This window comes from Cornus florida, unplaced genomic scaffold (assembly GCF_030987335.1).
Source record: "Cornus florida cultivar Cherokee Brave unplaced genomic scaffold, ASM3098733v1 CherokeeBrave_3.0.0_Hap2_Chr09, whole genome shotgun sequence".
In the NCBI taxonomy this organism is placed as follows: domain Eukaryota; kingdom Viridiplantae; phylum Streptophyta; class Magnoliopsida; order Cornales; family Cornaceae; genus Cornus; species Cornus florida.
The window spans coordinates 74,314,470-74,385,768 of NW_026775579.1; the positions used below are offsets into that span (position 1 = coordinate 74,314,470).

Consider the following 71,299-nt stretch of genomic DNA (forward strand, 5'->3'; position numbering starts at 1 on the left):
CGTTGTTGACTAAAAAAATAATAGTAATCTTCCAATTAAACCTTCCATGTTCAGACCAATCTACCACTATGCCCTTTTCTTCTCCACAGATAATTACTGTGACAAACATTTGAAATATATATAATACAGCACTTCACATTTATTTCAAAAGTGTAAACTCCATTTTTAAGATGTAATTACATCATTTCCGGTATTAAAGGACAGTAGAGTGCGAGATGAAGTCCAAGTATTACATTCTTCAATAAAAAAATCAAAGAATAACATATTGAAAAATCCTCTTAATTATGCTTAAAAAATACATATATTGTTATATTATATATGACGTGCTTAAATGAGTATTTTTTTAATGATAAAAACATAATAAAATAAAATAAAACTTTTTCTCTTCTTTTTATTTGCCTGACAAATTAAGAAGAAGGAGACTCAAATACATATAAATACCCGTTCGAAAAGTTGAGTCTTAGGAAATGCCCACCCATTTTTCTCTCTTACACAATTATATACATGAACTTAAAATTTTAAAAGTAACGAAACAAAAATTAAGGAGGCAATGAGTTTAGTAGTTTATTTAAAAACAAAGGGCAATTTGATATATAAAAGTCCAACCTTATCTCCTATGCTCCTTCCTAAAAACCAATCATCCAAGTCCTCCATCTCCATATTTAATCTTCCCCTCTTCAGCCTTCACCTCCCCATCTCTCATCCATTGAAAAAAAAAAAAAAAAAGCATGGACAGAGAACAAGAAGAAATGCAATTCCTAGGCCCTTTTGGCATCTTCAGAGAAGCCTACAAGATCATCATCTCATGGAGGAAGATCTTCACCAAAATCACTCTAGCTTTGATCCTCCCACTCTCCTTCATCCTCCTAGCTCACATCAAAGTCTCCAAATTACTCACATCTAGGATCATACACAACGAAGCCGAATTAATAGACGCACAAGCCGGCACGCAGAGGTACAACAAGCTCTCCTATCTCATAACATCCGAAAGGACCACCTATTGGCTCTTCCAACTTGCATATACCATCTCATTCTTCATCTTTTCTCTTCTCTCCACTTCTGCTGTGGTTTACACCATTGCATGCATTTACACGGCTCGCGAAGTGACCTTCAAGAAGGTCATGAGTGTCGTCCCAAAGGTTTGGACCAGACTCGTTCTCACTTTCTTGTCCATGTTCTTGGCTTTCTTTGCTTATACCCTAGTTTTCGCAATAATCATAATCGTATGTGCATTCTTATGGGCACACACAACTGGTACTACTAGTGTTAGTATTAGTCTTAATACCACTGTGGTGATTTTCTTCATTATACTGATCATATATGGTTTAGGGGCTTTGTATATGATCAATTTTTGGCAGGTGGCTAGCGCGGTGTCTGTGTTAGAAGAGTCCTATGGGTTTAAGGCCATGGCCAAGAGCAAGAACCTCATAAAAGGAAAGATGTGGGTGGCTTTAATTATCTTTTCGATGTTAAATTTCTCATCCTTTGTTATATATACGCCTTTTCAAAAGTTTGTTGTCCATGGAGAGTCCCTAATTTTTTTGTATAAGGTTGGATTTGGGATGCTGTGTTTGTTATTGCAATCCATGTTGTTTCTTTTCGGGTTGGTCGTCCAAACTGTTATCTACTTTGTGTGCAAGTCATACCACCATGAAAATATTAATAAGTCAATCCTCTCGGATCACTTGGAGGTTTATCATGGAGAGTATGCTCCTTTGAAGAAAACGGATGTTCAGCTAGGGCAATTCCAAGTTTGATAAGCTTATATATATGTTTGGTTAAAAAGTTTGTAATAGTTGATGTTTATATGATAAGGGTTGTAATGTATCAATTACAATTATTGTACTTTATTTTACACGATTTATAAACATTTTCAAATCCTTATATTTGGCCCTTTCATTTTTGTTATTCTCCTTCTAATTGCTGCCATGTTATATACACCTTTTTTTGGAAAAGCAAATGAAAGAGAGACACACATACACAACACTTATGATCAATTGAAAGTTGAAACTAATAAAATAAAGCCCCCTTCTAATAGAAATGGATAATCCAATAATATTATGAATGAATTTAGCCAATTGGATTTTGATAATGGGTTGAAGCTCATTATTGTTTAGGGTCTTGCTAGACCAAACTTCTTACTTTCACTCTTATGTATGGGATAAAAAATACAAGGATATAATAATGGAGTATATTTTTGTCTGAATAAAGTTAGGATCTGTGAGGAGATCCAGACAGTTGCATTATGGAGTAGTTTAACATACAATAAATCACACTAAATTAGATAAATCACATAAAATCATGCAATAAAATTAAAAAATTAGTGTTTTTAGGCTCCGTTTGTTTGGACGTAATGTTTGGTTGTTGTAAAATATTTATGAAAAAAAAAAATTAAATTTTTTTTAAAAAAACTTATTCATAAATTTTTTGCAAATTATTTTCCAAATCCCGCCCGATGGACTCGGCCTTAACCTCGACGTAGATTTTCGTCAAACACCAACAAAGTAAAAAATATATATATTTTTCAAAAATAATATTTTACGTCGGAGCCTTAGGTGAAATTTTTTTTTTAAGGGGTTCAAATTAATGCACTTAGTTGAAAATTTACATTATTAATCTAATTTTAAGTGCTGAACTTTGTATAAATGAGTGTAAATTGAAAAGTCAAGCGCACTCAAATTTTTTTCCTTCTTCTGGAATTTAGGACGAAGTCCAGTCAAAATTGACGATTATATTTGGAGTTAGCCCACGCTCAAATAAACTTTGTATCATTTGTGTGGAAGGATCATAGAAAGAGCACCGCTTAACTCAGGCACAACATTGCGACTCGGTCAATAAGACTTTTCCTAACAGCCACTGCTTCAAATCATGTAACAAACAAGAAGCTCATGGAAACCCATCATCGAGACCAACTCAAATTCCAACATGAGCCCACTCTTCAAAGATCCCACACCAACCCAAAAGCCCAGCCCACAGAAAACTCCCAATGCAAATGACAAAAAAGGTTTCACGAGTGTTTGTAACACCGACATCTCTTCTTGTTTGTTAAATTATACTATAACCTCCCTATCAGACTTGTCGAATTTGTTATTACTTTTTAGTCCTTATATATTTATTATATTTTATTGCAATAAACATGTCTTCCAAGATAGAATTGAAATTTAAAAGTTACAAAATTGGCCAACAATAGTATTTTTAGTGCTCGATTATTAAAAAATGGGAGGTATGTGTTATTTACATACCTCCCCTATTAATAAATAGCCATACGAAATGAAATGACCTAAATAAAATAACACTCGATTATTTATAGTGGAATAAGCATTCCCAACCTATCACATCAATTGCAAGCAAAGGTAAAAGGTCACATTTGTGTCAGCCCAACGGTGATGCCTCACATGTGGCAATAGATAGAGACAGATCAAGAAAATTATATAAGAGGGGCGGCCTTTAACAACATCAATTTAAAACAAAAAAATAAAACTAATATTGAGTAGGGGCAATAGTGAAATTTTTCTATAATTCTAGTGGGGCAATATTAAAATTTTATAAGTAATTAATCCAAATATAAAAAATAAAAATAAAAAAGGTATATAATACCAAAAATAAAATTTTGAGTGGGGGCAATTAGCCCCAATGGACCTTGCATGGATCCGTGCCTAACAATAACCTTTACAACTGTTGATGCTAAAAATCTACACGCTCCGGAGTCGGTGGCGATTCCTGCAAAACAAGAGAAGTGATGACCGGCGTGGTGCCGGCCGGGTGCACTCCGACAGTCAAGTTAGTACTTGACGATATAATATCCGATAAGGATTACATATAAAATTTATGGCGTACCTTTTTAGGTTGACTGATCATTTCTTTTATAGAAGCATTGATGGTAGTAGTTGTTGAAGCGAGATTCTCCTTAATCCAAGATGATATCGTTTCCTTCTTACAGGAATGGTAACTGTCGTTACATATGGTAACAAAATATTTTTTATAATTCCATAGAGATTTTGGGGAGGATAAATCACTTACCCTTATCTTATTTTGACTTTGAGTTGCCAATAATTTTTATCCTCATCAGTTGTCCCCCATTCTCGTGCTTGTTTGTCAAGCATCGAGAATATGAAAGTGTTTTTTGACCGACATCTCTTTGGTAGAAATCATTCTCTTTTTAGGTTAACCCTTGTTGGGCGACCTCTTTTTGGTTGACCTCTCCTACTCCTTTAATAAGGAAGCAGATTTGCCCGAACTTCATGAGCTGGGGGAGTAGGCTTTTTTAAGCTGAATGAGCTTACCTTTTAAAAATGGAGGTATATTTACGAGTTTTACTCAGTTCGCCCCTTAAAAAAGAAAATATATTTTACGAGTTTCACTCAACTCGCCCTTTAAAAAAGGAAGTATATTTTACGAACTTCACTTAGCTCGCCCTTTAAAAAGGGAAGTATATCTTACGAGTTGATTTTGACCCCTTTTAATACGGAGGACAACAATTACGAGCTTCATTCAGCTCGGGCCCTTATAGTACGGGGCACTTTTATATCAATCCCTTATAATACGTTGAACTCGCCCTTTAAAAAGGGAGTAAGTTCTCCAAGCTTCATGTACTTATCCTTTTATATGGAAGGTTCATCCTCGTGATGTTTGTCACCTCATCTTTTTAATAAGAGAGACTAATTTTCTGTAGTTGCATGAGCTCATCTATTTGATAAGGAAGATTGATTTTCCAGAGCTTCGTAAGCTCGTATCTTTAATAAGAGAGGTTAATTTTCTGCCCCCATTCTCAAGCTTGTCTCTCACGTGCAAGGAACACTAATGTTCTCTTTCTATTTACAAAGTTAGAAAAGCAAAAATAGAGGAACAGTTTGAACGGATAATATATATATATATATATATATATATATATATATATATATATATATATATATATCAAAATTGATACAACTAAGGCAAAGGCAAAAACTTATCATTGAGCATCATAGGACCAAAATCATCCATGGAGCTAGCGATTGTTCTCTAAAATAAGAGAGTGTAATCATGCTTTTTTTTTATATTTATTTTATGACTACTCACTCAAACAAAGTATGAGTTAGAGAATTATGATGTGGTTTGTACCCACTCATATGATACCAAACAAAGAATTTGCATTTAAGAAAATTTAGATATAAAATGATTATGACCATTCAACATTGTCCTGGACACATTTTTTTTTCATGAATAGTACCCGCGGATACTATTCCCGCGGGTACTATTCATGTGAATAGTACTCACATTTTTTTTTTTTGTGATGGATTAATTAAGAAATTAATAAAAATCCCATCTATGATTTTTTGGATACCAACGTTAAATCTATGATTTTTTTTTTTGGATGATAGTGCAGACCAAAAAATCTAACAGAATCATAAAGATTTATGTATCATGATTGCATCATGTGTGAAAATATATATACACATATAATATTGATATATATATATATATATATATATATATAATTTTTAATAAAGATTTAATTGTAAAAATTAAGTTGGAAAACTTATCTGATTAGAGACCCATCACCACGTTGTGTCTGAAAAGGAAAACATCAAATGAAAAAACTGCTACTATTGATGTCGACCGGGAGAGATGGGGTACTCTCTTTGATTGGATTGCTTGTCTGCAACTACCGATACCATCAATTGGAAAGAGATTTCGTCCACTGCTTCTTCAGGAATTCAGTAAGTATTATGCAACCATAATAATGTGAGTAGGAGCTACTAAGAAGAAATCAAGGGCGGGTCCCAGTTGTCAACAAGAAGATGAAAAGCAATGGATCATATAAGCCTCATCCTCTATTATTCACTTATATTGATATGCTTGTGCTGTTGTCTTGTGAACAAGAGCGGGCTCACTGACTTCTTTTTGTGTGATAAATAGAATGAATTCTTTCGAGGTACGGACTAGTTGACTTGACGTGAAAGCCTGCTGCCCATGTTAGGAGGGTAGCCCAATGCATTGTCTAAAACAATGGTGACTTATTCAATGCTTCAAGCCCTTGAAATAGAGCTTCCTCTGCCTCCAGATAATTGGTTTTAGATGGCGATGGTGATAGAGACCTGTCGGCATTGTACTTGAGCCTTTTGAGAATGGATTTATTTTTTTAGACCAATAATGAACAGAACGTCAGAGTTAGCCAATAAATACAAATATCACTAAAAATATTAAGAAATTTTTTATCGTAACTTCTTTGGGGGAAATATAAGGAATTTTTGGATCATAATTTCTTTACGGGACTAACACACGTTTCCCACAGACGGCGCCAACTGTTGATGCAAACGGCGCCAACTGTTGATGCCAAAAATCTACACGCTCCGGAGTCGGTGGCGATTCCTGCAAAAAGTGATGACCGGCGTGGTGCCGGCCGGGTATACTCCGACAGTCAAGTTAGTACTTGACGATATAATATCCGATAAGGATTACATATAAAATTTATGGCGTACCTTTTTAGGTTGACTGATCATTTCTTTTATAGAAGCATTGATGGTAGAGCGAGATTCTCCCTGATCGAAGATTATATCGTTTTTTTTTTACAGGAATGGTAACTGTCGTTACATATGGTAACCAAATATTTTTTATAATTCCATAGAGATTTTGGAGAGGATAAATCCTTCACCCTTATCTTATTTTGACTTTGAGTTGCTAATTATTTTTATCCTCATCAATAATGAAACCATCTTGATTGTCCACGTGACACACATCCAACCGAAGACCTCGAATCTCAAACACTATATATATATATATATATATATATATATATATATATATAAAGAGAGAGAGAGAGAGAGAGAGAGAGAGAACTCATTTATGAGGACACCAAGGTCTTGCACCACTATAAACTGCTTTTCATGCATCGATCCGGCTGTGTGCCCTCTATTCACTTTACATTACTGTGTGACTATGCTTTATATAAATCCAAGGTTTACATTGCTTTGTGTTCATTCACTTTCACCTCACGGTTCTTCATTTAGGTTTACATTTCAAGCATGTAACAGGTAATCAATAGTTCAACTAGCGAGCCTTTTTAGAATGTAATTTGGTGATTTTGTCTTGTGTCGTCTAAGAATTTGTAATTGTTCCTCTTGTACCGTCATATTTTTCGTTGAAGACCACGTTGACTCTTAACTAGGTATTTTTTTTTTTTTTAATGACATAATTGTCTTTTAAATCCATAATTGTACTTCATAAAATAAATAAATAAATAAATAAAAACTCTTACTCCACCTTTGAAGGATAATTTTCTTATCTTATTAATTTATTTAAAAAATTCAAGTAAAGTATAATTAAATGAAAGTCATATATAAAGAAGATATGTGGTTTAGTAATATATAAAGTAATCGATTAAATGACCTTGCTCATACCGAAGACTTTACAACCTTTAATTTTTGATATTTCAGATTTAGTCTTACCATTAATTTTTGTAGAAATATCATTTTCGTTCATGAAAATGGGACCCATGTGGATCCCACTCTGTAAATTCTTCCGGTGCGCGTGTTGACTCAAAAGCCCGTTTGGAAGACGTCAGTCTAGTCTTGATAATCTGCGGGAAGACCGAGTAAACTTTTCTTTGATTAGTCCTCTTCCAATTAAACCATCCATGTTCAGACCAATCTACCACTATGCCATTTTCCTGTCCATGGATACTTAAAATACAAACTCACACTTCACATTTATTTCAGAGGCACTCTTCTTACACTATTTTTAAAAAGTAATTTCGTCATTTTAATTATTATAAAATTCAAGTAAAGTGCAAGATAAAGTTTAAATAATACATCTTTCAAAAAAATCGAATAATAACTTATTGAAAAATCCTCTTAAGCTTAAAAAATGTATATATATATATATATGAAGAGGAAAGCGTGCTGAGGAGTTTTATTTGTTATGAGAATCCTCATGTTGTTAATTTATATATCACCCTAGTATTGTCTAGTGAAGAATTTGAAATACTCCATAAATAATGTAACCATATCTAGGGAACAATAAAAGGAGAAAAAATAGAAAGAAAAAGAAGGAAGGAGAATGAATTATAGCTTTCAAATTAATGAGCATGAGAATTACCTATTTTTCTTTCTTGCACAATATTAAAACAAAGAATTTTTTTATTTTTTATTTTATTTTTATGGAGACATTGACTTTAGTAGTTTACCTAAAAACGAAGGGCAATTTGATAAATACAAGTCCAACCCCATCTCCTATGCTCCTTCCGAGAAACCATCCTCCAAGTTCCTCCATCTTCATATTTAACTGATCTTCCCTTCTTCACCTCCCCATCAGTAATCATCCATTGAAGAAAAAATGGACAGAGAACAAGAAGAAATGCAATTCCTAGGCCCCTTTGGCATCTACACAGAAGCGTACAAGATCATCATCTCATGGAGGAAGATCTTCACCAAAATCACTCTAGCTTTGATCCTCCCACTCTCCTTCATCTTCCTAGCTCACATCAAAGTCTCCGAATTACTCACATCTAGGATCATACACAACGAAGTCGAATTAATAGACGCACAAGCCGGCACGCAGAGGTACAACAAGCTCTCCGATCTCATATCATCCGAGCAGACCACCTATTGGCTATTCCAACTTGCTTATACCATCTCACTCTTCATCTTCTCCCTCCTCTCCACTTCTGCTGTGGTTTACACCATTGCATGCATTTACACGGCTCGCGAAGTGACCTTCAAGAAGGTCATGAGTGTTGTCCCAAAGGTTTGGAAGAGACTCATGCTCACTTTCTTGTCCACGTTCTTGGCTTTCTTTGCTTTTACCCTAGTTTTTCTAATAATCCTAATCATATGGACATTCTTATGGGCATACACAATTGGTATTAGACATATTAATACCCTTGTGGTGATTTCCTACATCATAATGATCATTTATGGTGTAGGGTTTTTATATATGACCGTTGTTTGGCATTTGGCTAACGCGGTGTCGGTATTAGAAGAGTCCTATGGATTCAAGGCCATGGTCAAGAGCAAAAACCTGATAAAAGGAAAGATGTGGGTGGTTATAGTTGTCCTTTTGATGTTGAATATCTCTTCCTTTGCTATATATAAAGTTTTTGAAAAGTTTGTTGTCCATGGAGGGTCACTAAGTTTGGTGTATAAGGTTGGATTTGGGATATTGTGTTTGTCATTGCAATCCATGTTGTCTCTTTTTGGGTTGATCATCCAAACTATCATCTACTTTGTGTGTAAGTCATACCATCATGAAAATATCGATAAGACAATCCTCTCAGACCACTTGGATGTTTATCTTGGAGACTATGTTCCTTTGAAGGAGACGGATGTTCAGTTAGGACAATTTCAAGTTTGATCGATCGGCTTATATATATATATGTTTGGTTAAAATGTTTGTAATAGTTCATTTTTAATTGATCTTTATATGATCAGAGTTGTGATGTTTTAATTACATTTGTACTTTATTTTACATGATTTATTATAAACATTTTCAAAGAATTAGATATGGCCCTCTTCATATTTGTTCTTCTCCTTCCAATTCATCTAGATTGTAGGATGAAGTCCAGTCAAACTCGACAATTATATTTTGAGGCGGCCCACACCCAAATAAACTTTGGATGCAAGTTCCAACATTGCGACTCGATCAATATGACTTTTCTACTAGAAAAACGTTTGGCCACCATTTCACATACACGCACAACCATGTAATAATGTACTTGACCTCGATTAGGACCATCACATACTTGAGCTCCATTATGACGTATGGATAGTAATATGGCGCTGCTTGGATTGAAATTCCGAGAATAGTTATGAAGGATAATTTTCAGAGAATGAAAATAAAAAATAATATTTAATTTTCTGAGTTTGAAAATTTGCTTAATTAGAAAAATTTCAAAACAGTTTTCAGAGAATAAAAACTCATAAAATTGTTTGGTTGTTTAAAAATAATTTTTTGAACTTAAAGAAGGAAAAAATTAAATTAAAAAACTGCTACTTGCACTGATTTAGATCATACATCAAAGAAAGATTTTATTCAACAAATAAAGATAAATATTAATTGCACTGATTTAGATCATCCGTCAAAGAAAGATTTTATTCAACAAATAAAGATAAATATTAAAAACAATCAAGTTATACAACTCTCATAATAATAGGAGGAAAGGAATTAGTAAAACACACATTAGCTCTAAATTGTAAAGAAAACTTAATTAATGTGTTATATCAACCATTCTTTTCCCAGAGATAAATTGAACAGCAAAGGAATCACAAGTTCCAAACAATCAATAATGTCCTCCGACTAAACCTGCAATGGGCAAAGCTGCTTATGATTCACAATTTGAGCCAGATTTAGCATCCATTTCCACCTGAACCCAATTGAGATTCCAGCTTCATTTCTATCTGAACCCAAGTGGAATTCGAACTTTGAAGAATCAGCAATGTCTTTCTAGAACTTGAGGATCAAGTAAATTGGAATAGAAAAAGGTAGGTGCAGCAACAAAGTTTTCATTGTGGTCTCTAAGAAGCAAACCACCACCAATCTCTACTTTCAAAAATACTAGACGAAGCTCTCCAACACTTAGCTATATCATAAGTTGAAACATATAAATAATATACTAAACAGAGTTGATCATGAATTATTTCTCTATATATAATTTAGTTCATATGTCTCTCTTTATAAATGCATATATACTGAAAACTTCCAAAAAAACGACTTTGAGTTGTTCTCAAAAAAACCCATACTCTCTTAACTCAGTTTTCTAAAAACTTTTTTTCAAAAACAATACCAAGCAGTGCAAAAAATGAGTTTTTTGAGTTTTTGACACTCTAAAAATAGAAAACTGTTTTGAGAGTGTCAATCCAAGCAGGGCCAATTTAGAATCCGAAAGTCGTCCTCTATCATCCTGTCATTTCTAAGATTATGTAAGTGAGGTTGAGATCATTTTAATGTCATCTCTAGAGTTATGTAAGTGAGGCTAACAGAGTCATGATATCATCTCTAAAGTTAGGATGACATTAGTCTCCACTCATGTAAAATCTGTCCGAATGATCGGATTTCCTATCATTACTAGGTATTAGAGTTTACCAATATTACAACTAGTCGTGCTGCTTGAGAGCCCAAGTTTCTATTGGTCTAGGCCGAATTGGGCTGAAAAATAATTTTTCGCTTTATAACCAAACAAGCAGCACATGGAAACCCATCAAAGAAACCAATCCAAATTCCAATATGACCACCACTCTCCAAACAGCCGACACCAACCCAAAAACCTAGCCCACAGACAACTCCTAAAGCCCAATAAAAAAAAAGTGAAGGACACCACACCACAAAAGTAACCGTTTAAATACTGTTTTTCTCCTGCGAAAAAGCTTTGATGAGGCATTAATTTGTTTATTAGCAGTTGATGAGGCCCTGCGAAAAAGCTTTGATGAGGCATTAATTTGTTTATTAGCAGTTGATGAGGCAAGTGTGAGTGTCATCCGTGTGCCCTCAACATGACCACAAGTCTCTCTCCGGACCACACCCACCTATCTTTTTCCCTCTCTTCTTCTTCTTTTCTCTATTCTCTCTCTGCATTTGTCGACGCATTAAAGAATTCAGGCTAAGAATTAATGGTGAAAGTAACAGAGTACTATCATGATGTTCTGGGCATTGGTCATTCTGCTTCCGAGAAAGAGATTCGTAAGGCTTATATTATCCCAAGGTTTTAGATTTTATTTAAGGTTTGTTTAGTTGTATGGAATTGAAGTCTTGAAATTAGAATTAACAGAATTAAAGAAAATTTTGTTTCAATTTTCTGAATTACTTTTATCTAATTTCACCAATTTCAATTCATAAATTTCAATTATATACAACCGAACACAACCTTAAAAAATTACAATATATTCTTCCTTATCTACCTTCATTCATATATATATATATATATATATATAACACACGCACTAAAACCAACTCACAAATGGTGTTAGGATTGCTTTTATCACATACCAATACGATGCCATTAATTCATTTATTCTTGTCATTTGATGTGTACTGTATTGATTCTTGATAAATGGGTAGTATGGTGGTTTTTGAGAGAATTTAATTTTATATATTAAATATTTTAAGAGCATTTAAACGATGGTTAGGATTAGATATCTAACATATTTCAATTTAGAAGCACTTATTAACTTATGGAAACTTTTCACCAATTCTATGGAGCAAAAACATGAACATCACAGTAATAACAAATACATTAAATATGAGAGAGATATCAAAGGTCATATGTGGTATTTGAGAAAAAATTATCATTTCTGAGTCCTTCAAATTTAAAAGTATAAAGGTACTAGAGGTACTAGAGTTTTATTTATTTATTTATTTTAAGACTAAAGTTAACCAAACAGTAAGCTGTTCGACAATAATAGTTGGACTCCCAATCAAACCAATCAAAGTAACAGACCAAACATAAGGCCCATTCTCCAAAGAGCCCAAAACCTCAGCCCACAGACAACCCCCAAAAAGCAAATCATAAAAAAAAAAGTGAAGGACACCCCAAAAGTGACAGTTAAAATACTGTTTTTCTCCCGCGAGAAAGCTTTTATTTGTTTATTAGCAGTTGATAACTGGAAAAGTTAAGTGAGTCTCGTGGGTGTGCTCTCAACATGCCCACAAGTGTCTCTCCACACCCCCATCTTTTTCTCTCTCTTCTTTTTCTTTTCTCTACACTTTCTCTCCCTCCATTTGTATACCCATTAAAGAATTCAGGGTTTCTCTGCCAGAAAAATGGTGAAAGAAACAGAGTACTATGATGTTCTTGGCGTTACTCCTTCTGCTTCCGAGGAGGAGATTCGCAAGGCTTATTATCTCAAGGTTTTAGATTTTATCTTCAGATTTTCAATATATTTTAATTTGTTGTTTTATATGTTTATTTGATGGTAATATATACAGACGCACTAGAATCAATCCACAAATGGTGTTAGGATTTCTGTTTTTTCATCCTAATAAAATGTTTATGATGCCATGTATTCATTGATTCTTGTCTTTTGATATGTGTGTGTGTGTGTGATATGGTAATTTGAGGGCAGGTGGTTATGTTGGGAACCCAATTTAGCACTCCAGAACCTTGATTGATGGGTAGTATGGAGATTTTTGAGAGAAGTTAAATTTTTATATTAAATATGTTAAGAACATTTATGCCATGATTAGGATAAATATCTAACATTTCAATTTGGTAAGTTTTGGAACAAATTTTTTTTTAAGAGACAAATTTGACATAATAATCTATGTTTATTCGGAGTTTCAAGCTCGATTAGTCTGATAACATAGTAGACTGTGTTGTTTTCCAATGGCTGATGAATCAGATGAGCTGGGGATTTTGATTGGACCAAAATAGGATTAGGGTATTCTGTCATTATTAAATGAGGGTGGATAGTTTGAAGGTTTGATCTCCAAGTGATTGATTCAAATTGTGTTTGTTCAAATTTTAATATATTTGAGCTGGGTATATAATGGCATACATTTGTTTTTTAGTTTTTACAGGTGGTTTCAATAAATTATGATGGTTTTTTGTGGGTTTAAAATTTTAATAGAGTTCGGAGTAGTTGGCCAAAACTTTATCCCAGGTGCTGCTGGGAGGATAAAACACATTTCCTTTAACAGTTTCTGGTAATTGGTTGTGGGGTTATTTGCTTTCTCGATTAAGAGGACTTCTTTTAGCAATGAAGAAGCACAACAAATGCTTGAAATATTGACATTGAAAGAATTTATGAGCCGGAGGAAAATTTTTGACGAGAGTTTGTGATGACCGGATGATCCTCTTTTTGACCTTTGAGCCCTTTTATCTGTGCCCTTATGCAGTTGCTAGCAGTTCTTGAGAGTAATTTGATTGCTCATGTATCAGATATAAGGCTTTTACTTGCCTTCCTGGTCATTTTGTCATGTAACTGTGCCTATTTGGTAAAACTGTCTTCAACTCCATATATTTTCTGATTGGTCCATGCATTTACACAAATTCTCAATGACCATCACATGTCACCTCTTAACCTAATTTCGTCATGGTTCACCACCTGTTTGTTTTGCAATTTTATAACATATTATGTTGTAAATAGATAGTTATAAATTTTGTTTTGTAACTTTTGATATCCTTTTACCATTGAAGGAGAAAAGAGCTGATAGAATATCAGTTTTGAATTGAGTTTGAATATGTTGCGATGTTGGAGCTAGATCCTTATTGATCATCATATCAGCTACCTTCTCATATGCAAATTTTATATCTAAGTAATTCAATTCTTTGAATTTGAATTAGGATTTAAGTTCTTAAATCCTATAAAAACTTGCAATTTTTTACCAGTATTGGGATTAATGGTCATCAGCTACCATTACATACTCTTGAAGTTCCATTTTAAGCGATTTTTCAGACTATTCTGAAAATATTTTGTTACATGATGCAGGCAAGGCAAGTTCATCCTGATAAAAATCCAACTGACCATCAGGCTGCAGAAAAATTTCAGGCAATTCTAATATTGCTTCTTATTCAATTTTTCCCTTTCTTTTTTTTTTTTTTTTTTTTTTTTGCTTAAACAATTATTCAACTCCCCCACAGACTTCTAAATTAAGTGTTATTTTTGCCAAACTAGAGATCACAAACACAACGGTACTTTTTTTTTGTGTCTCTATTTTTGGTCTCTTGTGCTAGAGTGTAAAGGGTGAAAAAAAAGGGTGTCTTGATTGTCAAATTGATCTGAACAGTTCCATTTTATATATAGCATTCTGCTTTCAGATTAGGTAATTACATACGGATGCAGGTACTAGGTGAAGCTTATCAGGTTTTGAGTGATCCAGTGCAACGAGAAGTGTATGATAAAAATGGAAAGTACTGCATATCGAGGTAAGGATTTTTAGCATTTGCTTACATAATTATATATGTTTGAGCCTGTCTCAATTTGAATCACTTGTACGACATCATAACGAGTAATACGGTTCATGCATAAAATTTATGTTTTCACTCCTAGCTCATGACCTATAGTAATTTAGCTAATGTTTGTGGATGAAGTTTCCTGTCCTGTTGTTTGCTTACTGCATGAGTTATTTTCTTAGAATGTGCGGCTCAAGGCCACAAATGTGGAAGGAAGAAGGAGAATGAAGCAACACCCACATTTCTAAACATGTTATGCCTCTATATGCTATGCAATAGAGTTCTCAGTTAAGAGAAAAATTCTATTATATATGTCTTCCTAGATTAATTGCACTGGGAAACTCTTATCTTTTGAATAGACTGGACTTTTAGTTATAAATTTGTAGTTTGAACAAATCTATAGATGATGACATGAACCTTATAATCCTTTAATAAATAAATTAAATGTTTGATTATATATTCTGCAGTTTTTCTGAGTTTTATATTTTATGTAAATTAATGCAAATACATATATACAAATAATGGCTGAATGTACTTGAAACATTCTTATAGTTATCAAGTTATGGTGAACCAAGAATATTCTGGTCAAGAGAGACGATGATAGCATATAATAGGACTGATGTATGATTCATCCTTTATGTCCACTGCAGTGCACACATACCAGAAGAAAACTCTAATTCACATCATTAATAGATGCATATACCAGCTTATTATGAAAGAATTAAATATATTTGCACAGAATCTTTAGACTCATTGTTTCTTTGGCTTCCCTAGTTTTTCTTGAATTTAATTTTATATGATCATCTTCGAGCTGACTTCAATTCCATTCCTGGTATTCTTTCCTGGACAATGTCTACTTGTTCTCCTAATATCTAGCATCTTGATCTTTAAGGGAAACAATGCTTGACCCCACTGCTGTCTTCGCTCTTCTTTTCGGAAGTGAACTTTTTGAAGACTACATAGGACATCTAGCTGTGGCAGCAATGGCTTCCTGTGAAGTAGCTGGTGAGAGTGACAACCCCGAAAAACTACATGATAGGTTAAAGGCAAGTATTTTCATCATGTTTAAACATTCACTCTTTAAGTAGCAATCGGTTTATAGTCTTCCTTGATAGTAGCGCGTCAAAGAGAGTCAATATGCATATTCAAATTGGTTCTTTATGTACTAATTATTTAATTTTTCCACAACTTTGGTGGTTGCACTACTACCACCCAGAAAGGAATTGATGAGTTAAATCGTCACCTGGCACATCCATCCATTAAATGGGAATGGCTTACCACCAAATCAAGATGAGGTTCAACAGTTCTTGGATGAACCTTGTCATGACAATGTAGATGAAATTCTAAGTTTTTTTCTTAAAATATATTAGTTTTATCATGTCATGTGTAGTTCCATTTATTTCATTTTATCTAACCTTTCCCATTAATTTCTATAAAATTGCATAAGAAAGGCTGTCCAGAAAGAAAGAGAAGAAAAGCTTGCTAGGACACTGAAAGATTTTCTCCACCAATATGTTCAAGGTGACAGAGAAGGGTTCTTGCATCATGCAAAATATGAAGCAGAACGGCTATCCCATGCAGGTTAACTGAGCAGGCCACCACCTATTATTGCTTCTTTTTCTTCGTTAAGTAAACCATTCTAGTAACAGTTGACGATAATAATATTCTAGCTCTTTATCATTTGAAATCGTGCAAGAACTGAATGCCCTCAAATGCATTGACTATCATTCAAGGATACAATTTATCAGTTCCTTTCTGCGTTTATACAAATGACATGCTTAGTGTGAGAATTGACCCTCATTTGTGAAGTTATGCTTTGACCAGACTATAGAAAGGTTGCATTTTTAATTGGAGCGAGTACAAAAAAATAAAGCAGCTGGATAGCTATTGACAATTTTATGATAAAAATTGCCAAATTTATTCTTAATTTATTCTCAAGTCTTTCTGAATTTCTAAATTTTGGTAGGGATTATTCAATTTTGCTTGCCCAACTTTTTGCTGAATTTCTTATTTATTGCCTAATTTTTTTTTTATTATCTATTCTTTTATAAGATATACCATACAAGGTGGTATTCTCAAAAGTTTCCCGTAACTTCTTATATAAAAAGGCTATTGGCTTCAAAAGTTTAAAACTGTCTTTGTCCTAGTTGTGGCTTGAAGCAAGCATTTGTCTAACCATATCTCTATGATCTGTTTAAGGCTTTCTTGCTTTCATATGATGAACTTCTAATGTTTTCTTTTGTACTACGAAAGATATATTGACTAACATATATCTGTAGTTCTGTATTTGAATTTGGATACATTCACTAAATCTGCAGACAGAGTACTAGTGATAGAAAGAATATACTTCAGTGCTTGAATTGATGCTGCTAAAGAAATTTTCTAACCCGTTGCAATTACAGCTTTTGGCGTCAATATGTTACACACTATTGGCTACATATATGCAAGACAGGCAGCACAAGAGCTTGGAAAGAAAGCAATTTATCTTGGGGTGCCATTTTTGGCAGAATGGTTTCGCAATAAGGGTCATTTCTGGAAGTCACAGATTACTGCAGCTAAAGGTATACTGCACTTTGAAGAAAACATTGGCCATCTTCATATTTTGTGCTTTTCGTTACCTAATTTATTGAGAAATAACTGCAGGTGCTTTCCAGTTGCTTCAACTTCAAGAAGATACACGTCGACAGTTTAAAATGGATGGCAGTGGCACAGAAAATGATTTTGAATCCCATTTAAGATTAAACAAGGACACACTGATGAACTCATTATGGAAATTGAATGTAGTGGATATTGAAGTCACTCTTTTACATGTGTGCCAAATGGTGAGTTTAGGCTTTTAGTTTCCATCACTTCTACAATTTGCTGCTTTTTCATTCTAGGCTAAGGATTTGCTTTCTATCAACTGTAGAAAAAACGGTAGAAAAATCTATTCAATATGATGCAGAGTAAGTTTAATATCTTTATTTGTTTACAGGTACTTCACGAGATTAGTGTTAAGAAGGAAGAACTTAAAGCACGCGCCGTTGCTCTAAAAATTCTAGGAAAAATATTTCAGGTGCAAAATAAATCGTAAACTTTTGATGTGTCATGTGCTTTCTTTTTTTTTTCCTAGTCATGCTATAACCAAAATTTTATACATCTGAACCTATGGTTATATATGAAAATGTGGCACATATTAGGTGTTTACTGTAGTCCATTGTACTTGATATATGCTTACAAATTGTTCACTCTTGTGCCACTCTTTTTTTTTATATATACAAATTGATCATGGAGTACAAACTAGTTTCATATATTGTAGATTAGTTTATAGTATTTGCTTTGTTTCATTTTCTGGATAAATGAATTAGGAGTCCAAGAAAACATCAGTTTTAAGAAAAAAATCAACACAGCAGTGGTTCAAAATCTGTGATTTAACTCAAAAAAATGAGAACTCTTTTTATACCTAGTGATCTGACATTGTTCTCTTGTTATAGAGAGAAAAGTATATACGAAGTGGTGGAACGTCATCAAACAAAAATATTTCATCCGACATACATGAAGATGAGAGCAGTTCTGATAGCAGTGATGAAGAAGATTCACCAAGAACACTTAATTATCGTACTCCTCTAATCACACAGGCATGTTCAATGCTTCTCTTAACATTAATGTATTAGCTGCAAGCGCTTCCATTTTTACCTTATAATACAAGTGCCTACACACAACTCACATAAACACAAAGTCAGGCATTTCCATTTTGATTTTATTTTTAATGTTTTGGTAAGTAAAAAATTTATTCCCATCAAAAATTTCACGCAAGTCACTTCCTGCTGTTTCTCATATTCGTAAGTGTTTATTTGAATTTCACAGTATTCCCATCAAAATTTATTGTTTTCTTGTTTTAGGCATAGAATTGATGATGACAAGTTTCTGTTACTTTTCTCCTGTGGCAGGGCATTGGTAGGCTCTTCAGGTGCCTCTGTAATCCAGCATTTGATGTGGATGATGAAGAGATTGTGTACAAAAGCAAATAAAAGCACAAAACCTGCATTCAGAATTGTTTTCATTTGGTCTCTTTTGAGATTTTGATGCACAAAAGCATCTTATTGAAATAAAAACCTGATATGAGAGAAAAAGAAGGCAAAAACTGTGAATTTGTGTGTTTCTGGAATGACCTGGTGTTACCAGCATCTATATTTCATGACATAATGACTGGTTAGTCTGCATAGATGAATTGACGACATAGATTCCATTATCTCCGGTTGTCTTTTTCCTGGAAAACGAGGGGGGGACTAGAACACTGGCACACCCGTTCGGGGAGTTGGCGCTCTACCAACTGGGCGACTGAGTAATGCCCTATGATCACCGGTTGTCACAAGGATCAAAATGTTCACCAATTTTTCACTGCTGCAATGGCACCTGGTCATGCCAAATCTTAGTTCAATAAATGCATACAAGAGTTAAGTTAGGGCACAAGAGACACAACACGATTTACAATAACTTTGTTACCAACCTTCACTGTCAGCTCAAATAGTACAAGAAATCCTGCCAAAGGTCTGCAGCAAGCTTACAATGTATTCTCTATGTTTGTTAGCAAACCCTAGCTGTCCATAAACAGGCCGATTACACAACTGCCCGAAACAATCCACTGACACCCTCAACAGCTCTAGGGTGTGTGTTGGCATAATGGCATGCAACAAAGGCTGCCAGAAAGACTTATAGTTGACATCCCCAATTACCAAGTCTGTTCAGAAGAGCAATAAAGAAGCTGATACAACTCAACAGCTACCAATCCAAAAAAAAATAAGCGAACAGCTCTATCACTGATAATGCATCGTCAGGACGACGATTTCCAGAAAATACTTGATATGTATAATAATGTATGGCTAACTGGGACAGGTCTTCTAATAAGTAAATAAACCAAATCGTAGAAACATAAATAAAGTAAATCACATAAAACATATTATGAGTATCATACAATATGAACTATGTTACTTAATTTCCCCCAAAAATACAAAATGAACTATATAACTTCTCTTTCTTGGGAATAATGGACTATATTTTGTCTTGAGCAGGGAACCTACAAACAAAATACAGCTACAAAGAAACCATCATGAATTTGATTACATTTGAAGCTCATGAAATATGAACGTATAGCAGTGTAGTAGTGAAGCAGTCTTCGCTGTCATTCAAAACTACTACCACCACCACCACCACTATTATTACCTACAAATGTAATTCAGATTTAAGGTTTTATTGACTTTGCTGAAACTGTGTGAACAAAGGTACAAAAAGATGTAATAAGTGGTGAAAGGAAATATAGCAAGCTATCCTTTCTATTATTTAGAAAAATGTGGGATGAGTTGCTCTGATGAAGGGTGGAAGTTCTCATTTTCCCCGTTCAAGAAGGTGCACAACCTGCAGTTTTGATCAGAAAAATAACTAATTAGTGAAGGAAAGAGCAAAGAGGAAACTAGTCATTATTAAGAGACCCCAAGTTTATCAGGAGTGTGATTTGTGAAGAATTTCCAAACAAACAAAGTAAATGAAGAAACATAAAGGCCTCGTTTGGTGTAGTTTCGAGTAACTTATTTCTATTCTTGGAACTAAAAAAGACAAAATAATGTAAAATATCTATTCAGTTTGCTGTTTCGAATATGAATTCTTACTTATCAAAAAAATATATATTTGAAGAAGAAGAAGTTTCCTGTTTCAAATATTGTTTTCAGGAAATTGAGTAGAAAATGATGTTTTTAGTAGAAACGTTGTAATTATGTTTTCAGTTATCTGTATTTTTCAGTCAGAAATACTAAATTATAATAATAAACCGTGTTCTCACAGTCTCTTCCAATTTTCCTCTGAACTACATGGGTAGTTGAGGGGTTAATGATATTGTACAGTGAGAATTATTTGGCCTCTTAAAACCTTTATGCTATGTTTGGTTGGAGGGAAGGAAAAGAGGGAGGAAGCAATAGGGATGAAGCATCACTCCTTCCTTCCAACAAACAAAAAATAAAAAGTTTCCCCCCACCCATCATTTCTACTATCCATTCCATCCAACCAAACAAACAATGAGGAGACACCTTCCCTTCCCTAGGGATGCCTCATCCATCCCTTCCCCTCTCCATTCCATCCATTTTTCCATCCCTCAAACCAAATGGAGCATTAAGTAAGACAGTATTCAAAGCATAAATAATTGGTTACCTCTCCCATTGATGGACGCATCATAGGGTTACTTTGCGCACATATGTATGCTGTTTTAGCCATGTTGTACAATTGATGTGGATCATATGAGAATCCAATACGAGGATCAATGAGTTCATGTAATGCAAGTCTCTGAATAATTGGTTCTGCCTGTAATGCCACAAGACATTGTCAGAAGAACATGAAAACTGGTTTTAGTTTCCCTAAAACATTTAGTTCATTGGAAAAAAGAAAAGCTTCAAATTGATTTTACTGCAAAGTCTGGCATAAATGCAAACAGAGTAGCACACAGCTGTGACAGCCAGAACAACATACCCACTTTCGCAGGGACTGTTGCTGATCCTCTCTCTCTGATTCAATCACCTTGCGTCCCGATATCAATTGTAGCAGAACAATACCAAATGCATAAACATCCGTCTTTACAGAAACAATTCCATTTTCTGTATACTCAGGTGCAAGGTATCTACATAAACATAAGCTTCTTTGTGAGTGTTCTGATTATAAACAGCACGGATACAGAAATGAGTCACAACATTTTTTTTTTATGAGGTATTTTAAAATAAAAAACTTTGTACCTACCCTAATGTCTGCACAGGATCATCATTAGTCTTCCACTTTGCAAGGCCACAGTCACTAGTCCTCCAGTTTGCAAGGCCAAATTCACCTAACTGTATGATTTTTTTAAAAAAGATGAATCCATAAATCGCAAGAAAGCATTTTACCTAGTTTCTGAACCACAAAGCTTTGATCATGTTATGATATCATTCTCTCTTTACAGGGGAGAAATTCTTTCTTTTTGTTTTTTTCTTTGGGGGGAATCTTCAAGTCTTCTTTTTTCTTTTCTTTTTTAAGTTTCACACAACAATAATCCCAAACATTCCACTAAAGTCTTGTGTGAAGCAAAAGACATGAGTTTCTCGTTCCATTCCAGTGAATGTAACATTCCACTAAAGTCTTGTGTGAAGCAAAAGAAATGAACTTCTCGTTCCATTCCAGTGAATGTAACTAAGAAGGGGACATGGCTAGGTCACGGAGCAAGCGAATCTTTAAATGTTATAATGGCTGAATATACGATGTTGTTAACATTTTTCGTTCATATCTTGGCTGAAATGGTCTGTCTACCCACATGAAAATTTCTCTCGTATTAAGCTAAACATGTAGTATCTGAAATAGATCAAGAAAATATGCTATAAAATTTAGGTGAAGAACAGATCCTTCCTTTGCCAGACACAACCATTGGTAAGGTGCCCAGCAACACAATCTCCAAAAACTGAGATCCAATAAATCGTAGAAGCAGCCATGACATGTTCGATATGGATCAAAAATGTTCGATACCAAAGTAGATGCTGATATTACAACTCTTTATTCTTAATGCCAATGTCCTTAATCTATTGTTCTACACACCAAAACTTTAACTAAATTCTTTCTGCACCACTTAAATCCATACTATCATGTTTTCAATCAATATGGAAAGCAAATAATTTATGAGGAAAATAATATGCTAGACCTAAACTTTTGGGACAATGGATCTCATTTTTCAAATTTTACCAGAGATTGGTGGATTCTGAGAATAGAAATGTAAACTGAAAAGAACAATTACAAGATATCACAAAATAGCAATTCCAATTCCAATTTTTTTGTTCCATAGTTCACCAATCCAGTAGATTACATGACTTCATATGCTCTCAAATCTTTTTGAAAAGAATGAATGAGAAAGAAGAGATATCCGAGGGCACAGAAAAATTAAAGTTCACAGCTTGAAGAAAATAAATTCGAAAACAGAACGCCTAAACAGTTCCATTCATTACTCAGATTAATAAAGGAATTATTAAGTGACTCAGTGTTTTTTAACAGATCCTCCGAATCAAACAGACTTGATTATTCCAGGATCTCTCTCAATAACAAACTCACACATGACACATCGCAACCCTTTAGGGGGAAATAGAAATGGAAAATTAATAAATATTTAATCAAATCTAAGTATATAGATGAGTTTTCTGCACTTCTAAATCAAGCATGGACAGTTATGATGCCAATAACGTGTAAAAGACTTGGGAAGTAATCAAAAGTTACCAATCCACTCTAGTGTAGAAGAATACCATAAGAAAACAAATATCAAGACCAATAAAAGAAATTTGAGGGGCTTAAATTAGGTTTAGAAAATACAACCACATATTCTATTTGCAGGGAAACCAACATAATATCCACAAAGATACATGGAACATATTCTGAGATTAAAATGAAGTTTACTAATAGAATAATAAATATTACTCACAACAAAATTATACGATATGTCTCCATCTTGATTATCAGTTATCTCATAGGCTTGAACAAGGGGAAAAAAACCATCCACGTGCACGTGCAATGTACTCAACTCAACTCAGGCTCTTAGGCCATTTTCAATCTCATTTCAGTCTTATTTTGATAGTCTTAAATTGAATTTGTAATTTGAGGCACATTAGGAAAGCGTTAAGCAATACACTTTTGTAGTGTTTTGTGCACTGACATGAATAGAGATTTTCATGAAATTTCATGGCTTTTATGCCTTCAAGATTTTTTTATGAATTATACTCCAATAGTTTATCACTCCATTTTTATGAAGCCTATTCTGAAAGGCGAAGAAAACGTTAAGCAGTTAGCAAGATGACCCATAAAATTTAATTGGGGGGTCAGCAAGTTCCATATAATTTGGTAACATGGTATGTAGATATGCCTCTTATTTATTTAAAAAATAAAAAATAATAAAAATGAACACACCATAATCACTAACGTAAACAAAAAAAAAATGAATAATCAAAATCATGAACAAATGTTTAACAAAATACTGTCAACTCGTTCAAATGCCATAAAAACTAGAAAGGGGCCTTTCAAATTGTACGAAGAAAACAATGGACAAAATATGAAGATTAAAGAAGTGATTATATATTTACCACAGGTTCAAAGTCATGTGTGATTAGTATATTGCTTGGCCGAATGTCCCCATGAATTATAGGACGACGGCTCTTTTCGTGTAGAAAACGCAACCATTTTGCAGTCCCTATAGCAATAGCATGTCTTTGATACCAGTTAAGAGCATTTGCTTCTTTATCTATAAGAATGCCCCCAACAAAAGTGACATAAAGGGAGAAAAAAAAAAATATATATATATATATATATATATATATAGAATGGAAAATATAATATAGAACAAGAAATTTATTGGCAAAAGAGCTAGAGAATATTGAGATGGAGGATTTGGGACTTACCGAAGAGAAGCCTTCCCAGGCAGTAATTCCAGATGTGATCCCTGGAATTTTCAGCATGGGGGTCTATTCGAAATGGATAGTCCACATCACTTAAAGAGTTAGGATCTAATTTATTTTTGACCACTTCAATGATACTTTGAATTACCTCCGACCTAGGCCTGCAAATTAGCAATTAGTAAGACTGACAGATCAGTGAACTAAAATAAGTCATGCTAGTTAGTGTATGCATGTAATCTTAATTTATTATGTCAGACATAAAAATCATGGTATTTCTATTTGTCATTAAAAAGTCCAATGTTGAACAAGGCCCTTGCATTCCAATTACAAGAGAGTAATGTTATTCCCGCCAAAGGGTTTGAAGAAAATAGGAGCCGAAGATTCCCAATACAATGGATATACTCAACTGGATTCCACTGGGTGTTGGAGAAAGAGTTTTCGGCTTTCTATTTTGTTCAAACTCTTCGGCTATAAAATCATTATAGTCCAAAAAGAGTACCCGTTTTGAAAGTGCCAACCGGACAAATTTGCAGCCTCAATCAAAGCAGCTCTCCAACTCAGAACCCGGTAGTCTCCGAAACGCTCTTTGTGCCTGGCAAATGCTTCAGCGTATACCCCACTCTGTGAACGCACGTTGGACGGATCTACGTCATAAAAAACAGGAAGAACATTATGTCCCAAAGTCTTCCTGCACTCCATGATCTTCACAAGCTCTTGGAGGCACCATCTGGAGGACGCGTAGTTTTTCGAGAATACAATGATGGAGACCCTTGATTCCTCGATTGCTTTCAGCAATTCAGACCCAATGTATTCACCTTTTCTGAGTTGGTTTTCGTCTATGAACGTGGACAACCCGTGCTCCACCAAGGCCTTGTATAGGAAGTCGATAAAGGAGAGGCGAGTATCGGAGCCCCTGAAACACAAGAAGACATCGTAAGTCCGTGAAAGTGCACTATTGTTCAACCCACCGCAAGAATCTGCTGCCATTTTCGAAAATAAAATACTTCTGGATCAAAATCAAATGAACAGAAAGAGGAGCATTGTTAGTGAAATGATAGCCCGGCACTTACTATATGGCGGAGAGAACCACCTTTCCTTTTCCTTTCCTCACTTTCCAAGAAAGTGCGGACTATGTTTGGTATAACAAGAGAGTTTGATTTCTTTATTTGTTTATAAGGAATTTCAGAGAAAATGTTTCATTGCTATGTTTCTTTGTAAAAATGGATGATAAAAAGTTTCTGTTACTTTTCTCCTGTGGCAGGGCATTATGGACTCTTCAAGTGCCTCTATAGTCCAGCATTTGATGTGGATCGGATGACGAAGAGATTGTGTACAAAAGCAAATAAAAGCACAAAACTTGCATTCAGAATTGTTTTCATTTGGTCCCTTTGAGATTTTTTTTATGCACAATGCATAATCGAAGAAGATCCATTTTGCTCCTGTGAGATTTTGGTACACATAAAAAGCATCGTATTGAAATAAAAACCTGTTATGAGACAGCAAGAAGGCACAAACTGTGAATTTGTGTGTTTCTGGAGTGGACCTGGTATTACAGTATCTATAATTCATGACAAAATGACTGGTTAGTCTGCATAAATGAACCGGCGAAATAGATTCTATTATCACCAGTTGTCACAAGGGTCAAAATGTTTGCCAATTTTTCACCGCTGTAATGGCACCTGGTCACACCAAATCTTAGTTCAATCAATGCATGCACAAGTTAAGTTTAGGGCACAAGGGACATAACATACTCAATTTACGGGAACTTTGTTCCCGACCTTCACTATTAGCTCAAATAGTACAAGAAATCCGGCCAAAAGTCTGCAGCAAGCTTACAATGTATTCTCTATGTTAGCAGACCCTAGCATGTCCATAAATAGGCCAATTACAAAACTCTGAAACAATCCACTGACACCCTCAACATCTCTTGGGTGTGCTGGTATAATGGAATGCAACAAAGGCTGCCAGAAAGACTTGTAGTTGACAACCCCAATAACTATAGTCTGTTCAGAAGAGCACTAAAGAAGCTGATACAACTGAACGGCTACCAATTCACTGAACGGCTACCAATTCAAAAAAAAAATTAAGCGAACAGTTCTATCACTGATAATGCATCGTCAGGACAACCACTTCCAGAAAATACTTCAGCACTGCTCAACCCAATACAGCCAGCTAAATATATAATAGCATAGTAGTTTCTGATCATTAGGAATCAATTAATTCATATCCAATGTAACAAGAAATGGAAAGTCCAAACAGATGCAGTTTGCAATGCCCTAATGCCAGTTTGTAAATAATACCGAAAATCACATGTATTCTTACTTATATTTCATTCAAAGAGGTAGATGAGCACAAATGTATACTCCATCAATGTTCTAACATCGCTGGCCGTGAGGAGGTTTCCTCAGGGCCCTTTCTAGGATTGGAGTATCATTCATTTGTAGGGCATATTGATGGGCACTTACAGTCTACTCAGACTTGTAGGGCTTCATTAGTTGGAACTTAGGATTGAATTTAAAAGCCTAGTCTCTCTGATCCAAAAGTATATTATGAACCATCACTCGAAGCAATATTATAACTACTTGATGGGTATAATATATGGCTAACTGGGACAGGTCTTCTAATAAGTAAATAAAGTAAATCACAGAAACATATTACGACAGTCAACCAATATGAACTATATTACTTAATTTCCTGAAAAAAAACAAAAATGTACTATATAACTTCTCTTTCTTGGGAATAATATACGATGTTTTGTCTTGAGCAGGGAATCTACAAACAAAATACAGCTACTAACAAAACTTTCATAAATTTGATTACATTTAAAGCTCATGAAATATGAATTTATAGCACTGCAGCAATGAAGCAGTCTTCACTGTCATCAAAACTTAAGAAGAAAAAGAAAACATGAGCCAACCAATGTAATTCAGATTTAAGGCTGTATTAACTTTGCTGAAACTGTATTAACACAGGTACAAAAAGATGCATTAACTAGCAAAAGGAAATATATGCTATCCTTTCCATCATTTAGAAAAATGTGGAATGAATTGCTCTGCTAAATGGTGGAAGTTCTCATTTTCCCCTTCAAGGAGGCGCACAACCTGCAGTTGTGATCAGAAAAAAATTCTAATTAGTGAAGGAAAGAGCAAGAGGAAATTAGGCATTATTAAGAGTCCCCAAGTTTATCCGGTGTATGATTCATGAAGAATTTCCAAAAAGCCAAAGTAAATGAAGAAACATAAAGACCTTGTTTGATATAGCTTCAAATAACTAATTTCTAGTCTTGGAACGAAATAAGACAAAATAAGGTAAAATGTCTGTCCAGTTTGCTGTCTCGAATACTGTTTCCAGGAAATTGACTAGAAAAGGATATGTTTATTAGAAACATTATAATTATGCTTTCAGTTCCCTGTTATTTGTTTTCCAGTCAGACATACCAAATTAGAAATATTCATATTAATAGTTATTATTATTATTATAATAAATTGTGTTCTCAATATTTTCTACTATTTTCAGACTCAAATTTTCTTTTAGGTATTTACTTCAATAATGGCATTGAGCTGAATTTGTAAAAGCTTTTATTTTTCAGTGGTCCTTGCAATGCTTTTATCAAAGCCACCAAGGTATTTAGAAAAGTGACACAAAACTTAAGAAGTACTTTAGACTACATAGTAACCAAAACTCTGAAGTTTTAGTCTTTCTTTTTCTGTTTTTATAAAGTTTTCAGTTTATATTAGTCTCTGTTACATGGATTCTAATATTTCCTTTCATGTACTCATGTCAACATGACACGATACATGAACCCAAATGGACACGTCGGTCCTTCAGATTACGCGATTGAAGAAACTCAAATTTAAGGTAGAGATGAATTTCTTATCTATAAAACAGATGGGAACCCTTTTCTTTTACCACACCCCATTTAATTTAAGTAATAATTGAGTATATTCTTATAAAACAACATTAAACATTACACTTCTATAAAAACATGTGATGTATTAAAATGCATAGTACGTGTCTACATATCCGTATCCAGCATTTTGACACATATTCCCGTATCCTAAGTTTTGGGATTTGAGAGGTCTGACTTGAACACACACCTGCACCTGAGACATTTACCCAGGTCCATATAACATAGAATTATTAGTGTTGTTATATTATTCCAAATTAATTAAGAATCCAGGGGTAAACAGATCTCCACTCTCCAATGTATTCAATTCATAATATCTTAATATATATCCCCCTTGGAGCGTCTTTCAATAAATTTTACTTATAAAAAAAATAATAATATCTTTATATATATATATATATATATATATATATATATATATATATATATATTTGTCGCACATCTGTGTGTGTGTCTCTCTAGAGAGAGTGGGTTTGTGTGTGCGCATATGCATATCTGGGTAAGATTTCTGATAAGTTGTGAAAGTTAAATCTCCACAATCAGATGAAATTCAGTCTTTCTCTTGGTGGTTGAATCAATAATCAAAATGTTACATTGGTTCTAGATTATGAGGAATGCAAGTCTTCTATATGCTAAATATATATATAAGGACCCCATTAAGATGAGAATACTTAGTTGAAATGAAATTTTTCATGAGGATTTTGTGATACACATGAGGATGTATACATGTATGTGGGTAGTTTTTTGATGTATAATCAAAATGAATCAAGTTATGGTGTCTTACATAGGATTTCAAATGAGATCGTTTGTAGCATGAATTGATTCTACTTATTTTATAATCACTTGAAGGAAGGTACTTCTCATCTCACATAATCTCTTCCAAATTTCCTCTTAAGTATATGGGTAGTTGAGTGGTTTATGATATTGTACAGTAAAAATTATTTAAATTGTCATTTGGCTTTTTAAAACCTTTAAGTAAGACAGTACTCAAAGCATAAATAATTGTTTACCTCTCCCATTGATGGGCGCATCTCAGGGTTACTCTGCACACACATGTATGCTGTTCTAGCCATGTGGTACAATTCATATGTATCATATGACTCTCCAATACGAGGATCAATGAGTTCATGTAATGCAAGTCTCTGAATCAGTGGTTCTGCCTGTAATGCCACAAGACATTGTCTTAATTGCAATGAAGAACATGAAAACTGTTTTCAGTTTCCCTAGAACATTTAGTTCATCTGAAAAAAGAAAAAGCTTCAAATTGATTTGACTGAAAAGACTCTCATAATTTTGCAAACAGAGTAGCACACAGCCAGAACAACATACCCACTGTCGCATGGACTGTTGCTGATCCACTCTCTCTGATTCAATCACCTTGCGCCCTGATATCAACTGTAGCAGAACAATACCAAATGAATAAACATCTGTCCTTACAGAAACAATTCCATTTTCTGTATACTCAGGTGCAAGGTATCTGCATAAACAAAAGCTTCTTTGTGATTATTTTGACTATAAACAGCACAAACACAGAAATGAATCACAACATTTTCTCTCTGAGGAATTTTAAAATGAAAAGCTTTGTACCTACCCTAATGTGCCAAGTATTCGCGTCTGCACAGGATCATCACTAGTCTTCCACTTTGCAAGGCCAAAGTCACCTAGCTGTGTGAAAAAGATGAATCCTTAAATCACAAGAAAGCATTGTACCAAGTTTCTGAACAACAAAGTTTTGATCATGTTATGATACCATTCTCTCTTTACAGAGGAGAATTTCATTCTTTTTGTTTTTTCCTTCAGGGGGAAATCTTCAACAGTCAACAATTTAAGTTTATCATACAACAATAATCCCAAACATTCCACTAAAGTCTTGTGTCCAGTGAATGTAAGAAAGAAGGGGACATGGCTAGGTCAAAGACCCAGCGAATCTTTGAATGTTACCATGGCTGAACATACGATGTTGTTAACATTTTTCGTTCATATCTTGGTTGAAATGGTATGTCTACCATAGAACACCCCACATGAAAATTCTCTCATTTTAAATTTGAAATGTAGCATCAGAAATAGATATATATATATATATATATATATATATATATATATATATATATATATATATATATGCTATAAAATAAGCAAACAACAGATCCTTCCTTTGCCAGGCACACCAATTGGTTAGGTGACCGGCAACGCAATCTCCAAAAACTGAGATCCAATATATCATAGAAGCAGCCATGACATTACGTTCGACATGGATTAAAAATGTTCAATACCAAACTAGATGCTGATATCACAACTCTTTATCTCAATGCTAATTTCCTCAATCTATTGGAAACACACCAAAACTTTAACTAAACTCTTTCTGCACCACCTAAATCCAAATTATCCTATTTTCAATCAATATGGAAAAAGAATAATTTATGAGGAAAATTATAAGCTAGACCTGAACTTTTGGAACAGTAGATCTCATTTTTCAAATTTTTCTAGAGATTCGTGGATTCTGGGGATAAAGTGTAAACTGAAAAGAAAAATTACATGATATCACAAAATAGGAAATCCAATCCAAATATTTTTGTTCCATTGTTCTCCAATCCAATAGATTAGATGACTTCATACGCCTTAAAATCTCTTTGAAAAGAATGGACTCAGCTTTAGAAATAAGAGATGTCTCAGACAGAAAAGTTAGAAGTCACAGTCTCAAGAAAAAAAAATTTGAAACAGAACATGTAAACAGTTCCAGTCATTACTCAGAGAAATAAAGGAAATATTAAACGGCACAACTCTGCGTGAGAAAGAAGAGATGTCTCAGACTTAGAAAAGTTAAAAGTCACAGCCTGAAGAAAAAAATCTGAAAACAGAACACCTTAACAGTTCCAGTCATTACTCAAGAGGAATACAGGAACTATTAAGTGGCTCAATATTTTTTTACCAGATCTTCCAAATCGAACAGATTTGCTTATTCAGGACCTACTACTTAAATTGAAATAATTGAATCTCAATAACAAACTCATACTCGTACATTTCAACCCATTTATGGGGAAAAAGAGATGAAAATTTGATAAATATTAAACCAAATCTAAGGATATAGATGCACTTCTCTTCTAAATCAAGTATGGACTGTTACGATGCCAATAACATGTAAGGGACTTCAGAAGTAAAACCTCATTTGATCAAAAGTTACCAATCCACTTGAGTATAGTAGAACAACATTAGAAAATAAATATCAAGACAAATAAAAGACCTTTGAGGGGCTTAAATTAGGTTCCGAAAATATAACCACAAATTCTATTTGCAGGGAAACCAACATAATATCCACAAAGATATATAGAAACATATTCTGATATTAACATGAAGTTTACTTAAAAACATTACTCATGACAATATTACAAAATATGTCTCCATTTTGATATCAATTATCTCATAGGCTTGAACAAGGGGGAAAAACCATCCATGTGCACGTGCCATGTACTCAACTCAACTCAACTCAGGCTCTTAGGCCTATTTCAATCTCTTTTCAGTCTTATTTTGATAGTCCTGAATTGAATTTGTAATTTGAGGAACAATAGGAGAACGTTAAGCAATGCACTTTTATAGTGTTTTGTGTTCTGACATGATTACTAATTTCATGAACTATTCTCCTAAGTTGTATTATTTTTGACCCAGGCCTTTTGACATTATTTTTATTCTTTTGATGACTTCACGATATTTCTTGGCCTTTTATGCCTTCAAGATATTTATATGAATTTTCTTCAATAGTTTATCACACTCCCAATTTCTAATTTTCTGTATTTATCACTCTGTTTTTATGAAGCCTATTCTGACGTCTAAAAAACACAAAGACAGTTTGGTAATGAAAAAGGGGGGGGGGGGGGGGGGGGGGGGGGGGGGGGGGGGGGTTGGGAGGAAAACATTAAGCAATTAGCAAGATGCCGCATTGAATATAATTGGGGGGTCAGCAAGTGCCGTGAAAAAAAAAAAAAAAAAAAAGAAAAAAGAAAAACAGTTGCATGTCACATGCATTAGCAAGTTGGTAATATGGTACGTAGATATGTCTCTTATTATTAATAAAATAAAAAATGCAGACGACACCATAATCACTAATGTAAACAAAAAAAAAAAAAATGAACTATCAAAATCATGAACAATTGTTTAGCAAAATACTGTAAACCCATTTAAATGCCATAAAAACTAGAATGGAGGCCTTTCAAATTGTATGAAGAAAAGAATGGACTCCAACAATTTCCATGGGCCAATCAACCAACTTGAAAGGAAAAAAAAATGAAGACAAAGGAAGTGATTATAAATATACCATGGGAACAAAGTCGTGTGTGAGTAGTATATTGCTTGGCCGCATGTCCCTATGAATTATAGGACTACGACACTCTTCGTGTAGAAAACGCAACCCTTTTGCAGTCCCTATAGCAATGGCATGTCTTTGGTGCCACTCAAGAACCTTTGCTGCTTTGTCTATAAGAATGCCCCAACAAAAGAAACAGAAAGGGAGAAAAAAATGAGAAAGGAAAAAAGAACCACAATTGATATAACGTTGATAACATAGAACAAGAAATATATTGGCAAAAGAGCTACAGAATATTGAGATGGATGGATTTGAGAAACAATCTCTAAAAAGTACTTACCAAAGAGATGCCACTCAAGGGAGTTATTGCAGATATACTCATAGACCAAAATGTTATATTTTTCTTTGCAACAATAACCCAGCAGCATCACAATGTTCTTGTGACGTGCAAAGCTTAGGACATATAATTCAGAATGGAATTCCTTGAATCCCTGAGTACTTTCTGCTTTCCGCACCTTTGCAGCAATGAGCTGCCCATCCTTAAGCTTACCTTTGTATACAAAACCATATCCACCTTCTCCAAGCATGTTCTCCTTCGAAAAATCATTTGTTGCAAATTGTATCTCACTATAACTAAATCTCATGGAATCCTTGATATACAACTCAGTCTTCATACCGCAACCGGTACAGAGAAGAGGTGCATCAGCGTAGCTCTGTCGGTTAGGAGTTCTACGCTGTTTCTGGATGATCTGTGGAGAAATAGGGTGCTTACTTTCTTCTTTGGTGTACCTATCTGTTCACATTATTGAAGGTAAGTGAGAGAGAGAGAGAGGAGGGGGGTGGAAGAGATTTTGCTGCCGAGTCTTTTACTGATGCAGTAGTCCTAAAGCACAGACATGACAGATAAGAAATGCAAGGCCATCCAATGCACAAGTATTATGTAGCGGACCCCAAACAGTTGGGATAAGACTTTGTTGAGTTGAGTTGAGCTGTCCAAGTGAAGTGTGTGTGACTGTTCATATTTTATAAATTCCCAAGTAATGATGTTATCCTACACACCTAGAATTGATATTTGAAACACCCGTGAATGCATGGTCTAGAGACGGGATTTTTGGCCCAGAAGTCAAACGAATGGCACAATTAACATGATCAAAGCTACAGATATAATAAGCTTTTTCTAACCTGATTTCTCATGCTTAGAGGTAGAGCCAAAATCATCAAATGATGAAAAGCTATTCTCCCGCGACCTGTACTTAAATGAAGATGCCAAGTTGGTCTTACTCATATCAGAGTTTTCCAAGGAACTGATGGACGCATTGTAGCTTCTGCAAGAGACAACAGACTGCTCGATGCTCATATTATCTTGACCAGCTGAAAGTGGGACAGGCTTAGATAAAGAAAGAAACAACTTATGCTCTATATTATCCGTATCAGTGGTAGTATGAGGTCTCAAAACCTCCACAGACAAGTTATCTTGAACTAATGCCAGCTTGCAAGGTATTTGTTTAAGGTAAAATCTCAAATCCCGTCTGAGGTGCCTGTCAAGATTTGTAATTTGATATTAAAGGCAGTAAAATAAAGAAGAAGAAGCAACTAAAGAACGACATGCACGCACACATAAAGGTTTGTATGTGTTTGCAGGAAGGTAGGGGCATGTTTGTATGGAAAAACACATATTACTAATTTACTATTCAAATATTGAAATTGAAATATATTTCAAGGTTTTTAAAAGTAATAAATAATTATAAATGGTTCAGATTTTTTAGGTTTAATGATCTAATTAGTTTTGAAGATCTTATCTAGGGAATGTATTAGTGAATTTTTAAAATCTTTAAATTGTGCATCCATGCAGAACAATTTCTCTCCTCACATATAAACAATAAATACAATATCCTTATAAAAGTTACACTAGATGAAAAAACAAAATCAACATAGTCAAATAAATTATAACATTAGTTTGAAACCTCCAACGAACTTGTTTGAATGATAGTTTCATCAAATGTTAAAGGAGAAATTTTATGATCTGAGATATAAATGTGAGATCATAAAATTTCTGCTACTTTTTGGAGGACCATCAACTCGTAAAATTCTTACTTAAAGTAATTTATCTGCCATAGAATTTTATTAGATGATTCCTTAATGAGATAGCAATGAAACTTGACCACCAAATAACTTAACTGTTACAAATTACCTTACTGACAAGGAAAACGAATTTGTCAATCTTCCAATGACTAATCAAATTAAGAAATCTGAAACAAAAACTATTTCAATTCAAAGATAAGATGAGATATACACCTTAAACAGTATCTACATTTAAAAACATGACAGATAATTAACAATTTTAAATCATCAACTGAATACCAAAATAAATAACCTAAATCAGCTACAACTTACATGCGGCCCTGCAATCAATTTTCACAAGCTCCTGATTTAATAAGTCATCTTGGAATTTTGTAATACGATGCACAATGAATCAAAAGAGAAAAAATTCACCTGTCTAGTATAACCCAAGTAGCGTTACAGGTCGTAACCTCTTGTAAAACGACCTTCTTGATTGGAGTTCCAGCAGTAATCTTGACTTCAATGTTAACCTAAAGAAGACAAAGGAAATAATGAGATGACAGACAAAAAAAAAATAGTAAGGAACAATAAACAGTATGAAGTCCTTCAAACAAATCAGTAATGTAGCAATGAGCATTATTGTTACACAAATATGCACAAATTGTATAGCCAACACTATAATTATGCTGAAGTTCTCACTGAAAATGAAAAATAATATACATATTATTCTTGATATTTCATTTGTAGCAGATGCTAGATAAGGTCACATCTGGTGGAAGCAACCCCTTACCAGCACATTTTAGTCCAATTGAATTTAATTTATAATAGAAAAGAAAGCAAAAGACAAGACACATTTCTAAGATTAGACGACTTCCATAAGGTGAAATTGTGATTGATCCTGCAATCAACTTTACAAGAAGGAAAGGGAAAGACCATCTATCCTGGGAGAATATCAATAAATTAGATATCACAGGTCCTACTGAAAACACCTACAATTAATTCAAGCTCTTAACCATCACGATCACATTCCAAGACCCAACTATTATGGGCTAGCTAGATGGATTTGCTGAAATCATTCCATTCCATCAACGGCCAAACTTTGCCCCAGCATTTGTTGAGTTTCTCAAAATACATGTTCACATGGGTCTAACTAAGATTCATGCTGGTCCAGGTCAGCTACCTAATGCATTCCTCCCTTTGTTATGCTTGGCATAGTGGCTCCAAGTTACCACTAGGCTAAGTCACCAATTTGACTGTCTAATATAAAGTGAAAATACCATTATTCCAAGCAAGATGGAGGCTATGGTTTCCAAGAGAGTGAAATAGAGAAACAGGATTCGTGTAGCTGAACTCAAAAGGGAAGAAGGCTTTGTTGAGTTGCGTTAGAGTATTAAGCAAGATGGGCAATTTCTTTTCAATATCAAGAGCTATCACACTATATATTCCAATGTTAATGATATCTAGAAAAAATTCAGAAATTTTGGGATATAGAGTAGATTCAGTGTATGTATGTGATGTAGATACTACAATATAGTTTAGATTGCACCACCGCCCCCATAGGTATGCCAGATATATATATAGGGTGGATAGAACTTAAGCATTTATTACACTAACCTCCCTGTCAGATTGTCAAGTAACTGGTATTAAGCAGCTCACATAAAATGTCATTTATACCCCTCTTGTTTTATTATTTTTTAACAAAAATCAACAAGAGGTAATCAGCTTCTCCTTTTCTCTTATATACCCATCTCTTTCACACTAAAATATTTCCCCATCTTTCTTTCTCTCACTAAAGTTCCTAATTTCTTCACCAACTACCCATGAATCCACCACCATTACCACCACCTGACCCATTCCTGTCTATCACTCTAACCCCACCCTCAATCCTCCTCCTATGCTCTCTCTCTCTCTATATCTATACACTATTCATTTTAGACAATGAAAAACTAAGGCACCTATTATTTTTAACATTTAATTTTACATAGTTCTTTTTTGGGATATTTTGATTAATTCTCTATAAACATACTTTCGACGACATCCTGAACAATTCTCACATAATTTCTTTTAATCCTTCCCTTGACAATTGTGCATAGCCTCGCAGCCTAAATTACTTATCCATGTTACATGGATATGTTTATTGTTTAGTACAGAGTAACTTAAGGTCTAACAGAACTATCAAAAAAAAAAAAAAAACCTTATGTTCTAACATATTTTTTTTAACTTCGAGTGACGTTGTACTGAATATCTTTGTGCTTGTACTAATGTTTTCAATTTCTATTGTGATGTTTATTGTTTAATATAAGCCTTAACAAATACTATTTATATTATTATGGCATCGAGTTATATCATGAACTACATATATTAAAATGCTTTAAATCAAGGTTCTAAAATCTAACAGATAATTGTGAGAGATCTCAAGTACAGGTCACATTATATTCTCTATATTCACTAATGTATACAACAATTTGCATATCAAAAGTTTATCCGTGCATTTTGATTATACTATGTTTTCATCAATCCAATCAAAGTAATGAATTTGTGATAAATTCTAGAACCATAGCTGTTTTGGATTCCAAATTTCTTTGTTTTTTTCCTTTTTATCCAGGAAAAAAAAAAAAAAAAAAAGTATTACCCCTTTCCAAATGCAAAAACAAGACAAGACTTGTACCATTCCATGAAATTCACCCCATAAATTCAGTCTTCCGTCACTTATCAAACAAACAAAAAATATTCAGTCTTCTGTCTTCCAAAGTAATCAATCTCAACAATGTTTAAAGGTTGTTTAATATGAAGTAGTTACGTGGAGTATTAAGAGCATATATTACCCCTTCATCTTCGCAATCTTCAGCACTTTGCAAGAGCATCGTCACGTATGCATCAACTCTTTTTGAAACTTCTTCTTCCATTGCACGCATGTTTGCTCCAATAAAAGAGTCAGCGATTGCATGCATTTGGTAACCCACTGTGCCAAAAGGGGAAAAAAAATTAGAAAGAGAAAAAGGTCAACGTTACCCAAAAAAATGAGAGAAACTAGTGGTTGAGCTCCCTTTAAGAGTATGCACCAATTGGTAGTAGGACATCGTTTTAAAAAAATTCCAAACTGTATGTAATTATTTATACACGAAGAAAATTTCACATAAAAACAGCTTTATGCTTCATAGTCCTTTTATGATGTGTCACAGTTTAGTAGATGGTTCTTAATTTAGTCAGAATTTGGAAAATCTACATATAATTTGCAATGAAATACTTTGACTAAGTATGAATATAAGGGCACTGCAGATGCTTATTATAGCCAGATATGGACAGCTGTAGACTTAATAAACATATCAGTGACCAAGTCATCTGGTTTTGATGTTGTCCTCAAAGAAGAATGTTGACTCTATTTCGTTAGGCCTCTGACATTTCCAGAGAAGTGATGCATGAGTGAAAAACATTATAAGTAGACTGCAGGCACATATAAATTCTGAAGATAGAGCAATCAACTGAGTATTTTGTTACTAATTAAAGCATAACTTACTGGTACTCAGAATTTACCATTTATAAGTTCGCAACTTGTAACTTGCAATTGCTATTTCAGGATAAAAAGGAAAAGTTGGGTACTCAACTAATAAAACAAGCACCATGATTCAAACAAATTCTGGTAAATGACTTGTTGTAAAAACAAAGAAGTTTACAATTTAGTAAGCAAATGCAACATCTAGATATGGTTCATTGTCACTTAAATCAATTTCATTCCTACACAATTAAACAGTGGATTCAGAATGGTATTTGTGTTCCCGAACTTCAGCAAATTGAGATTATTGAGGTCAAGGTTCAAACCCAAAAGACATCATCCTTGAACTATGAAAGCAATCGAAGCTTCCATCCTCATAAACACAAGGTAAATTACCCTTCATTTGTTAATAGTTTTTTAATGAAAACATACTTGAATGTAACAAAACCATAACACCCCCATCTCTCTCTCTCTCTCTCTCTCTCTCTCTCTCTCTCTCTCTCTCTATATATATATATATATATATATATATAAAAGCAGCGTAGTGGCAATTCTTGTTTGTCGAAGCTTCTGTTCTATATATGTATATATAACTTCCTTTATTGGTGGTTGTCAGAGAAGCGATTAACCATCAGGAGCACATGATGGTGGCATTTTGAGATGGATGAATGTCAACTCAAGAGAAGATTGAATTAGATGTATATGCATTCAGGAGAAGCTAAAGGCAGCAACAATTAAGGACAAGATGAAGCTGATTCCAGATAAACTTGAGGCAAATATGAGATGAAAAAGATTAGGACCTCAAGCACATAATAGGTATGATGATGCTAAACCAGAGTGTTAAGTGTCCTTGTGCTTAAAAAAGATTGCAAGAGATTTGTGGGACAGGTTCCAAATGGACTGCAGTAAATAGCAAGTTCTTTGACAATGTAATGGAGCCATTGATTGCAGAACTATATACAGGTAATGACTTGATATTATAATGCTAAAGTTGACAAAACCACATATTCTTCTGATTCTTAGGTACCCACTTGTTAAACAAGGTAATGCAGCGTCTAATATGTGAGGCATGGTGGAAGCACAGATTCACTTAAAAGCAAATTCTCTTTTGGCACAGTGATTTCCTAATGCAAAATGCATAGGTTGTCTGACTTTAGATGCATGCCCATCTTTTCTAACATGAGGTATACTTGGTGTTGCAAAAGCAAGTCACTGGCGCCAGGACTTGAGATGAACACAGGGAATAAGTCATGAAGGCATCCAAATAGGATTAGCTCAGCCACAGTGTGGCAAGTATAAAGAAGCAAGGGAACATTCATCAAATAGTCAACCCCTTCCCCCTCCTTTCCTGTTCACGCAATATTTATGTCATTCCACTCACACTATGTTTGGTAGCATGGAATTGGTGCCTTGGAATTGGAAGAAAAAATAGTTTTTTTCTCCAATTCCAATGCACCAATTGCATGCTACCGGACATAGCATCGGATGAAAGAAATTTTTTTTTTTGGTAAGTAGAGGAAATGGAATTCATTTTCAATCAAACACAAGACAATATTCAAAACTACTACTGTACTACATTTATGTAGATACTCAGTAACAGATAGCTCAGTAGAAAAGAAACAATAGAAGATAGTACAAGTTTTAACAGGCAATTCGTCGAACACTTACAGGGGTGTGGAATTTTCTGCAAAACTCCAAGCACGGTGAGGGTATCACCTGGGTGAAGAATGTCACCTCGCACTCGGGCATTTTCAACAGTGAGCTTAAGCTCTTGCTCGTTGCGATCCCTGGTTGCATCATAGGCGATAACAACATGGCCCGGGTTATAAGGACTATTTTCCGTCGACATTTCTTGAGAATCCACAACCGGGTCGCCTTGAATTCAATGATGGGTCTTGAGTTCTATGAGTTTGGGGTGTGAGAGAGTTTGAGAAAATAAATGGGGCGCACAAGAACACATGGTACGAAGTTGAGAGCGAGTGTTGATCCAATGATTTTTTGATTAATAGTTCTTAACACTCTCTCTCTAGGACTCTTTCTGTGGCTAAAACTCGATGATGAGAGAGAAAGAGGAGATTCGTAGGATATCTTGGGATTATACTCTCAGGATATTCTAATGAGGAATGGCGGGAACTGTAGTTGCCGTCCTGAAACAGAGACAAGAAGATGATTGCCAATAGCTTGAAGACAGAAAAAGGTTTCTCTTTGGGGGCATTTCTTGTAGCTTCCTCCCGTAACCATCTTTAACAATAAGGTGATAAAAATAATTTTCAACCAAAACAATAAATAATTGGGTTGGTAGAAGGCTAATTCAGTTGCTCATGTACTTTCTTTTTCTTATTTTTTTCTGTTTTTTTTCTCAGCAGCTCATGTACTGAGTCGAGTTTGAAAGAGAAGTGATAAATTGTTTGACATTGCTATGGCTAGAGTGAAAAGAGAAGTGACAAATTTGTTTGACATTGCTATGACTAGAGTGAAGAAGCAGCCATTATGTAATGTGCCTTCCTCGGTAGAAGGCTAATTCAGTTGCTCATGTACTTTCTTTTTCTTATTTTTTTCTGGTTTTTTTTCTCAGTAGCTCATGTACGGAGTCGAGTTTGAAAGAGAAGTGATAAATTGTTTGACGTTGCTATGACTAGAGTGAAAAGAGAAGTGACAAATTTGTTTGACATTGCTATGACTAGAGTGAAGAAGCAGCCATTAAATATATTTGTTTATTTGTTTTGGGTTTTTAAATTTTTTTTTTTTTCAAAGGCAAGAAAGATTTCATTGATGCAGAGGAAAGCACATTACACAATGGCTGCTTCTTCACTCTAGTCATAGCAATGTCAAACAATTTATATATATATATTACTGTTTTTTTTTTTACAGCGACCTCGTGTAGATTGTCATGTTCCAACTTAAGTCACATAATTTTTCTTAATAAGTATCGCTCTCACACTCTAAGTGCGGTGCTCTCGCTCAAATTCTCACTGTTTTTAACTTAATTATATCACTCTCACGCTCCCGCTGACTTAGGTTTCAACTGCATCTACTAATCTAATTCCTAATGCTTCTTGTCTTCAAATATATATATATATATATATATATATATATATATATATATATATATATTCTCTTTCCAAGAAACATATTCACACAAAATACTTTCCTTATTGGGACTTGAATCATCTATTTCATATTTGTGGAATAGTAGAAAGTAGCAACAAGGGTGAGCATGGAAAAAATCCTCTAGTTATTGTTATTGTCAAATCAGTGCCAAGCCAGCAAGTTAAGAAATTTACTCATTATATTTTATTTTACCATATATGCAAATACCACTGTTAAATTCAGGAATTGTGAATTCAAAGACTTTTTTGTCATTTCCTTTAAAAGAAAACGAGAAATGTGTGCAATTGAAGAAAAGCAGAGTGCGAATATCCTCTCCCGGAGGTGATATCTGCACTCTACTTTTGAACATGTGCACTACAATCTTAAATAAAATGAAAATTCTAACATTATCTTTACGAGTAACTAATTATAATTTTTTAAATGACACAATTGCCCTTTCATATTTTCTCTCCTTATCTCTAATCTTTAATATTTTAAGTATTTTTCGACAACACAAATAAAATAAAATAAAAATTGAATAATTTTTTTTAAGGGACCAAAAAAATAAAATTTTATTATGTTGAATAAATTGCCTCATTTGGGCAAATAAAAAAATAAAAAGTTACCATTTAAAAAATTATCTCTTTTGACATGAAGGAAAAAAAAAAAACCCCATAAAAATATATTTATTGAATAAATTATCTCAATTGTCAAGATCCCAAAAAAATAATAATAATAAAAAGTACAAAAGGAAGATGATTAAAAAAAAAAAAATTATCTCTATTGAATAAATTATATTTTAAAAAAAAAAAGTTATTTTTATCTAATAAATTATTTCTTTTGACATGACCCATAAAAAATTACCAAAAAATAAAGTTAACTCTTTTGACAAAACTGAAAAAAAAAAAAAAAAAAAAATAGTTTTTTTGAATAAATATTTCTTTCGATTGTACAAATTATCCCTTTTGACTAGGGGTGGCAATTTGTGTTCGCGGGTCGTAATCGTGTCGTGTCGATTTAAGGGCATTATACTAAATAGCTCAACCCAAATACGGCCCGTTTAATAATCGTGTCAAGAACTCTCAACACTAACCCGACCTATTTATTAAATGGGTTACACGTATAACCCGTTTAATGACCTGTTTAATAAAATTAAATATTTTACAATTTAAATTATTAATAATACTCAATCAAACATTAAATACTAAAAAAATATAAGTTTCAATTCAACAAAATTACTAACTAATCTCTAATCTACAAAAGAATAAATTATACTATACAAGTTTAGATAGCTATTTTGGAACTTAAATAAAAATTTGTTTTTGATATGTATAGTTATACGGGTTGAACCCCTCAATCCAAACACGACACGATTAACTAAACGGGTTAATCGAGTCAACCTATTTATGACCCAAACCCCGTTTAAAGTTAACCCAAACCCGTTTAACTCATGTCGCGTTCGAGTCGTTTTGGCGGATAGTATCAAACTTTGCCACCTCTACTTTTGACTGCCAAAAATAAAATTATTAGTATAGAATAAATTATTTTCTTTTAGAGGACTTCCGGAAAAAACAAAAAGAAAGAAAAAAAATATATAGTAAAGAAAGTAAAGAAGGTAAAAATAAATAAATAAATAAAGTTGTATAAAGAGTAGTTATGACATTATAAATTAAAGAATTATGCATTAATGAATACAAGGACTTTTTTGTCGTTTCTTTTAAATAGAAAATGATAAATGTAGTGCAATTCGAGAAAAGTGAAGTCCGAATATCCTCTCCCAAATTAAATTTCAATAACCAATTATTAGTGTAATTGAAAAAATAGTTGAAGATAGTAGTAATTAACAAATCTGTTGACCTTAAGGATTTCATCCAAGGATAATCTAGTTGTTTTGATGATAACAAACTATTAATGGTATTTAAGGACTAATGTTTACATTGAGTATTATATAGATTATTTACATTCAAAGAATAACCTCAATGAAGTTATAAAGATCATTCCAAGTATTCTATTATTCAAGATCACATCAATAAAAGAAATGGATACAAAGAAGACTTGAAGTTGCAAGTAACCAAATGTAAAGTCCATCCAAAGATAACTTGGACTACAACGAGTAAGAAAGCAACTCAAAGAAAGGAAGAAAGCGAGTCTACCTGAAAGCCTACACGATTATGGACAAAGCGTGAAGAAAGGGGTAGATAGGATGCTGAGTATTTAGGATTCAGTGTCAAAGTATTTATGAATCCATTTGAAACTCATCTCTATAGGACCATGCATATCATATCATCATTCGTATGCTCCTATATCCATTAGCAATTGACTATGCACTTCATTCATATACAATTGACATATGGAGTCTATGTTAAAGAGTGAGTTAGTTCAAGCTTGTATAAGCTTTGAAAGAACTCATCACTTGTGCTAGAAATGCTAAGACCATGTACATCAATCATAAAATTCATATTGGCCAACAATTAAGGCATGAGAAGCCTTTATTACCATGAGTTGGTAACGGACATTAGGACCCCAGAATGAACGTTATGAAAAACTATGTTTTTGGCTAAGTGTGAAAAATGGATTTTTGAAAAAAGATTCTTTCAAAATAATTTTTCCCAATAATAACTCTTTATACTTCAACTAGCCTAAACTGATTTTATCAGAATTTTTGACCAAATCTACATTGGTCTACATAAGGATTCATTTTTAGCAAAACTGTCGGAAATCCAAATTTGTACTAAAACTAAATTTCTACATTTTGATTTAGTTGGATTTCAATTTTTTAGTATTTTTTATTGAATCCAAATGGGGGGTACTTCCTTATTTACATTGTAAACTTAAAGTAAATGGACATATAAATACTGTAAATAAGCTGTGTGCAGATGTCTTGTACTGAAAGTCTTATACATAAGCTGTCACTGTCAAAACTGTCAATGCACCAGGTTTTACGTCGACCGGTTCTAGCTTCATGTCGACCGGTATCTAGGCAGTACTGAAATCTCAAGAACGCATCATTTACGTCAACTGGTTTGATACATACGTCGAATGGTTTGATACATACATCGACCGGTATCTAGGCAGTAGCAAATATCAAAATGGAGCTCATTTTGCATCAACTGGTTCAAAGCATACATCAACCGATTCATGAAGAAAACGTCAACCGGTTTGCATCATACATCAACCGGTTTGTAGAATACATCAACCGGTTTGCATCATACATTAACCGGTTTGTGGCATACGTCAACCGTTTTATACCACATGTCGACCAGTTTGGTCGCAGCTCTGCAGATTTCAAACTGCAACGGCTCTTTTCTCCTCAACCCTTGTGCATTCAATTCCTAACAGCTATATTGAGCTTGCAAACTCTATAAATAGAGTGGGGAATGTCTTAATAATCAAGAGACATCATTTGAAAGTCTTCACATTACATTAAAGAGAGCTTTTGTTCTCAAATCTTCTCTTCATCTCTCTCATTCACTCATATACAAATCTTGAGAGATTTAACTAAGGATTCAAAGGGCTTTTGCTCTAATTCAAATCTTCATAGAGCTTTTGTTCTATTCTACACTTGAGAGATCTTATTGAGTTCATTAGAACTTTTGTTCTTCACTTATATCATCTTCTCTCATTCATATCATTTATAAAGTTTGAGCTTCACTTATATTCATAAATACTCTAGTTGAGAGCTAAAGTTTGTACATCAATCTTTGAGAGATATTTCTTGTGAACTTACACTTATATATCTATCTTGAGAGAGATTCAATCTTGTATTTCAATTACAAACTTTTCTACAAACTTGTAAGGGTTGTTGTGACCCAAAAGAAGCCTAGGAGAAAGGTGTTCTCCTAGCAAGGAAAAGAAGCAAGGTCTTGCTTCACATAATGGTTTGTTCTCCACCCGTAAGGAGAAGCCATAGTGGATTGGGAAGTCTCAAGAAGAGTCTTAAGCCGAGGAGTAGGAGTTTCCAAACCTCGCTAAAATTGTCGAGTCAATGTTTGCAATTTCTCTTCCCTTATCTATCTTATAATTGTGCTATTTAATTGTTTATTTCATATCTTTATAGTTACACAATTGTGTTAAGTACTTTGCTTGAAATTGCTTTTCTATATTGCAAAAATTATCCATTATTTGTCATTGACTCTATTCACCCCCCCTCTAGAGTCAATTCTTGGGCAACAATTGGTATCAGAGCCTAACTCTAATTAAAGGACTTAATCGTCTTAGAGTACGATCATGGTCAACAATGGTAGTATCACATACTTAGAAGGACAATCAATGATCAACCTCCTTGTTTTGATGAAAATGATTATATCTATTGGAAAATTAGAATGAAGGCCTTTTTAAAAAGTATTAATATTGATTTATGGAAAGTTGTAGAAAATGGTGGTCATCTCCCAACCAAAGTTTTTGAAGGAAATAAAATTCCTAAATCAAAAGAGGAATGGGATAAAAATGATCATAGATTAATTCAATGTAATGCTTTAACCATATGTTATCTTTATTGTGCATTAAGCAAAAATGAGTTCAATAAAATCATCTTTTGTAAAACGGCTAAAGAAATTTGGGACTTGCTTGAATTAGCCTATGTTGGATTGATAAGGATTCAAATATAAATGAACCCTCTAGCATAAATGAGATGCATTTTAGTTTTACTAACATTACTAATCATTTGAATGTTATTGGTAGAATTAACTCATCCACCTATAGTGAAGAAAATGACGAAATGCAAAAGAAGAGTATAGCTCTCCAAGCTTCTAGTAAAGAAGTAAGTAACATCAAAGAGGTGGTCAATTTTTGTCTCATGGCCAATAAAGATAAGATAGATTCTAATCATGAATCTTTTGATTTAGAAACTTCCTATAATGAATTAGTTGATAAGCACAATGAATTACTTGATGCGTTTAAATAGTTATAAGGTGTGCTAAAAAATATGCTTGTGAAATGTGCTTCCTTTAAAAAGGAAAACCATGATCTCATTCAAAGATGTGAAAAAGTTCAAATACAAAATGACTCTTTGAAAAAGGAAAATCATTATCTTATGCAAAAATTAGAAAAGATTCAAATTGAAAATGAGTCATTGAAAAATGAAATGAAATGTATATTCTCTAAAGAGTCTTCATCAATTGATCTTATTTCCGAAAATGAGTCTTTAAAGAAAATCATTGATGATCAAAATGATATTTTAGCAAAGTTTACCAATGAAAAAGAGAATTTGAGTATTATGCTTGGGAATCAAAGAAGTGTCTTCTTAAAAAATAAGATAGGATATAATCCTCATGTTAAAGACGCATGTTTATTAGAAAATAGAAAATCTTTGAAAAATTCTTTTATGAAGAATTCTTTTACATGCTATTATTGTAAAAAGTTTGGACATAAAGTTTATAGTTGTCCATTTAGAAAGAAGACAATAACTAAAAGGATTTGTGTTCCAAAAGGAACTTATGTTCCATTGCCTAACTTATATGGGCCTAAGAAACTTTGGGTACCAAAAGAAGAATATGCAACCCTTTCTTGTAGGGTTACTTGATGGCATCAATCAAGGATTATGAATGAAGCATCACACTTGGGAACAATCTCAAGAGCAAGGTAATTGGTAAAACTCCACACAATCTTTTCATGCCATGAATCGCTTGAATTTCATGGTTTGTTGTAATCATTCATATATTATGAAAATTTTCCTTTATTGTAATTCAAGTATTCATCAATTATAAAAACTATTTTTAATGCATGCTTTCATTGATTGAAAAATAATTTTCTACATGCATTATATTCACATGAATTACTTGTAATTTTATTTGGAATGCTACACCTTGAATTAGAATAAAATTATTTTAAAAAGGTGTAAATCTTAGAAGGAATTTTGCCTTCCAATAAGCTAACATTCTTTGAAAAATAAATTTGATTTAGAAATAAATACATCTTCTTTCAAATTATTGAATCCTTTAAGGATTTCAAAAAGGGGACACTTTGTTTAATGTTGCTTACTTAGGAAGAATTATGTTCCTCTTTGTCAATTCTTAAACTTCATTATGGACAATGTTTATGGAATTACATTATGATCCATATATGAAAGGTTATTACTTCACTCATTTTTTTTTTTTTTTCTCATATGGATATATTGAATTGAATGTAATCATAAGCATGTCTATTTATTGAATTGACATTTGCACTAGCATGCTAAAGACATTTAAATTGACAATTTAATTTGAAGCATGTTGATTAAAGGTAGTGTCACATTTGTGCTTAATATTGAATTATGTTCCAAAAGAAACCTTGATAATGTGTTCTAACTCATGAGGACCCTAAAAGAATTGGGTACCAAGAATGCCATTTGAGTATATTTTATAGGTTTAAAATCCTTTCACTCAAGGATAAGTGGATTCTCAAGTTGGTGTCTAGAGCACAAAAGAAATATCATGCCAAGAATTCCTCTCACTCACAAAATGGAAAGGATGCATCACATTGAGAAACAACTTCCAAGCTAATGAAGTTAGTACCATGGGTAAATAATTCATTTCTCATTAATATGCTTTTACATGAAGAATTCAATCATGAAATTCTAAGCATGACGCTCTTGATATGCTACTTGTTCCTAATAGATGTAAAAATCTCAATGTTTTGATATTTTGCATAAAAGTAGTTTGTTTTGGCATATGAGTTATGAACATGCTAACATGAAATGATTCTCTATCTTTCAAAAGATCTTTAGATTAACTATGCCCAATCTTTGTGAAAGATTTATTGGAAGATATGCCACCAAATTAAAGCATACATTATCTAAATGTAGACTATCAATGCTATTTCATGTGAACCTTATCAAATGTATTAAAGTAGCAATGTATAAAAAGTCATTTATATGTTCTTGTGATCTTAAATGTTTTATTTATACTTAATTGTCACTTCCATGTATATAGAAAATGAGGTTATTCAACTTAAAAAGGTTTAGATAGACTTGAGAAATAATAAATCATATAGGTCCTATCTTGAATACCTAAAGGAACAAATCTCATTGGAAGAGCCATCTCATTAAAACGAAGAGTGAGAATTTATATTGCCTTCCAAAGAGTTGAGATGTTTACCGCCATCTAAGTAATCATTCATTGGAGAACATTCTATATGTGCTAGATAAAAGAACTAATTCTCTCTTATAGTTGTAAACTTTTATCTATGTTTCTTTTCATTAACATCATGATAGTTAACATGTGTCATCATTGGCAACTAGGCTAGAATATCTCTCCAAGTCTTCAACCTTGAAGAATGAATTAAATGAATGACTTTGTGCACATGTGATTTTGATTAAAGGAACAAAAATGCTACGTATTTTTGCATGAAATGATTTTTATCACATGCATTTTTAAGTGACTTTAAATTTAAAGGTCTCCAAAAAATAAACCACCTGGATTTAAATTGCATATATTTTGAACTACATGTTTAAAATGATCTATAGCCTATGTGGTTAAAAATAAGCTCCTAGAGTTATTTTCAAAAGGTTTAGTGGTTATCTGATGGATGATGGGTTTTGACCAAAGTTGATACATATGTATTTTCAAAACCATTGAGGATATTATGTTGATTAAACTTGTAAGAATTATATTATCTTTGAATCAACATTCATGTTTTGTGCCAAGAAGTTTACCTCTAGCATGCAAAATGAATTAAAATTAGCATGGTGAGTAAACTTGATTTCTTCTAAGAATTGAATCTCCTTTAGTGTCATGAAAATTAAATTTCTTATCTTTATTTGACACTTTAATCTCGGGAATATGTCATTCAAAGAACACTTTATTCTAGCTTAGATGACTAATGTGATATCTCAAGTGCTATTCTATTTTGATGTATTCATTTTTAGCACTTTAGAACTTCATGCGATATTTCTTGATCACTTTTTAAAGAATGTGTCTAAAAGAGATAATTTGTTCATCCACATGGAAATTAATGTAGCTAATCTCTCACCACATCTCTTAAAGAAGTTATTTTGGTATCAAGACCTAATTTTTTTTTTTTTTTTTTATTTTAGCCATACTTGCTCCTATGTGTTATAATTACATCTCTTTATTGGCTTATATACTTTTGGGAAACCCATAATCTTCAAATAATACATCTTATCATTTTCATTAATGAATTAAGGGTTTTTAAGTATGACTTGTTTCATGATATATCTTAAGCATACTTTACCTATCATTGCTTCATTGTTCAATTAGTTGCATAATCATTGAATAATATATGATGCAAATGGAAGCATATTGATAGGAGGAGATTATTAGTAATCTCTTGTGAATGAATATTGCATGATTTGCTTAGCTTAATTGACTTATCTTGTATTTTGTTAAACATGCCTTAAAATGACTTTTTGGTCATCATATTCATTCCTGTGAACTTTCATGATTTTGATGATATTTCCCTCTTTCTTGAGGATATCAAATGTGATGAAATATATTAGGGTTGAAGTTGTCTTGAGTCTTAAGATTTGCCTCTAAAAGGTTGTTTGCCTTTAAGCTTATTTTAGTTTATGATTCATTTCTGTTTCATGTTTGATTATATATACTTTTGTATATGACATGAATCTTAATGATATATTGAACTCATGTTTTCATTGCTTCACTATACTAAATGCTAAATATTTAATGAAGTTGTTTAGGCCTCCCACCTTTTTGAGATGCCAAAGGGAGAGACATATGTAATGTGTAAAATGATCTTAATTGTATGTTTATGTATAAAATGATTTATGATATATCTAGCATGTTGTTTTATATCATTATGTTCAATGAATTCACTTTGATAGGGGGAGCATTTTTCAAATGCTACTCCATTTGCTTATGAACACATCAATGTTTTGTCATCATCAAAAAGGGGGAGATTGTTGACCTTAAGGATTTCATCCAAGGATAATCTAGTTGTTTTGATGATAACGAACCATTAATGGTGTTTAAGGACTAATGTTTACATTGAGTGTTATATAGATTATTTACATTCAAAGAATAACCTAAATGAAGCTATAAAGATCATTCCAAGTATTCCATTATTCAAAATCACATCAATAAAAGAAATGGATACAAAGAAGACTTGAAGTTGCAAGGAACCAAATGTAAAGTCCATCCAAAGATAACTTGGACTACAACGAGCAAGAAAGCAACTTAAAGAAAGGAAGAAAGCGAGTCCACCTGAAAGCCTACACGATCATGGACAAAGCGTGAAGAAAGGGGTAAATAGGATGGTGAGTGTTTAGGATTCAATGTCAAAGTATTTATGAATCGATTTGAAACTCATTTTTATAGGACCATGCATATCATATTAACATTCGTATGCTCCTATATCCATTAGCAATTGACTATGCACTTCATTCATATACAATTGACATATGGAGTCTTTGTTAAAGAGTTAGTTAGTTCAAGCTTGCATAAGCTTTAAAAGAACTTATCACTTATGCTAGAAATGCTAAGACCATGCACATCAATCATAAAATTCATATTGGTCAACAATTAAGGCATGAAAAGCCTTTATTACCATGAGTTGGTAACAGACATTGGGACCCCAGAATGCGTGCCATGAAAAACTGTGTTTTTGGCTAAGTGTGAAAAATGGATTTTTGAAATAATGATTATTTCAAAATAATTTTTCCTGGTAATAACTCTTTATACTTCAACTAGCCTAAACTGATTTTATCAGAATTTTTGACCAAGTCTACCTTGGTCTACATAAGGATTCATTTTTACCAAAACTGTCGAAAATCCAAATTTGTACTAAAACTGAATTTCTACATTTTGATTTAGTTGGATTTCAATTTTTTAGTATTTTTTATTGAATCCAAATGGGGGGTACTTCCTTATTTTCATTGTAAACTAAAGTAAATGGACATATAAATACTGTAAAGACATTTACTTGAATGTTTTCAATGGAAATATGAAAGTCTTATGCATAAGCTGTCATCTGTCAAAACTGTCAATGCACCAGGTTTTACGTCAACCGGTTCTAGCTTCATGTCGACCGGTATCTAGGTAATACTGAAATCTCAGGAACACATCATTTACGTCAACTGGTTTGATGCATACGTCGAATGGTTTGATGCATACGTCGACTGGTATCTAGGTAGTAGCAAATGTCAAAATGAAGCTCATTTTCGTCGACAGGTTCAAAGCATACATCAACCGATTCATGAAGAAAACGTCGACCGGTTTGCATCATACATCAACTGGTTTATAGCATACATCAACCGGTTTGCATCATACATCAACCGGTTTATACCACATGTCGACTGGTTTGGTCGTAGCTCTGCAGATTTCAAACTGCAATGGCTCTTTTCTCTTCGACCCTTTGTGCATTCAACTCCTAACAGTTATATTGAGCTTGCAAACTCTATAAATAGAGTGGGGAATGTCTTAATAATCAAGAGACATCATTTGAAAGTCTTCACATTGCATTAAATAGAGCTTTTGTTCTCAAATCTTCTCTTCATCTCTCTCATTCACTCATATACAAATCTTGAGAGATTTAACTAAGGATTCAAAAGACTTTTGCTTTAATTCGAATCTTCATAGAGCTTTTGTTCTATTCTACACTTGAGAGATCTTATTGAGTTCATTACAGCTTTTGTTCTTCACTTATATCATCTTCTTTCATTCATATCATTTATAAAGTTTGAGCTTCACTTATATTCATATATACTCTAGTTGAGAGCTAAAGTTTGTACATCAATCTTTGAGAGATATTTCTTGTGAGCTTACACTTGTATATCTATCTTGAGAGAGATTCAATCTTGTATTTCAATTACAAAATTTTCTACAAACTTGTAAGGGATGGTGTGACCCAAAAGAAGCCTAGGAGAAGGGTGTTCTCATAGCAAGGAAAAGAAACAAGGTCTTACTTCATGTAAAGGTTTGTTCTCCACCCGTAAGGAGAAGTCATAGTGGATTGGGAAGTCTCAAGAGGAGTCTTGAGTCGAGGAATAAGAGTTTCCGAACCTCGCTAAAATCGCCGAGTCAATGTTTGCAATTTCTCTTCCCTTATCTCTTTTATAATTGTGCTATTTAATTGCTTATTTCATATATTTATAGTTACACAATTGTATTAAGTACTTTGTTTGAAATTGCTTTTCTATATTGCGAAAATTATCCATTGTTTGTCATTGACTCTATTCACCCCCCTCTAGAGTCAATTATTGGGCAACAAAATCCTCTAGCAATGGATAATACCAAGATAAATAAAACTAATATTGAGAAATCATCCATTAAAAGTTCAATTCTAATAAAAATGGTTGATGGCTATTATCAATGATTACGTTCTGCTCATAGTTCTGAGTCAAAATTTCATTACACGGAAGTGAGACAAAAAATAGTGAGTTTGATTCTAGATTTAATTATAGGGTCGTGCACAAAGTTTTATTTTTTATAGTTCTCTGTATTTTCTTATGCTGAAATTTGTTTTAACTTTAACAAAATAAAAGAAAATAAAAATCATATGTTATATGTATATACACACCCCTTTTATACATATGCTAAGTATTGTATAATTAGAAAAATTCACAAACCCTGATTTTATGTTCAAACAAAGATGTCGTTGCTCTATTTAAAAGTGAAACTGTGAGAAGTGTAATTTAAGAAATAAATCACAATGATCACTTCTTAACGATTAAGTTTTAAGTTCAGTCACTATTCATCTTTTATTTACTTTATGGTAGCTTTACATCAATTTTATTTAGGATTGGTCACTAGAACCTAATTTTTCCTATATATCAATATACACTATACGAAAGTTGTATGTATAAATTGAAGGCTTGATAAATACAAATTTGACTCAACTACCAAGTCAGCTTTTTAACCCCTTCACTGGACCAATCCAGTGAGAAAGTAACTAGAGATTATTTTTTTCCGAGCTGAGTAGGGGTGCACGCGGTTAGAATTCGACAAGTGTAATGTCCAGAATTTTTTTTTGGTTTTTTTTTTTTCAAATTTTTATTTTATTTTATTTATTTATTTTTCTCCATACATCGTTTTATGCGCCGTGTGGGACCCCGTATATTTTAGTATGTCATTATTTAATTTAGGTCATTGCTGTGTTATATATATATATGGATGTATATATGTATATTCATGTTGGTTAGTAGAAGAGGTTAATTAAAAGAGGGCTTGTATGAAATTGGTTGGTTTGAGAAATGTAGTTTGGTACGAGGACAAGTCAATGGTGGAAGACTTGATTTGGGCCACATATTTTATTTTGGATTATATATCCTCCAACCACTACCACCCACATCATTTCCTCTCTCTCTCCCATTCAGCATTCTTTCTCTCTCTTCTCCATTTCACTTCCTCTAGCTAAAATCTCAAGCTTCTCTATAAGATTTGAGCTAGCTAAAGGAAGATCTAGGCGGGGAGCAAGGAAGAAAAGTTGTTCTACTCTTCAAGGTCTACATTTTTCTACCGGTCTTGCATGTATTTGGGGATTTTCCAGCTTGGGAGCTAGGGGCTTTGGGTTGCATTCTTGAGGTAGGGATGTTTAAAGTACCATGTTTTATCTCTTGTTTGAGTTTCTTTTCTTAATTCCATGTTTTAGTTGCTCTAAATGTTAAATTTTAGGTTGAAATGGTGTTGTATGTTGAATAGAAAAAGCATACATGATTTCATTCATGGCATGAGCATGGTTGGGAAATAGTGGTTGAAATGTTTTTTTTTAAAAGAAAGTAATTTGGGAATGGTTGGAAAAATGATTTTATGAAAGGGACCGGGTTTTGCGAGCCCATGGCTAATTCGACCTAGAGGGAGCGCATGCCGGATAAGATGTTTAAAGTTGATTGCTAGGCCCCAAATAATTGTCAGATTTGGAATTACGGATAGCTAATCAATCTTGCCTCGGTAAAGTCGGTTAGCGGGTTTCGGTGTGTGTGGAGTTGGGCCGGGAATTGTGGTTGGGAAAACATGACATTTCATAGCATCATTGTATGTTTCTATTGATTGTAGTTTATTTGCATTCCCGTGCATGACCCTGATTTCTTTTAGCTATTTTTTGTATGTTGACTCAAGGGAGCCCAAAGCTAATGCTTTAGGCATCTCCTACTGAGCCGTCGTGTTCACCCCATATTTATCATTTTTAGGACATGGCAAGGATATTGTAGACGACACACCCTCACAAGCTCAAAAGTGTAGAATGGACTTTTGATATCTTTTGTAATGGACTAGCATGGATAATGATTTTGCAATGTAATTATATTCTTTTGTGAGCTTCAAGTGAAGCTTGTGTAATTATTGTCATGAAGGCCTCATCATCTTGTAAACATATTCTTTTGCACTTGTATAAATGTTTCAATGATATATGAATGATATTATTTGTAGATTTTATGAAACATTTTATGGTTGATGATGTTCTTGGAGATTTAATTTCATGTTTAGGTGTTTGGGGATTGCATTTGGTTGGGTTTTGGAAGTAGAAATTTCGTTAGATTCATCTGTGGGTATCATCTGATCGGTTAGATAGGAACACCTAACCGGTTATATGAGTGGGTAGTGTGTTGGTTTGATGGGTTTTTCCCATCTAACCGGTTAGAAGGGTTTTCCTAACCAGTTAGATAAAAATTTGGGTGTTCTACTACCCGGGTAGGAGATTTCTCGTACTCGGTTAGATGTATGGGGCAGAGAAGGGGTTGGATAATTTTCCTTATGTAACCAGTTAGATAAAGTTTCCTAACCGGTTAGGTATGAATTTTTTTACGATTTTTCCACTGCCCATTCATGTAACCGGTTAGAAGAAATCTCCTAACCGGTTAGATGTGATTTGAAAACGTGTAAGTCTTCTGGACCATTCATCTACTCGATTAGGAGAAATCTCCTAATCGGTTAAATGAACAAATATTTTCACAAGGACTTCATATTTCAATATAATTATCCAATAACCCCCAGACCCCAACTAAAGTGCAGAATGACCCTAGAAAATGACAGAATTACCCCTAAAGGGTGTGAATGTTGTATTTTGACCAGAAAATGACCATTTTGCCCCCAAGGGCTTTTATATCACCATTTGAATATGGTAAAAGTCTATTTTACCCTTTTGGGTTTAATAATATTATTTGACCATGCAAAAAGACCATTATACCCCTATGAACTCTAGGAGCATTAGAAGGATGTGGTATGATTACAAGGCCCCCAGACCTCATTTAATTCATGGAATAACTCTAGTAAATGACGGTTCTACCCTTAGTGGACCTTAAATCATTAAATTAATGTGAAATGACCACAGTACCCTTATGTTACCTCGGGTCCCAGTAAAGACCCGGTTAGCGATTCGGATCCCCGGATTTGGGTCGTTACAGATTTGATATTAGAGTTTTAGGTTCGAAAACCTAAAGACGATGGGTAGGGTTGACCTAAGTGGGACTTGAGTTAATTTGAAAGTATTGCATGTTAAAGTGTTTACTGTTTTAAAAAGCATGCTTACTTGTTACTTACCTATTTGTTTACGGTTTTGAGAGACATGCTTGCTTGCTAAATGTTCACATGCTTACATGTTTAAATGCAAAAATATGTGTTACATGTTATCTATACAGGATAATTATATGATCTAATCATGTAAATGAAATGTGAAAGCAATTGAAAGCATGTTAACTGTGATGGAATGACAAGCATGAGGTTTATGATAGTGACAAGTGGTAGGCACGGTTTGTGCAATTTTATTTTAATGATAATGTGACGGGTAGTCGGGCATGGTTTATGCCGGTATGTTTTTTTTTTTTTTTTTATGAAAGAATGATAATCATAGAAGAACTGGTTACTTGGATTTTGAATGAAGCGATATGATTATATCATGGTATGGGGTACGGTTATTATATATATGTTTATATGTGTATATACGGTCGAGTATGGGATAACTACTAGTACAATAGAGTGCTTGTCACGACATGGATGGTTGTGTGAGTTGTGATCTAAGTAGGCGAAGAGCTCGGTTGCTCCAGGGTTGTTGGGTGCCAGTTCTTATCGAATAAAGGATGTGGATTTCTAGCTAGTAGATTGAGCTAAACGATGTGTGGTTGTTCCAACTTTCTTGTTGTTCTCATAGTGTAGTGCTTGAAGCATGAGTTTCGAACGATTACATATGGCACAGTGCAATGTCCAGGGTGAGACGTATTGGTTTATGTGTTAGTGCATTAGTTTTGTGACTGGAAGGATCAGGTGTATGAGGTAAGGGTTTCATGGGAGAAAGGTATGACCTTAGGAGGTTGGTGTTTGTGACTTGGGTCACAGTTTGGTGCAGAGGTTATTTTTGAACCAGTTTGTGATAGGCGTGATAGAGGTTGCTTGAGTTACTAGTGTAGTCTATGGGTTGTAGACGTGTATTTAAGTATCCTGGTACAGTCAATGAAGCGTGTTGGTTATGATTGTTAAAGAGACTCGTTAGACTCTGTAAGTTTGTGGCGACGTAGGCACGACTGGGTGACCGACCACTAGATGTGGTTCATTTCGTGGTTTTGTAAGAGTCTCTTTTAGAGGCTGACTAGTCGAGGGTGATTCTTGTAATACCCCTAATTTTAAAAGGATAGTCCTGGTATTTTTAATTAAGTGTTTTTGTTGCATTTTTAATTATTTAATTGTTTTGTTGCTTGGTTATTTGAATTATTTGGATTATTTGATTTAATTGCATTATTTGATTTAATTGAATTATTTGATTTAATTGGTAAATTGTTTTTTTTATTTATTATGTGTTCTTAATTGATTTATTATAATGGTTTAATTATGTAAATAAGTTAAATGAGTATTTTAAATACGTTAATTAGTTAGGGTTTTCTTTGAGACGTCACGTATGTGCATTTGGCATATATTGTAACTTAGGTTGTTCTATGGGCTGACTAGGGTTTAGTTAGGGTTTTGTCTCTAATTATACATGGATTAGGGTTTTGTTTAACCTTTATATATAGAACAGTACGTCTGCTAGGGTTAAAAACAAAACCCTATTCAGGTACCAAAGCTACAGAGAGAAACAGAGAGAGGTTTTGAGAAAACAGAGCACGTTTGGTGAGGGTTTCGACTGCGACTTAAAGGTCGGACCTAGGAGAAGGGAAGAGCCGGAGTAGTAGGAGGCTTGACGGTGTTCAGTATTGTTGGAAACTTAGAGACGACACCGAGATTTCGTTACTGAAATCACAGGCAAGTTCTTTTCTTCCTCTCTCCCGCTGGCTTATGTTTAGTGCACCTAGATAGTCTATAGGGTTTAATGGATCATTAACTGAAACTTATATGTTTATTAAATGTTATATTGATAATCTGTATGCGTTGAATCAATTCTGTTACAGTTCTTGCATGTATGAGTTTCAATTTTGTTTTTTAAGCACGTTAAATCAGTATGGTTGTAATTACTGTAATTGCTTTCAACTATTGTAAAAAAACCATTGGGATGCTACTGGGATTATATAAGACTCTCAGGTTCAGTATTAAAGAGGAACAGATGGGTTGGAATGGTCAGAGACGGAGCAGATGGGCTGAAACAGAGCGAAACTGGACTGGAAGCTCTCAGAGGGGGAGAGAGCTGGCTCTATAAAAGTGGGAGCCGGCTCCCACACCCTTAGAGCTAACTCCAAGAGGCATGGAGCCGGCTCCATGCACAAAAGAGCCTGCTTCCAAGTTTATGGAGTAGGCTCTCTCAAGTTTACACTTTCTGGAATTTTTTTTTGACGCACTGTTTGACATTGTTTGAGGGTTTGAACTATGCTGATTAATTCTGGGACTTCACAGAGGGATTAAGTAGTTAATTTTGGGTGTTATTAAGACCTCTAATTGATTAAGCTATACCTCTAAGTTAATAGGATGAATAGTATAAAATTAAACTACTTTTTATGCTGTTAACGGATGGAAGGAAATTAATTACTTGGCTTAATTTTAGTAATATAATGGGATATAGTATGAGCATGATAGGGTCATCTGTTTATTAGTTTTGATCTATGCATGCTCTGGATGTTAATTGTTGAAATATTAAACCCTTTTCTGCAATTACATGGATTATCGTTTAGATTTTAATTGCTGAAATATTAGACACTCTTCTGCAATTATTTAGATAATGGTTTTGGACTGTAAATTGGTAAACTATTATTTATGTGTTGTAATTTACATGGATATTGAGGATTGTATGCACCGGTATGGGACGGTGGCATACTAGGGATGATTTAGCTCAAAACGTTAAGACCTAACCTGTCGGATTAAAGGAATGGATTATAAAATATTGAATCCTAATTATGTTTAAGTCAGATCAACTAACTAAGTTGAATGACTTCCTGGATTAGCTGGTTGTAGTTAAGTCAAATCAACTGAATAAGTTGAGTGACTAACTAGATTGTATATTGTATGTCAGCTCAATGAATAATTAAATGACATATTCTGGTTTTGGACGGACTTTAGATATATGGTTATGGTACCACGAGATGAGCTTAAGTCTCAGGCTCGTTGGTAGGGTGCGTTTATGTAGTGGATGCGTAGCTGGCTATGTTAGGTTGAGGTATACCCTATTAGGTCTAGGTACTCATACCCACCTTCGGGTGCGTTTTCGCATATTACCTTCTATTCAGGTTGAGACCCCTTCATTGTCCGGTGAATGTCCCTTAGTGTGGATATATATGTAATTATGGACTAGATAAATATTGTGAGATATCTAGGGTGTATCTGCGTATCGGGTCACTGTATGGATTGTAGTTAGATTAGAACTTGTTCGTGGGCCTGACCCACTCTTATATTTTTCAGGTATCGGACGGTTCCAGTCTTAGGCTTGATCGTGCTGAGCAGAGACTATCATTCACTCTACCGACGACGTAGGGTTTCATTCCATATTTTAGATTTGGTTTTATTTCTAGTTATTTTATATTCTCGAGTTGTACTCTTGGAGGTTTTGGAGAGTTGGATTTTATAAATCTTTAATTGTAGAGGATTTTATATTTAGTATTTCTTTCAGCTTTATTCTATTTCTTATTTCATTTTTATATTCTGTGTTCGTTTTAAAATATTAATTGTTTGATATTTCCTCAGGTTTGGACTTGGGCGTGATCAACCCGTGTCTTGGATCCGAGGGGTACCACAATTCCCGTTTCGGGAAAGTATGAGAGTGTGTTACGGGTGATTGACTCTCGGAAAGTTGATTGCATGGCTAAGTTGGTGAGCGGGGCCAAAGGTTGGCAAGGTTGTTGAGAGAGTCTCAAATTAGTGTATAGTGGTCAGTTTTAGTTGTGTAGTGCAGGATTACACGATAAGGCAGGTAATATGGGGTTATTTAAGTGATAGGTGATGGGTACTATGTTACCAAAAGGATTGTGTTTTGGGAAATTGAAAGTTGTAAACTGGAGTTGTATTCCAATTGTGTTTGGAGTATTAGGGGGTGGTGTTTGTTGTTTGAGGATCCAAAGAGATAGACAGTTGATTAGAATGTTTGGAATAAGAGTGATCTCGTAAGTTCAGTTAGTGGCCCCATTTGACTTTTGTTGGGGCCAAGGGTGTTCTGAGGAACGATGAAGAGGAAAGGTAAGGATGTTGAACCTAGAGTGTGTAGTTTCCTTGACTAGGCTCGTAGATTACCTTGGGATGAGTAGTTCGGGTAACCGGTTAAATGTTAGTGACTGGATGTGTTGTACATGGTTTTGAGAAGACGGTTGGGTTGAGCATTCTGGTTTTTATGCTCATTTTTTGTGATATCCCTGGATTTCCAAATGCAGGTTGGCCAGGCCTACGCCCGAATACTTGAGGATATCAAAACAAATTGATAATAAACGAATACAGAGTACAAAAGAATAAAGAAGAATAAATAAATTGCTGACAAGAAACTAAAATGATAATCTAATAATAAACCTCAGAATATATTTCCATTAATTAATAAACTCTTCTGATACAACTGATCCTCCAAAATACAACTCGGGAATCCATACTATGTGGACCCCTAGAAAATCCAAACTAAACAAATGACAGCAATAACTGTCTAAATCAGGAAACTGAATCATAAAGGAACTCCTATGTAGCATCGGAAGAATGAAGTAGTCTGATCCCCGCTCAGCATGAACAACCTCTACTCCTGACGAACACCTGAAAAATAATGGTGGGTTAGGCCCATAAACAAGTTCTACTCTACTACAGTCCAAGTAGAGATCCGATACACGTATACATCATAGTCAATCCAACAGTAACTAGTAGTCCGTATATATATATATATATATATATATATATACACACACACACACACACACAAACTAAAGGAACCTCACTAAACTATAGGGTTGTCTCAACCTGAATAGTAGGCAACATGCAAAACGCACATATAGTGGGCATGAGTACCTAGACCTACCAGGGTACACAACTACACTATCTCTAGCTACACATCCCTGGCGATGTACACGCCCTAACCACTGATCTTGAGACTCAAGCTTATATCATGGCACCATACTTATATAAATAAAATCTAGTAACCATCCTATCCAGTATAAATTAATCCTCCATAAGTCATTCAACTTGTTCAGCTGACCTGACTTGAATATAAGTAGGATTTAACATTTTAGTTAATCAATTCCCTTATATAATAAATTAATCTTCTATAAGCCATTCAACTTGTTTAGCTGACCTGACTTGAATATAAGTAAAACTTAATATTTTAGTTAATTCATTCCCTTATATAAAATAGGTAGGACTTAACTGATAAGTTAATCCGTCCCTAGAATGCCACCATCCCATACCGGTGCATTAAACCACACAATCTAATAATTAATATAACGATTTAGGAAATACATCAAACAATCCAGAAATAATTATGATAATATGATATCAAGTTATCACAAAATAAGAATGACTTATTATTTATTTAAGCTTCCTATATCATATGTCCTACACAAACTGAATCTTATACATGACGATATTTTATTATACCATCAAATAAGTATTCTCCATATCCAATTCATCCTACACATTTAATCTTAATTGCTAAAATATTTTAAAAGATTAAATCCATTCGTTTGTTTAAAACATTCAAATAGCAAGCATCATTATGATTGAGTCTATTTAAGTTTATTTAAACCCAAACCTAATTCCTATTTAATGTTCAGGAATCCTAGGCATGTTTCTACGTTCCATCATTCCACAGATATGAAAAATACATAATGTAAACATATAAAAATTCACACCGAAAATCAAATCAAAATCATGCATTTATCAATTCATAACACAAGAACAGATATGAACCAATTTCATAAAACATATGTTCTAATCCAATTAAACATGCATAATTATTTAATTTTATGTGTTTAATAAATCCTGGAATTTCCTAGGCATGCATAGAAACACGAATTAAAGGGAAAGAGATAGAAGAAAAACTTGCCTTAAACTTTCGGATCGAAAATTAAACTTCTTCTTCCTTGATCTTCTTTCTACAGGGTTTTTTTTTCCTCCTTCCCTCTCTAACTCTCTCTCTATCTCTAGAATATATCACGTAAATATTTCTAACCCCCTTTTACAACCTATAGCTATATATTTATAGGCTAAATAAAATAACCATAACCCTTTTCCTAATCTAAGTCAACTTAAAATATATAAATATTAAAATATTAAAAAGGTAAGTAAAATATGTTACGTATATAATTTATGTATATCTTTATTAAATAAATAAATTATATACATCCCATTATTTATTAATGGATTATCTAATAATACTTAAGTTACCATAATCTTATAAAGTAACTTAAAATATAACACGTACCAAATCTATGTATATTTTTATTATTTAAATATAAAACATATACATTAGATTAAATATTACTACCCAAGTTACCATAAAAGTAATTAATAAATTACTTTCCCATTTGTATATATTAAAAAGGTAAGTAAAATATGTTACGTATATAATTTATGTATATGTTTATTAAATAAATAAATTATACATATTCCATTATTTATTAATGGATTATCCAACAATACTTAAGTTACCATAATATTATAAAGTAACTTAAAACATAACACGTATCAAATCTATGTATATTTTTATTATTTAAATATAAAACATATACATCAGATTAAATATTACTACCCAAGTTACCATAAAAGTAATTAATAAATTACTTTCTTTTTTTTATATATGTATATAATATATATCTATATATATACATACACGACTATTCATGGGTAATAATCCATACACATCCAACCTCCTATCCAAGTAGTCCATGGGACCTAATTGGTTAGCCCATTACTACTAACCATAACTATAAAAGAAAAATAAAATAAAATAATAAAAGAAAAGAAAACATTTAATTTACAATTAATCAAAACACCATTTAAGCACATAATTTAATTAAACAATTAACACATAGACAAATACAAATAATACATAGATACATAATCAAATAATCAAGTAATACCTAATTCAATTAAACACATAAGTATTTAATCAAATAATCAATTAAATAATTAAAAATACAATTAAAACAAATAAATAAATACCGAGACTATCCTTTTAAAATTAGGGGTATTACATTTTTCCTTTGGGGATTTGTCAGCATAGTATTGCCGTATAAGGATCATTTTCTAGTGGCAAGTAGTGATTGTTGTGGGGAGTATCGTGAGTGAGGCATATTTTCTTGTTGTGATAGTGTCATCCTAGGGATACTTGAGGGGAGATTGCTTGGTGGTAGCTTGTTGAGTTGGTGGGACGTGAGTTCGAGTCATTGTTTGGGATAAATAGTAATGAAAGCTTTTTGGGGTGGTGTTTTTGTATTGATGAGTAGAATGGTTTAAGGTATGATTCGAGGATGGATTAGAGACTATGAGTTATTTGTTGTGTGTTATCAAGTAGATTATGAAGTTGTGTGCATCGGTTGTGGCGATTGAGGGCTAATTAGTTTTTAGAGCCAGTGAGGATGATGTTGCCAAATAGGCACCTTTTTCTTTTGACGAGTCAGTGGGTTGATGTGACTGAGGTCACGGATCTTGTGTGCACGTTGTTTGAGGTCGTGTTGTGGTATGGCATGTGCGCAGGTTTGGTGTTGATAGAGTATGATGGTCCGTTAGTGGCGAGATCACCTAGATTTGAGTTCGTAGTTCCATACGGTTATCTAGTTGGTTCTTTTCCTTATGTGTAAGGAGTTCGTTTCATCTCAAGTGTGATTGAGTATCCATGGTTGGACAATTAATGAGTAGCGTGTGACAGGGTGTCAAATGCATTCAGGTACGAGTTGGCAGTCTCTTGTGAGAACGGGGTTCGTTACCCTTTCCGTTTATTTTAGTCCTGATAAGGACATCGTTTGTCATAAGTCTTGTTCTCTATTTAGGAGTTGTGCGCGTCTGCGGATGGGCGAACCCGTGTGTGGTTTGTTATGCTATTAGAATTCACGGGTAAAGGTTTATGGTCGACTCACCCCCACGGAGGGAGGTGGAGTCTTTGGGTTTTAGTAGTGCTTGTTCTGAGCGTGGTCTTGACAGGTGGGGTATGAGACATGAGTTGTTGATTAGGGTTTGTGTATTGCCAATGTCTGGTACTAGCGGTGATAGCTAGGGGATGTGTCGTGAGCTGTATATTCCAAGAAGACTAAGTGATATGAAGTGAGTCGTGTACTCGAATGTTTCTGTTGGCGTTTAATTCAAGCAATGTCTTGAGGTTTTAGGCATGAGATGGTTTTATTGTGTGTTTTGACGAGGTAAGGATTGAATCGAGTAATGTTGTGATGACCCGGATTTTTTGAATTTTAATTTAATTGCCAAAGATTGATTATTTTATTTAAATTGGAGGCTTGTAATATATATATATATATATATATATATATATATATATATATATATATTTATTTATTTATTTATTTGTTACATATTTTATATATGTTTTGTTGTATCTGAAGAAAATGGAGCAGGTGGCCAAAAAATGCAAAAGAAAATTAAAGAAGAGATAAGGTAGTTGGCGGGTCCCACTAAAGTTGTTTAATTTGGTTTGTTACGTTTATATATATATATATATATATATATATGATGGGATGATGGAAGGGATAGCCGAAGTGGGAGGAGAGAGAAGTTGAGATTGTAATGGTGATGCAGTCGTGGGACCCACAAAGTAATTTTTTTGACCAAAGAGTCTTTAGCTTTGAATTTCCTTCACGTGGGCTGAATTAGTGTGTTATCAAGTTATGTCAGATAGAGATTTGAATTTACAGAAAAGTGAAGATACGGTAATAATATGGTACGACCCACTGGTTGATATGTTGAGTAAAGTTTTTGGTTTTGTGCTTTATGCACGTGGGTTTGTTGGCTGATTTTATGTGAGGTCAGTGGGTTACCTTGCCTATATATTAAGTGTTTGGAACCTTTGGTAAGAAAGTAAAGAAGACAGAAAAAAAAAATTAGAGAATAGAAAGAGAGCCGAGACAGAGAGTTGAGAGAGAGAAAAATAAAGTGATGACAGATAGTGAGTGAGTCGAGAGTTGCGGAGAGCTCAGCGAAAGTTTGGAGACTTGATGATCCAGTGAGGAAATTCTTTTTCAGAGTAGGGTTCTCTATACCTTGAATGGCATAGGGAGGTTTTGATTAAATGTTTTATGAAATGTTTTGATTAAATGCATATTTATTTTGTTTATATTCACATGTATATGCTTATTGAAATTGTTTTGTTAAACCTCCATGAAATTCTTGTTATGGTTTTTCCTACTGGGACTTTTGTCTCACCACCCTCCAGTTTCAGGTACCGAAGATAGACGGGAATTGCTAGAGACGGGCTTAGGATGAAGGGTTGGTGTTGCAGGATTTATTTTTAGTATTTGGAGAATTTTTTGTATATTTGAGGAAATTGATTTTGTGTAAAAGTGGGCATTCTTTTGTGATCCTGGGTGTATTTTGATGTATTTGTATTTGTATTTGTATAAATTAAGGATTTATTAGAAAATTCGAGGTCGTGACAAAATGGTATCAGAGCATTTTGTTAGAATTTTCGAGGTGTGACAAAATGGTATCAGAGCTGTACCCAGTTGGAAGTGTGAGTGTGGTAATGATGTAAACGGGTGTGAGTGGGCGAGTGTGTAGCACTGGTGAGCTACCACTCGTAGCCGGGTGTGTGTGGGCGAATGGCGTTCACTGGCAGCTATTGGGATGGTTAGTTAGTGTGGTTGGGCAGGTAGCCCAGATTTGTTGTTTTTTTTTAGTGGGTGGGCGGGTGACGCATCGACTAGCTACCACAACGGTTACGGAGTGTGTGGGCGGGTGACTAGCACTGTCAGCTACCACAACGTCCTACATATCATTATATCTCACATCGCCTGGGGTAAGGATTTGGATTTTGGTTTTATGGTTGTTAGTGTTTTCGGGTATACGGACTGTTGGATCTGAATTTCAGGGACGAAATTCTTTTTAAGTGGTGGAGATTGTGATGACCTGGATTTTTTGAATTTTAATTTAATTGCCAAAGATTGATTATTTTATTTAAATTGGAGACTTGTAATATATATGTATATTTATTTGTTACATATTTTATATATGTTTTGTTGTATCTGAAGAAAATGGAGCAGGTGGCCAAAAAATGCAAAGGAAAATTAAAGAAGAGATAAGGTAGTTGGCGGGTCCCACTAAAGTTGTTTGATTTGGTTTGTTACCTTTATATATATATATATAAATGTAATATGATGGGATGATGGAAGGGATAGCCGAAGTGGGAGGAGAGAGAAGTTGAGATTGTAATGATGATGCAGTCGTGGGACCCACAAATCAATTTTTTGACCAAAGAGTCTTTAGCTTTGAATTTCCTTCACGTGGGCTGAATTAGTGTGTTATCAAGTTGTCAGATAGAGATTTGAATTTACAGAAAAGTGAAGATACGGTAATAATATGGTAGGACCCACTGGTTGATATTTTGAGTAAAGTTTTTGGTTTTGTGCTTTATGCACGTGGGTTTGTTGGCTGATTTTGTGTGAGGTCAGTGGGTTACCTTGCCTATATATTAAGTGTTTGGGACCTTTGGTAAGAAAGTAAAGAGGACAGAAAAAAAAATTAGAGAATAGAAAGAGAGCCGAGACAGAGAGTTGAGAGAGAGAAAAATAGAGTGATGACAGAGAGAGTTTGAGCAGACAGTGAGTGAGTCGAGAGTTGCAGAGAGCGCAACGAAAGCTTGGAGACTTGATGCTCCAGTGAGGAAATTCTTTTTCAGGGTAGGGTTCTCTATACCTTGAATGGCATGGGGAGGTTTTGATTAAATGTTTTATGAAATGTTTTGATTAAATGCATATTTATTTTGTTTAAACTCACATGTATATGTTTATTGAAGCTGTTTTGTTAAACTTCCATGAAATTCTTGTTATGGTTTTTCCTACTGGGACTTTTGTCTCACCACCCTCCAGTTTCAGGTACTGAAGATGGACGGGAATTGCTAGAGATGGGCTTAGGATAAAGAGTTGGTGTTGCAGGATTTATTTTCAGTATTTGGAGAATTTTTTGTATATTTGAGGAAATTGATTTTGTGTAAAAGAGGACATTCTTTTGTGATCCTGGGTGTATTTTGATGTATTTGTATTTGTATAAATTAAGGATTTATTAGAAAATTCGGGGTCATGACAAAATGGTATCAGAGCATTTTGTTAGAATTTTCGGGGAGTGACAAATGTTATGAGTTGTTTATTGGTGTGGATGTTATGAGTAAATTAGAGATCTTTAGTGCTGGTTGATGATTGTGACGTTTGGTGCTGTGTTGTTTTTAACTTGTTACGAGTTGCATGATTGAGGAATTATTGAGATTCTTAGAGCTGGTGTGTGACTGTATAGTTGTTGAGGTTATGTGGAACGATGTGTGGATGGTAAGTGGATCTCTTGGTTGTTTTGTGGATTGTGTGAGACTGTGTTTGAGGTTTGGACCTGAGGACAGAAACGACATCTGTGCTAAGATCGGATCGAGGATGAGAATGGCCTGGCCAACCATTTCTCTTGAATCAGTCCCTCTTTAGCACAATGTCGGGTCAAAGGTCAATGATTGTTTCAATTCGTCAGTGACAGTGAGAGCATGGTGTTGTGTGTTATGTCAGTGTAATAATGTGGGTTCACGTAGTTTGTCTCGGGCGACGAGGTATGTTAGGGAGGACAGGTATTTGATAAAGGTATATGGATCGATCAATTAATTATTGAAAATATTGCCTTGGGGATTTGTGTCCTAAGTACTTGAGAGTACACTTGGTGACTGAGTGACTCGTTGTGTGATAGTAGAGATCTTTAATCTCGAGTTTCGGTTATCCTTTGAGGAATGAGTTAAGGTCAGACTTCGTTATATTTAGTGGTCTAGTGACCGTTTTCCTTGCGAGCTTCAAAGCTTAGTATGGATGTATAGGGTGTGCCCGATGTTGGTTGTAAAACTAAGTATAGGATCCAATGGTTAACATGGTAGAACATTGTGCGATGAGTACCCATATAGGGTGGTGAGCATTGTGTTGCTAGTGGCAGTGGTGTATGATTGCCTATTGACATCCGGTGTCAAAGGCAATAAGGTCTGTGAGCTAATAGTTTTGTGGGTTTGTTGGGGTGTTTCTCGGGAAAGTGTTTAGTTGTGGACCTCCTTCTTAAGGAGGGTAGATTTCAAGGATGAAATCTCTTTAAGGAGGGTAGATTGTAATGTCCTGAATTTTTTTTTGGTTTTTTTTTTTCAAATTTTTATTTTATTTTATTTATTTATTTTCTCTGTGCATCGTTTTATGCGTCGTGTGGGACCCCGTATATTTTAGTGCGTCATTATTTAATTTAGGTCATTGTTGTGTTATATATATATATATGGATGTATATATGTATATTCATGTTGGTTAGTGGAAGAGGTTAATTAAGAAGGGGGCGTGTATGAAATTGGTTAGTTTGAGAAGGGTAGTTTGGTACAAGGACAAGTCAATGGTGGAAGACTTGATTTGGGCCACATATTTTATTTTGGATTATATATCCACCAACCACTACCACCCACATCATTTCCTTTTCTCTCTCCCATTCGGCATTCTCTCTCTCTCCTCCATTTCACTTCCTCTTTCTAAAATCTCAAGCTTCTTTCTAAGATTTGAGCTAGCTAAAGGAAGATCTAGGTGAGGAGCAAGGAAGAAAAGTTGTTCTACTCTTCAAGGCCTACATTTCTCTACCGGTTTTGTATGTATTTGGGGATTTTCGAGCTTGGGAGCTAGGGGCTTTGGGTTGCATTCTTGAGGTAGGAATGTTTAAAGTACCATGTTTTCTCTCTTGTTTGAGTTTTTTTTTCTTGATTCCATGTTTTACTTGCTCTAAATGTTAAACTTTAGGTTAAAATGGTGTTATATGTTGAATAGAAAAATCATGTCTAAATGTGATGTTGATTATATGTGTAATTCAGTTGCTAAGACATTATAAACATGAAAATATTGATCTATAATGCATGATTTCATTCGTGGCATGAGCATGGTTGGGAAATAGTGGTTGAAATGTTTTTTTAAAAAAAGAAAGTAATTTGGGAATGGTTGGAAAAATGATTTTATGAAAGGGACCGGGTTTCGCAAGCCAGGGGCTAATTCGACCTAGAGGGAGCGCGTGCCGGATAGGACGTGTAAAGTTGATTGCTAGGCCCCAAATAGTTGCCGGATTTGGAACTAGGGATAGCTAATTAATTTCGCCTCGGTAAAGTCGGTTAGCGGGTTTCGGTGTGTGTGGAGTTAGGGCGGGAATTATGGTTGGGAAAGCATGACATTTCATAGCATGATGGTATGTTTGTGTTGATTGTGGTTTATTAGCATTTCCACGCATGACCCCGATTTCTTTTAGGTATTCTTTGTATGTTGACTCAAGGGAGCCCAAAGCTAATGCTTTAGGCATCTCCTACTGAGCCGTCGTGTTCACCCCATATTTATCATTTTCAGGACATGGCAAGGATATTGTAGACGACGCACCCTTACAAGCTTAGAAGTGTCGAATGGACTTTTGATATCTTTTGTAATGGACTAGTATGGATAATGATTTTGCAATGTAATTATATTCTTTTGTGAGCTTCAAGTAAAGCTTTTGTAATTATGGTCATGGAAGCCTCATCATCTTGTAAACATATTCTTTTACACTTGTATAAATGTTTCAATGATGTATGAATGATGTTATTTGTAGATTTTATGAAACGTTTTATGGTTGATGATGTTCTTAGAGATTTAATTTCATGTTTAGGTGTTTGGGGATTGCATTTGGTTGGGTTTTGGAAGTAGAAATTTCGTTAGATTCATCTGTGGGCATCATCTAATCGGTTAGATAGGAACACCTAACCGGTTAGATGAGTGGGCAGTGTGTTGGTTTGATGGGTTTTTCCCATCTAACCGGTTAGAAGGGTTTTCCTAACCGGTTAGATAAGAATTTGGGTGTTCTACTACCTGGGTAAGAGATTTCTCATACTTTGGTTAGATGTATGGGGCAGAGAAGGGGTTGGATAATTTTCCTTATGTAACCGGTTAGATAAAGTTTCCTAACCGGTTAGGTATGACTTTTTTACAATTTTTCCATTGGCTATTTACATAACCGGTTATAAGAAATCTCCTAACCGGTTAGATGTGATTTGAAAACGTGTAAGTCTTCTTGACCATTCATCTACTCGGTCTACTCGGTTAGGAAACCGAGTAGATGAATGGTCCAGAAGACTTACACGGTTAGGAGAAATCTCCTAACCAGTTAGATGAACTAATATGTTCACAAGGACTTCATATTTCAATATAATTACCTAATGACTCCTAGACCCCAACTAAAGTGCAGAATGACCCTTGAAAATGACAGAATTACCCTAAAGGGTGTGAATGTTTTATTTTGACCAAAAAATGACTATTTTGCCCCCAATGGCTTTTATATCACCATTTGAATATGGTAAAAGTCTATTTTACCCTTTTGGGTAATATTATTTGACCATGCAAAAAGACCATTAAACCCCTATGAACTCTAGGAGCATTAGAAGGACGTGGTATGACTACAAGGCCCCCAAACCTAATTTAATTCATGGAATGACTCTAGAAAATGACGGTTCTACCCTTAGTGGACCTTAAATGATTAAATTAATATGAAATGATCATAGTACCCTTGTGTCACCTCAGGTCCGGGTAAGGACCAGGTTAGCGATCCGAATCCCCGAATTTGGGTTGTTACAACCAGTTTATGAATATTTTAAAATCAAACCAATTTTAACGGTTCGATAAAAATTAAAACCAAACCGAGCCATGAAATGAATGGAACCAAACCGAACCAAACCGTGTTCGGCTCAATTTCACAGTTCTAAACTTTTTTATAATACAATCTAATATATATATAATTAAAAATATACATGATATATAATATAATTTTCTATTATAATATATTTTTTACTATATATTATGATACATAGTTGAGTGGTTAAAAAGCTAATCTTATTATTATGTTTTTTTTGTATAATACCGATCCAAAAACAACCACTAAAAGAACTCCAAAACATTATAAAACGGTTTGGTCTTGTAGAATCTCAAACCATTTATATAAACGTTTCCATATTTTTTGAAACCCAAACCAAACCATGATAAATGTGAGATATAATTTTTCTAATTGACTATTTTCGGTGTCAAAATAAGTCCGATCGAGTTCAAATTTTCAAGTTACCAAATCAAGATCGAGATCGACTACGGAATTGGAAAGTTGTTCAAGTTTGATAAACTATGATTTATGAAAAAGGTATGAACAACACTTTAAGAAGTTGTTTCACACTTAGGAGACTATACATACCATATGTGTTTCTTCAAAGTTTGCAAAATAGAAATTTTCAAAACTGTTAAACCTTCTTTTTCAATTATGTCATGTGGTAACCGGTACCAAACTTTATTACTAGTTCAAGAACCTTAACTTCGAAGAATTGCATCCCGTCCTTTGGGAACCGGTTCCAAAGTTGGCCACCTTTGGAACCGGTTCCATACAGTTTAGGATTTTAGTTTCCTATTCTATCTAAACTTCCTATTTGATATAGAATTCTTTTCAAAAGTCCTATGCATGAAAATTACCTTTTCCTATATATATCGAGGTCTTTAAAATTCTATATAAACCTTGATTTTCATCTAGGTTGATACAGCTTTTGCATTACATCTTCTGATTCTTAAAAAGCCTGAGAGATATTCTGTAGAAAATCAAATTTGATTTTTCTATTTTTATTTCTAGAACACACATATAATTACAAGAGTGATCTACAACGATCTGAGAAGCAGATTTATTTATTCTACATCAAATTC

The 71,299-nt window shown here is 34.0% G+C and overlaps 4 protein-coding genes across 5 annotated transcripts; 2 read left to right on the plus strand and 2 right to left on the minus strand.

Annotated features, from left to right (window-relative positions):
- Window positions 1-8,313: 8,313 nt before the first annotated feature.
- LOC132272873 (uncharacterized) lies at window positions 8,314-9,330 on the plus strand. Its single transcript, XM_059773951.1, has one exon. It carries the CDS (start codon window positions 8,314-8,316, stop codon window positions 9,328-9,330), a length of 1,017 nt encoding a protein of 338 aa, XP_059629934.1.
- Window positions 9,331-11,506: 2,176 nt separating this feature from the next.
- On the plus strand, window positions 11,507-19,089 carry LOC132274427 (chaperone protein dnaJ 10-like). Of its 2 annotated transcripts, none has more exons than XM_059775702.1 (10): window positions 11,507-11,652; window positions 14,400-14,459; window positions 14,754-14,836; window positions 15,756-15,909; window positions 16,315-16,444; window positions 17,266-17,424; window positions 17,507-17,685; window positions 17,838-17,918; window positions 18,337-18,480; window positions 18,793-19,089. In XM_059775702.1, exons 1-10 carry the CDS (start codon window positions 11,608-11,610, stop codon window positions 18,871-18,873), a joined length of 1,116 nt encoding a protein of 371 aa, XP_059631685.1. In that variant the 5' UTR covers window positions 11,507-11,607; the 3' UTR covers window positions 18,874-19,089. The 2 variants fall into 2 exon arrangements, with proteins under 2 accessions (XP_059631685.1, XP_059631684.1); XM_059775701.1 differs by lacking the exon at window positions 11,507-11,652 and adding an exon at window positions 12,550-12,819 and having other exon boundaries at window positions 18,793-19,088.
- A 433-nt stretch (window positions 19,090-19,522) lies between these two features.
- LOC132274429 (proline-rich receptor-like protein kinase PERK12) lies at window positions 19,523-26,998 on the minus strand. The gene is made up of 7 exons (XM_059775704.1): window positions 24,785-26,998; window positions 24,289-24,446; window positions 23,974-24,131; window positions 21,623-21,711; window positions 21,359-21,506; window positions 21,044-21,193; window positions 19,523-20,257 (listed from the first exon to the last, which is right to left on the minus strand). The coding sequence occupies exons 1-7, from the start codon at window positions 25,270-25,272 to the stop codon at window positions 20,228-20,230; spliced, it is 1,221 nt and encodes a 406-aa protein (XP_059631687.1). The 5' UTR covers window positions 25,273-26,998; the 3' UTR covers window positions 19,523-20,227.
- Window positions 26,999-27,205: 207 nt separating this feature from the next.
- On the minus strand, window positions 27,206-40,830 carry LOC132274428 (probable serine/threonine-protein kinase PBL5). Its single transcript, XM_059775703.1, has 10 exons — window positions 39,712-40,830; window positions 37,376-37,512; window positions 34,983-35,080; window positions 33,672-34,027; window positions 32,830-33,282; window positions 32,502-32,659; window positions 29,784-29,857; window positions 29,522-29,669; window positions 29,203-29,352; window positions 27,206-27,386 (listed from the first exon to the last, which is right to left on the minus strand). Exons 1-10 carry the CDS (start codon window positions 39,890-39,892, stop codon window positions 27,309-27,311), a joined length of 1,833 nt encoding a protein of 610 aa, XP_059631686.1. The 5' UTR covers window positions 39,893-40,830; the 3' UTR covers window positions 27,206-27,308.
- Window positions 40,831-71,299: the final 30,469 nt, after the last annotated feature.

Excerpts from the sequence above, each read along its gene's own strand:
- LOC132272873 (XM_059773951.1), top strand. The coding sequence starts at position 8,314 with ATGGACAGAGAACAAGAAGAAATGCAATTCCTAGGCCCCTTTGGCATC.
- LOC132274427 (XM_059775701.1), top strand. The coding sequence starts at position 12,733 with ATGGTGAAAGAAACAGAGTACTATGATGTTCTTGGCGTTACTCCTTCT. Across the intron at positions 17,686-17,837 it reads TTTTACATGTGTGCCAAATG|GTACTTCACGAGATTAGTGT; the intron begins GTGAGTTTAGGC and ends ATTTGTTTACAG. Across the intron at positions 18,481-18,792 it reads GTACTCCTCTAATCACACAG|GGCATTGGTAGGCTCTTCAG; the intron begins GCATGTTCAATG and ends CTCCTGTGGCAG.
- LOC132274429 (XM_059775704.1), bottom strand. The coding sequence starts at position 25,272 with ATGGCAGCAGATTCTTGCGGTGGGTTGAACAATAGTGCACTTTCACGG. Across the intron at positions 21,712-23,973 it reads CACATGACTTTGAACCTGTG|TTAGGTGAATTTGGCCTTGC; the intron begins GTAAATATATAA and ends AAAATCATACAG. Across the intron at positions 21,194-21,358 it reads AACAGTCCCTGCGAAAGTGG|GCAGAACCAATTATTCAGAG; the intron begins GTATGTTGTTCT and ends GTGGCATTACAG.
- LOC132274428 (XM_059775703.1), bottom strand. The coding sequence starts at position 39,892 with ATGTCGACGGAAAATAGTCCTTATAACCCGGGCCATGTTGTTATCGCC. Across the intron at positions 32,660-32,829 it reads CCTTGAGTGGCATCTCTTTG|ACAAAGCAGCAAAGGTTCTT; the intron begins GTAAGTACTTTT and ends GCATTCTTATAG. Across the intron at positions 29,670-29,783 it reads CGAATACTTGGCACATTAGG|ATACCTTGCACCTGAGTATA; the intron begins GTAGGTACAAAG and ends TTGTTTATGCAG.